This window comes from Protopterus annectens, chromosome 3.part1 (genome assembly GCF_019279795.1).
Source record: "Protopterus annectens isolate FY-2018-M chromosome 3.part1, PAN1.0, whole genome shotgun sequence".
Classification (NCBI taxonomy): Eukaryota; Metazoa; Chordata; order Ceratodontiformes; family Protopteridae; genus Protopterus; species Protopterus annectens.
The window spans coordinates 803,553,899-803,625,987 of NC_056732.1; positions in this window are offsets into that span (position 1 = coordinate 803,553,899).

A 72,089-nucleotide genomic window follows, 5' to 3' on the forward strand; every position below is an offset into this window, starting at 1 on the left:
GAACAGGAAAGGGCCTAGCAGACAGCCCTGATGTAGGCCTGATCACTGGACGTGAGATATAGGTCACTTCACACATGTCAACATATTTAGATACCATATATACGATACACTGGTCTACCCACTTGGTGATATAGGTGTATATGGCCACATCCAGCTGTATTGAGTGAATACCTCAGTGTGGATTTGTGTCAAATGCCTTGGGCTTGTCGAGCTCAAATGGATGATAGTGTTCGCATAATGAATGCCCTCAATGATCTCTTTGAGGACATCTGACAGATGTAACAGACATGATGTAGCATTAACAACTCACACAGGTCTGTTGCATACAAACAGGATATCACTAATGCCCAGTTAGAAAAGGTCCATGATGACATATTGGTCTACCTCACAGATAAGGTGAGTCAGAACATGTCTATATATACATGCATTTGGTGCTGTCTCACCCTTAACTCACACTTATGCATGTTGAAAACATCCTTCTACAGCAATATAAGTCTCTTAGCTGGGGATTAAACCTCATGTCACTAGATAGGAAATCAACTGGCTCACTGACAGAACACATGCTTTGAAAGTTGGTGAATCAACCTGTACCAGTACAGCTGTCAACATTGGTGTACTGCAGGGATCTGTGCTTAGCCGTCTACTGTTTGAAATGTATTTCTTGACAGTGCAGGCAAAAGTACATGGCCTTTGGCTTACTACGATTGTTGATTCTTGCATACTGCGTGCAATCATTGAGTTCAACTATGATGATGATGTGTTACAGGAGGGGCTAACACAGACAAATGATTGGTGACAAAGCCACTTGTTCTACAAGTAAATGCAGAAATGTGTCTTTATTTTGTCCTTCTGAAAAGAGGTATTCCATTCTAATTACAGCATTGACAACAGACCTGCTATGCTGAAACCCACTGATACAAGCATTGGGAACACATGTAGATAGCAATCTAAACTTCGACCACCAAGTGCCCACAATGGTATTGAATGCCTATGTTATGCACATCATGAGTCACACAATCATATATAGATCTTAGCACTGTATGACAGCACTATAATCAAACCTCATCATAACACTGATAGAGTATATTGCTCTCTTTTGCATGTACCTCACCAGACACATGCAGCAGCTGAGGAGACAACAGGAGTTTTTCACCGAAAAAAACACAGGGCCTACAAACCATGCCATGATGTATGTGGCTAGACTGTAAGCCATGTCACTGTAATCAGTATTGTATAGGATGAGGTGACTTCTGCCTGGCCTCCAGGATAGTTTCTGGTCCTGCCATTGTGAGAATAGTTGCTATCCACAAATCTGGATGAAGCTGATGACATCAGCAGTGTCTGTTGAGGAGAAAATGTTAATAACAGTGTACCACGAACTGGTGTAAAAGGCTCTCTATAATGTCATGCAAGAGCGCAAACACGCACACACACGCACACACACACACACACACACACACACACACACACACACACACACAATTGACTGCATTGAGAATAGAACCACTGCCTAAGTACACAGACTACACACCTCTGTACCTTTGTATTTGAGGAAAGCATCACAGCTCAAACCTGACTTACAATGTCTCAGACAGCATTTTATAGCTGATGACATCAGCAGTGTCTGTTGAAGACAATATGGTAATAACATTGTCCCACATGCTGGTGTAAAGGCTCTGTCCGCAGTGTCAAGTGGGAGCACACACCCCCACACACACACAGTTGACTGCATTGAGAATAGAACCCCTACCTATCTAAATATATAGGCTACGGAATTCAGTACATTACACAAGCACCACAGCACAAGTCTGACTTTTACAAGACTGCAGGTCATCTTATAGTAGATGGCATCAGCAAGTCATGTTAAAGAGAAGAAGTTGGGAGACCTGCAGGAAATGGATGTGCAGACATGTGCAACTAGCAAGACACTGTCAATTCATTGGATTGAAGTTGTAACTATAGGATATACACTTCTGCTCTTCAGGCTAGACACACACACACACACACACACACACACACACACACACACACACACACACACACACACACACACAGCTGACTGCAGTGAGAACAGAACCCCTGCCTAAGTGCACAGACTACAAAACTCAGTACTTTACCCAAGTGCCACAACACAAGTCTAACTTTTAGAAGACTGCAGGTTAACTTATAGTGGAGGACATCAGCAGGGCATTTGGAGAGAAGATTTTGGGAGGCCTGCATGTAATGCATATGTAGGCATGTGCCGCTATCAAGATACTGTAAATCCATGGGATTGGCATGGTAACTGTAGGATACACACTTCTAATTTTTGGGCTAGACACACACACACACACACACACACACACACACACACACACACACACACACACACACACACACACACACACACACACACACACACCTGAATGCCTAAGAAAACACACTACAGAACATAATACTTTACACATGTGCCACAGCACAAGTTTGACTTTTAAAGGACTGCAGGTCACCTTATAGTGGATGACATCAGCAGGGCATGTTGGAGAAAAGATGTTGGGATGCCTGTATAAAATGGATGTGTAGGTATGTGCAACTATGAAAATATCGATCTATGGGACTGGAGCATTAACTGTAGGATGCACACTTCTGATCTTTGGGCTAGACACATGCACACACACATGCACACACACACACACACACACACACACACACACACACACACACACACACACACACACACACACACACGTACATGTATACATGCATGACCGTGTGCATGGGAACACACACACACACGCACACACGCACACACATAGACAGTTGACTGCAGTGACAACAAAATCCCTACCTAAGTACATAGAATACAGAACTAAGTACATTAAGCAAGCACCACAGCACAAGTCTGACTTTTTCAAGACTACAGATCACATTATAGTTGTTGACACCAACAGGCAATGTTGGAGAGAAGATGTTGGGAGGTCTGCATAAGTTCATAACTTCATAGGTTCATAGGTTACTAGCCAATGGCCCTAGGATGTGTACATGCTTATCCGTGTAAAAATATAAGTACCCTTATTGATCATCATTAGATGGCTGTTGTTGGCAGAGAGATCTTGTGGTCAGCTCTGACTAGCCCTGCCTATGAGGTACATGGGTCACCCACCCAGTTGTCAAGGTGGAGCTTGAATAGGGTCATTGAAGAGCATTGATTCATATGCAGTAGGAGCCTATTAAGGATGAGTGGCAAGCAATGGGAGATATATCTGTCTCCCAGCATTTTCTGTTTATAAAACATGCTAGGTTGAGATCCCCAAAGTAAGATATTCTTGTCCCATTTGATTTACAGATGTCCAGCATTAAGAGTAGGCAGGGTCAGTGACTGCTCTGTAGGTCAGGCATAGGTCACATCTTGGCAGTCTGCATGATACTGAGTACAGTGACATACCTTTCAGTCTTTCCATGTTTATCATGTTTTGGAGGATTCTCTCAGTGCCAAACCTCTGTGTTTTCTCCATTTGTTGCAGGTATTTGGTGAGGTGCAGACAGAAGGGAGCATTGAACTCAATTAGTGGTTTGATAAAGATGGAGTACAGGAGAACTATGATCTCCCTGGTCTTGTATGTGATGGCCTTATTTATGAGGTGCACAATGCAGAATGTTTGTCTCACCACTGTGAACACATAGTGATTGAAGTGTCGATTACTATCAACATGTGTTCCCAAGTCTCTCACCACTGTGTTTGAGAATAGATGGGTGCTAGGTATATCATAATTTGCAGGGATACTTCATTGTCAAAGGCAGCAATGAGGCATTTTTTGCTTTAAGGTTCATTCTGTTAGGTTGGCATCGGTCATTTGTCTGTGTCAGCCCCTTATGTAATATGTTAACATAGTTGGAAGATTCTATATGACTGCATCCTGTTGACAGTCATCTGTAAACTTAGTAAGCCACAGGCCACCTACCTTTGCCTGGACTTAAGAGTAATAGTTTCCAAACAGTTGAAGCCATAGAACAGATCCTTATGATATTCAACTGGTATGCGGTCTAGTGATGGAATTGCAGTCCCCAACTTTGACAGTGTACATTCTGTCAGTGTGCCAGTTGGCTATCCATCTAGTAATGTATGGGTTAATCCCCAGATGGGAACATTTCTCTATGATACCTAAAAGGGGAATAATTTCAAAAGCCTTGGACAAATCAGCATAGTGGTATGTCCTATTATACCTCAGTCAAGGTCTTTGGGGTCATTATCAAAAAAGTCCACAATGTTTAATAAGCAATATCTACACTTGACAAAACTAAAATGGGTTGGGTCAAGTGTGTTGAAGGTCACCTATGTCCCTGTGGATAATAGCCATGATGATCCCTTTCCTAGCCTTGCAGATAAGGCTTTTTAGGCTTATGGGTCAATAGTTCTAGTTCTGCATGTTACCAGATTGATGTGCATTACATATCACCCAGCATTTGATATTAATGTCTGTAGTATAGGTGATATATGTGAGGAAAAAGTACTGAAACACCAGGGTTGCAGTGCTTGGGGGAGGTAACACATGGCTGCATTGCAAATGTGTAAAATATTGTTAGATATGGCCTTCAGTTTGTTATATTTCCACATGTAATTTCATGACACAGACAGGAAATGGATGACAAACAGCAGTAATACATAATAATATTTACTTTTCCATAGTGAGGCGAGCAGTGGGTTTGCACGATGGTTAGCAAAGTGTTTGTGCATGCAAGATACACATTTTCAATACTTTCCATGTTTGCGCATAGTTAAGCAGTGTGCAAATGTGAGCCCCACTGTGAAAAGTTTGAGAGCTAGTACTGAGTCTATGAAACACTCTTGCTATTTACTTGCTATTTAACTGATCCTGTGGCAGCAGGTGTAAATGTATTGACACATTTCTTTTTGTATCAGACGATACTGTGTTCAAATCAAGGTGTATCTAATACTTTTAAAGACTTTTAAATAAACAGTGTTAAAGCAATGAAATGAATTCTTTATAGATAACTGCAACATTGTACTGACTCTCACCATCACTGTACATTGGTGCATGATGTGAAACACCATGCAAACATAGAGGCCAAACATTTTTTTCTACTGCTTAAGTGTGCTGTGTGTGATTCTAGTTTTTGACCAGATTACAGGTGTTAAAATGGGGAAGACAGGAAAGTGGTGAAATGGAGAAAAGCATGGGGAAGAACAAAAGGAAAGAAATACAGGAATGTAAAGGAGGAAAGTAGGAAAGAACCATAGCTATCCATTTCTTTAACAGTGTAAACTGAAAATATTTGCCGAATATTAACTGAATTTGGACTGTCACCTCCAGAAGGAAGGGTGACAACAAAGCAATCATGTTGTATAGCCAACTGGACCAAACCAAGTGTGTCAAGAAGACATGTGTGCAAAATGGAGAGCTATGTATGGGATGATTTTTTTTTTTTTTTTTTTTTGTGGGCCAGGTGCCCATGTTTTTCTTCTTTTAATTCAGTAAGAGAGGACTGCTGGATAAAGGATGTAGGTATGTCTGGGTCAGGTAAGTTGGGTAGATGAAGAATCAAATGCAAATAAAAAAGACAAACAAGCAAGACACAGTGAAGGTGATGTACACAAAAGGTTGGGGGACAACATGCTTTGGATGAGAGAGGGGATAATGTAGGCTCATGGACTTGGAGACAGTGAGAATAGAGTCCTCATCCACTGTACTGTCATCACAGTCTCCTTAAAACACTGGTAGCTGAAGTGCTTGACATCTCCTTCTCCTACAGACCATGAGGGAGAACAGCCTCTCCATCCAGTATAGGTGTACAGCAATGGTGTGATGCACAGCCGTATGCACCATCCCTGGGAACTCCCTGCAGGTGATGAAATCACCACCTCTGCCACTGTCCCTGGAGAGTACCACTGCACCAGCTTCCAGGGCAGTAATATCTGAGGGCACAGTTAGTGCAGTAGCAGCAGAGGTAGTGCTGCCAGGTTGGGTCACAAACATGCTGGACATCAGATTAAAAGATAGGATATGTAGTCACATCTCTGAAATAAGAAGGCAGAAGACAACTAATGCATTATACAGACATATTATCGATAAAGGTAAAAAACACTTTGCATGTAATTCCAACTTATATAAGAAGAGGGGATAGAAAGAATATGACTGAAAAGGAGGAAGCTAAGTGGAATCTCCACCAGGGTTAAATGACACTTCTAGTATTAAACCTAATTTAAAGGATTTACATAATAAAATCTATTAAATCAGTGAATGTATGTACAAATGTCTTTATAAATGTTTTTATGCATTTTTATTAGTAAATATAAGTTTTGAATATATGTTTTTATACATATAGATGTTTTAAATAATTATTTCATTGGCTGAATGCTTAATTGATTTGTTGCTTTTAAGTATTTAAATTGTTTTGTAGTATGTGTAACTTGATGCCTGATGAAGCAGTTCTTAGACTATAAAAGTTGTACATGAATGACTAAACATATACAGCTATTCATGGTTCCAGAACTATTACATTTATTAGCTCTTGGATTTATACCAAGATATTTTTGTTTTCCTCGAAAGAACAGAAAAGAACAGAAGAGCAGTATGCATACCAGTCTTGCCTATATGTAGCTTTCTAAGTGTTACAAATACTTTCTTATTGCCACACTAAGACAACTGTGGGATGTCTGCAGTCTCAAATTCCTACAATCAGCAGATCAGAGTATCCCTTTTTCTCATGCATAGGTCATGGAAATGATGCCTACATTGCTCTCTAGTGCATGGGATACCAATGGCACTGGATACAACCTGGGCCAAAATATTCCATGCCTCAAACTTGTAATGAGAGCCAAAATAGTTCCCTGCAGAAGCCTTTGGCTTTGGTGTTTTACCAGGAGTTCAGTAAATAACCTGGACTCTTGGACACCCCACCTTTGAGCCCTAATCTCAGTGCCTTCCTCTCCAGTGCCAACCATGTCTGCCAGCTAAACTAGAGCAATGGAAACTGACTTTTTCTCACCAATTCCAGTTATAACGTTCAGCATAGCATAGCAGTGCCAATTAGATAATACTTAAATAATTGACATTAGAAGGTTTATCTGACATTTGACCTTAGTTTGAGGGGTGTGCACTGATGTACCTTGGAAATATATATTGGAAAATGGAAAGTAACTGTTAGGTGAGTTAAGTTTGCAGACATGCACTGGGGGCATAAATGTAATGCTCTGACTTTTTTTTATCTTTATACACTGAGGAAAACTTACTTTTACAGTGTGGGATTCAAACCAAAGCATTAGGGACAAACCATTTTCTTCCACAGAGTAGATTTTCCATCTTTGCCACAGAAGAAGTGCTGCTCAAACATAGTCTGGAATCATACATAAATACAGGTGGCAGTTTGTGCTGTTACACATGTATGTGTGGGACCTGAGAAGGTTCTTGGATATAGATCCAGTTGTGTATGCATTTTAGTTAATTGTGAAGGATAGGCAAGTCCAGATAGCAGAATTATACTTATAGAAATATAGCAGACAATATACTCTCAGTCATACATCCGAAAACACAAAAATGGTGCCTCATCCCTCATACATATAATTCATATCAGCTCCAACTATCTAAAGTGTTAAAAGAGAAAGTGAATATAATGGGAAGTGGAACAACAGTAAACATGTCTGGAATATTCTGTTAAACCTAAAACCATTTGGGTGGCAGTTCTATACTTACACCTGTTGCTACAAGAATGTTGAAATAACACTTGTCTATTTTTCAGTTCATTGGTATAAACTACACTGTCACAGCAGTAAAAATTGTTTGCACACCCTGTACTAAAATCCAGGACTATCTGTATTCCAGTTCTACATTTACTCCTACTGCCACAGGACAAGTCACATGAAATTTCCTAATTTCCTAATCATTCTTAAGCTCTCTGTGTTAACCACCATACAATGCCACTTAGCGGGTTTGAACAGCAACCAACAGAACTAATAGAATGTTTCTGGTTTCAACTACTGGCTGTCTGAGTCCTTTCTGTTGGTATTCAATGGCTGCAGCTGCTGGGGAACATTGCTAACTGCCACGCAATGCCATTAAGCGCAGTTGCGAGATGAACTACAGAAATTGCAACAATGTGTTATTTTTGAACTTTGTCCTTTTACAGGCATCCTGTTTGCAGGTGTTCTGTAAATGTTCTGTCGGCTTCCTGGGTGGTCCACTAGTCCAATTTTCACACAGCCACACTTTGTGCAAATGAGATAAGCACACCCAAACCTGACATTCATTTTCTTCTTTTCCTGTGTTTGCAGTAAGCAGTGCATAGCACAAACATTGCCCCCTAAAAAAAAGGAAAAGTAGATGAAATGAGGAAAAGCAATTGATGACATACATACTAGAAAATATTAGTATATGTGAGATATTTCTACATAGGTCTGGATTTGAACTCTCACTCCAATGAACCTTTAGAACACAAAAAGAGTGCCTTATCCCTCTTTGCCACACAAACGGCTTTGCAACGGGGAGCTGAAACATAAATGCAAAGAAAAAGTAGTTTAAATGAAGCAAAGCAATCTATGAAATAAACACAACAAAATATTTGTTAGTACACATGAGATATTTCTGCATAGGTCTGGATTTGAACTCTCACTACAATAAAACTTCAGAACACAGGGAGGGTGCCTTATCCCTGTTTGCCACACAAGCAGTTTTGCAGCAAAGAAGTGAAATCATTCTGCATACAACAAACTGCAACACTATCTACAGTAATATGAAACAATACAACTGATATTTGTACATTTGTTATTTTTGGATGTAGTGCACTAAGTGATCATATAACCAGTTATGCAGATTGCTTGCAAATATACAGCTCCATCTTACCCCTCTGTGTTTGTTGGTCATTCTTCTCTTATCTCACCAGTAATCAGAGACATGCAGTCTGTAAATTATTCAATATCATTGTCATTGAAATGCGTGAGGATTCAAAATGACAATAATATCATATGCAGTTGTCAACAAGTGAAGGGGAGATTAGATGGTAATGAAAAGAACTTGTGAATTGTGTGCTATTTAGTTAAACTTCCAACCTTAACAAAATTACTTCTAACACTTTGTAAGTCTAATCTAACATACCCACTGAATGTAGGGCAGCCTGCAGTGCTGTTGTGTTTTCCTTCTCCCAACCAGTAATAATTCACAGTTACTGAGGGAGTGCCTGCACTATGTTTAGATCTGATAGATGGAGCCAAGTATTTGGGATTCAACAATTCCAATGAGTTCACACCTGATTTGCATATTCACTGTGCTGACAGCACTGAATCCACACCATAAAAAGGCAACCACGTAGCTAGGAAAACTGATGGTGAGGAGACTTGTTTATGTGGAGAACAAAGAAAACATGCTATTACTTTGGGATATATCTGCACAGAGGATTACTGAACTTGAGAAGGTATGCTTGCATTTTCTAAGCTGCATACTGCATATGCTGAATGTAATTAAGAAAAATCTGTGTAATAGTTTGCTATATATATATATATATATATATATATATATATATATATATATTAATACACATATTGATTAGCAAAGGTTGTTACACTTTTATTTGTATGCGTTAGTTAGAAGTGTAGTGATGGCATGGACTTGTTTGTCAGAGTATTTTACAGGTATACATGATTGGCAATACCTTAAAATGTAATGTTCTTTGTTAAATCTGTAGACATGTTTCAGGGACAGTTCATTTGATAGCACTTTTAGCATTTCAAATATGGTTTGTTAGAAAAATGTGTCATTTGCTTATTCTTCTTGGTGGGAGGTGGGGGGCAAAGCTGCATTTCTGTTATTACACAAACAGGGATCTGTTTATATTGTTACTCTCCTTTTTTTTGCATCCAGCTTGTGTTTGTATTTCAAATCTGTAGACAGTTTTATATTTCTTCAGTGGATAATACTGAAATGCTGCCTTTTCTGTTTTATCTGCGGACAGTTATTTTGTAGTTATGTGATATTGTGTGTTATCCTTCTGGTGTCTTTTATGGTAGCTAGGACTATGCCACCCAGGCATCTCAATCCTCCAAAAGCATTCTTCACTGACCCCAAAAATCAAGTCATCATTGATGCTTTTATGTAACATGATGCCTTCCTGCTTAGGAGTGGATGTTGAGATATGTCAGTCAGAATGCAGACTTGGCAGCAGATTGTCACAGATGTTAATGCAGTGGGTGCCACAGCAGGACATATGACCATGTGCGCCATAGGGCCACTGACATGATCTCATCTGCACGGAAGAGAGCAGCTGCAGTGGGCCATGATCTGATAGGTATCAGGGTTGTCTGCTACAGAGCCACCACTAATAGTAAATGAAGAGTTCCAGTCCACTGTCATGAATCCAGACAGCTCACAGGAAAGTGCAGAACAGTATGTCCTTTACATTGCTGCTACTATTTCATGGACAGCAAGCATGTCCCAGGAATAGCTTCCAGATAGGCTTTTGTATCTCAGTCGTTGAACACTGTTATGTAGTAAAACAATTTATATCAGTACATTACTTCTGCTTCACAAGACTTTTTTTTGGGGGGGGGTTAAATATTGCTACAGTTAACAACACATTCTGATTGATTAGCTTAGGTTGTTGGAGGTGTCATGAAAGTTCTTGTTGAAAGTATAGTTAATGGACATATAAATGGGAAAAGGTATTACCCCCTGTATTTCTGTTTATTGTGTTGATGGTGTCCATACCATTTGCTTAACTTCTTCCAGGACCATCTGGCATGGAGAGGATATCATCATCTGCACATGGTAAGCCAAACAGTTTTATATCAGTACTGATAAGCAATTCAAATAAATATTTTAGTGTGTGATGTTGATGTGAGGACTGTTGTGTGTATTGCTGTACTATATAATAGTGGCAGCACAGTTATTTTGTTAGCATATATTGGAGTATAGTAGTTTAGGTACTACTTTTTTCTGTGTTTGTAGCTTATTATCACAGGTGATCCTGACAGTGGAAGTATGAGACTTCTACCACCTGATGTCAGAGTATCAGCAGACTCTGATGATGATAGTGGCCAAACAAAGGCACATTTGTAGCATGCACAGGTTGAATCTGACACTGAAGTTGATATACAACCATCCCCTGAAATTCCATAGGACACAACCAGTAGGCCTATGCCTACCTATTCTAGTGATCCCACAGGTATTGGCCAGGTGGAGGGTGAGACAGTAGATCAGAGGAGTGTGGTTATGGCGGCTTCAGTCCTGTTGACTCTGGGCATAGCCAAAGTGTTAGTAAGGTGCCACACAGGAGAGTTATAGGGGGTGTTCAGAGGAGGCCTGCTGTGCATCCTCCATTTGATGCAGGTGTCTTTTCCCATGCCACTCAATGTATGTTTAGGGCCATCATGGAGGCACAGGCTTCTCCTATATATGCTCCTGAGAAATTCTTAGGGTTGTGGATGTGTCACAAGCTGACATGCTTGACTGCTTCCACCATGTTGCCGATTCAATGGATTGGATGAATGACATGTTGGAATGAGCAGTTACTGTGATGGAACATCTGTCATTAGCTTATGTGACCATGCCGGATCATACTTCCATAGTGGTAGTATTTACACTGCTCTCATAGTGGGTCCACACCTAGACATGGCAGGCCATGCAGTCATGGTCCTGGGCATCTTTGTGAGGGGAGCTCCTCCAGCAGACATCAGTCATATTCAGCTAGCAGCAGTGCATCCAAACATGGGTGTGGACATGCTAGTGCAACCCTTAACAGAGACAGTTCTCATGGTTGGGGACAACAACGATGACCTGCCACACCTACCATGCATGGCTCACAGTTGTCCAACATACCAAGATGTAGAGCTAGCACAGAGCTTGACTGTGTTCATGCAGACACACACATCAATTTCACCTGAAGGATCCCTAGAGACAAATACAAAACAGTTACATGGTTCAGCTGTGCAGCTTAAAACACATTTTGTCTCATTGGCCCCTTTGGTTTATCCAAATGTCTCCTGCTTCCCTTTTTAGCTCACACAAACTCAGCGACCTTTTGTGTCAGCCTAGGCTTCCTTCCCTCCCCAACACCCTTTGCAAGTGATAACATTGCCATATCACTGTTTAGTATATTTTGCAATTTGGGAATACATAAGCTTTGTGTCTGATGCTCAAGGTGCATAGCTGATTTAGTTCTTAGTACATCTGCATTGATGAGTTCAAACTGGTAATTGTACTTTTGACTTATATTTGCCCTTAGAAAGTTAGACAGTTGACTGCATTAAAATATTCTAATTTTATTGTAAATGATCTTGTGAGGGTTGTGATGTCTTAAGCTGCAATGTGTATCATTAAATTCAAACTACATTCTTTAATGATTTTCCAGTACAAAAGTATGGTGCTAAACTGAGGATATGCAGTGATCATCACAACTTTTGACAGGGATGACTGTGTGAATCTTTGATGCCTGAAGCCTACTACTTAATAATGGACACATATAAGTCAAATAAGTCTCTGCTGTCACATATTAAGGTCATTTCTGTACAAATATCCCACCTTTTACTTGTTTACACTACCAAGTAACAATATGCAAGGATATGCCAGTCATTCATACACTCCAGGTTCAACACTTACCTTATAAATACAGCAGTTGTAATAGGTTTAGTTCAGGGCTGACTCTGTCTGATGCAAGCAGTACACTACCAATACATGGGGATATAAAGATTGTGAGCATTGTCTGGTATTAATGTTGCTGTATGCATAGGAAGAAGGTTTTAGGCCCTTAGGTAGCAAGTGAGTGTGCTATGCGTTGTCTCTTAGACAATGCAAGGAAATATTGAGCATGCCTACATCTACCTACACCAAAAGCAGCTGTTGGTTCCCCTATAACTCCTCACCTGTGTGTGGCTGTGGTGGCTTTGTCATTGGTGGTGGGATGTGTGCTCCTTCTCTTTGTTGATCCTGCTGAAGCTGTTTTCTCAGGACAATTTTGTATAACATGGCACATACTGTGAATATTCCAGTGAATGTCCATGGATTGTACTGCAGGGCTCCCCTAGATGTATCTAGGCACCAGAACCACAACTTCAGCAGCCCAAACACATGTGCTATGATATTTCTGTTTAGAGTGCGTGCCTCATTATGGCATTCTTCAGCAGATGTGTGTGCATTTCCGATGGATGTCATCCCCACTTACCCTGTGGGTTATTCCCCCTAGTGAACATCTGATGCAGTTATGAGGTATGCCAGATATGTGAGTCATGGTAGCTGCCATTGTTGCCAGTTGACACATTCAAGATGATTCCCTTGGCATTACACACAACTTGGCAGTTAATAGAGTAAAAGCCATTTCTATTAATGTAGCACCTTCGCTGTTCCCAGGGTGGTGTCTTAATGTCTACACGTGTGCAATGCATAGCACCCAGTTCATCAGGGTAGTGTGCTACAAGGTAGAACTGCATATTTCTGACCTTATCCTCAGAAGTGCAACTGGTAGCACCCAGTACTTCAGGGTAGTATGATACAGGGTAGAACGTTTGGATATTTCTGGCTCTATCCTCAGGAGTACGGGGAAAATATATTTGGTCATTAGCATGTTGGAGCATATCATTTAAGAGTTAATGGAGGATCCTGGATGCTGATGGCTGTGATACCTCCAACATGTCCCATGTTGATCTCTGAAAGTACCTGCAGCTAAGATTCTAAGTGCTACACATACTTTTGTCTCCACTGGGATAGGTTCTGCTCTGTTCGCCCTGAATCTGAGTTGAGAACGGCAGAGGTTGCAGAGTTCTTGTAGTGTGTCTCTGCCCACCCTGTAGCGCTCTACAATTTCCACATCATATAAATTGTGATAACTTATCCAGAGTCTTAAATCTCTTCTCCTTCTTGGCCTTGGTCTATTAGCAGCAGCAGCAGAGTCATCAGCCTGTTGCACATGCAGATGAATTAAAGCAACAGCTTTAATTGCCAGTAGACACATTCAAGATGAATTAAAGCAAAAGCGACTCCCTTCACCCTTACACCGTACACATAATTATATTACTATTCACAGCCAAAAATATGTTAACCCAATTACCTTTTCTAACTCTCTAAAAGCAATAAATTGGAACATTCTAAAAACAGTACCTCTAGATAATGCTGTTGCCCATTTCAACTCAACCTTCTTAAACCTCCTAGACTACCATGATCCCTTAAGGACAAAAAGAATAAAAATCAAAACTGCCCCTTGGCTAACCAAAAACACACTAGCAACAACTATACGACACAGAGATAAAGTTTGGGCACATTATCAGAAAAATAGGACTCCTCCCATCCATAATGAATACAAAACACTTAGAAATAAAGTAAAACAGCTCATCATCACTGATCGACAAAATTACTTCTCCATACTCCAAAACAACAATAAAACAAACCCTCAGAAATTCTGGAAAGGAATCTCCACTCCCAGTAAAACAGACAACCCTAGCCCAGACCCCAATGCTCCTGACATAGATTTGGCTACACAATTTAAATCTTTTTTCATTGATTCTATTTCCAAACTAACCTCATCATTCTCTAACATCACCACACCCTCCACTTCACCCCCATCCTCCTCTACTAACACTCGACCCTCCACTTCTACTTCTACTCTCATTTCTTCTCCATCATCACCACCCCCAAATACCCCCTCTTCTCATTCCCCACCTTTCACATTAAAACCTATACCCACATCTACCATAAAAAAACTCCTTCAGAAATTGAAGCCATGCTCTAATGCTCCAGATAACATTCCTTCATACTTTCTTAGCACAGCTGCCGAAGCCATTGCCTACCCCATCAGCATTCTAATCAACTGCTCTATCCAAGAAAGCATAGTACCCCAAATATGGAAAAAGGCTTTTATCATACCTTTACATAAAGATGCCAATAATAACAATATTACTAATTTCCGTCCCATCACTATCCTGTCTCCCATCTCTAAACTCTTAGAAAAGTGTATCCATCTACAACTCCTACCACATCTCTTAGACAATCACCTACTAACTCCCACACAACATGGATTTAGACCTGGTCACAGCACTATGGCAGCCCTCCTCTCCTTCCTGGAAACTGTAAACAAAGCCCGGGACTCTGGTCATATTGTTTCTACCCTCCTACTTGACCTCTCTAAGGGCCTCTGACACTATCTATCACAACCTATGTCTAACTAAACTCTCTAAGCTTAACCTATCACCTTCCTCTCTGAACTGGTTCTCCAGCTACTTATCCAATAGATATCAAGCAGTAAAATGGAAAAAGGCCACCTCCTCATTCCTTAACACCCCAACTGAAGTTCCCCAAGGTTCCATACTGGGTCCCCTCCTCTTTAATATATTTATAAACGACTTCCGCAATTCTATCCCTTTCTCAAATATCATCCAATACGCAGATGATTCAACTATTATCTGTTCTGCCACATCCATCCCTACACTCCTAAAGCTTGCACAAGATGTATTCTCAACCACTGAACAATGGATGAAAAAAAATCACCTAGCACTTAATGCCTCTAAAACCAAATTAATGGCATTTACTCCCTCTAAATATACCTCTTTCAATACAAACACATTCTCTATCACTAGCCATAACAACACATCTCTGGAATTGGTGACAGAGGCCAAGTTACTAGGGGTCCAAATTGACAGTCAGCTTAAATTAAATTCCCACCTTCAACTAAATATCAAAAAACCCATCAAAAACTAGGCATGCTCTACCGACAAAATCGTTATCTCACACCCTCCACTAAAATCACTCTCTCTACCTCATTTCTTATCCCCTCCCTTCTCTATGGAGCCTCACTCCTAACTAACCTACAATCGTCCCTTAAAACACAACTTTCCTCTTGCTACTACAAAATCGCCAAGTTCATTACCAGCCATACGTCCTCTACCCACCACTGTTCTTCTCTCCACAAACTAAAATGGCTAGAACTATCCAATCATCTCACCTATACTCAACTTACTCTTGCACATAAGCTCATTTTCAACCCCTCCCTCTGTCCCACCCTTTCCTTTGCCTTTAAAATGCACCTACCTGACAGAGTATTAAGGTCTAACAACCAAAACCTAATAGAATTGTACAAACCAACTCATCCCCCAGGTAAAAATCTCCTATCCTATGGTCTAGCACGTCTCTGGAACTCTCTACCACCATCCATTCGTACCACCTCTAACCACTTTATATTAAAAAAATCTCTTCACTCACATCTAGTATCCCAGTGGGAATGCTCCTGCTCCCACCCCACATAATTTACACTGGCAATTTCCATTTTCTTTTCTCTCCCCCTCTTTATACTGGCAATTTCCTTTTTTTCTTTCTCTAAGCTATTTACAAAGAGTGTATTAGAATGTACCTCTTAAGTGCAAGCTTCCTAAGATGTAATGGCTTCTCAGTATTTATACTGTAATGTTCTTTTTTTACTAGTCTGTATCATCTGTAATGTTCTTCACTAGTCAGTACTAATTGTAATGTTTTGCTCTAGTCTGTAACATTTGGAAAAATTGTAATCTAAAACCTATTGTAACCTTGCTTGTTTTTGGAGCTTTTCTCCCCGGGACTCCATTGAAAACGGGTTCATCTTGGCCCAATGGACTATCCTGGTAAACCAACTGCAAATAAATAAAAAATAAATAAAAACAGCAGCTCCAAACATTGTTTCTGTGTAAACTCCTTTCCAGGCTTATATTCCAATAGGTTTTAGAATTCACAGTGAAAACTAACACTGAGTCTACAGGGTTGTTTTATAGCTTGTTGAATAGCTCCTTCATCTTGGATTGGTTGATTAGCATGCAGTTCAGTTGCTTATGCTATAATTTGCATGTCACTGTGTTTACCTTGTTTGCACAGCTCTACACATCATGTAGAGCTGTTACTGAATCTAAAACAGTGCATTACCATGTGCATGCTGTATCATACACATGGTGTAAACAGACCATGTAAGCTTTATTGAATCTGGCTGCATGACTTTTTTGATCCGTCTTAAGTCTGATAAATAAAAGTGTAAAATAAATTAACTGACTGCTTTATAAAAAAGTTCAAAGCAGGTTCTACATGTACATTGCAACTCAAGTGATATAACAAATTAAAATAAAAACTCATGAACAAAGTAGAAGAAATGAACACCTCAGATTTAACACTTTCTCAAGTGAAATACTAGATTTCTTCAGAATAAAAATGTTTCAAATGACTTTAATAAAATGAAAAGTTGCTGGCCACCTGCTTCAATTTGTTAATTAAATCAATTAAATCCTATGTAAAAAGTCAATATATCTGTTTTAAAAGTTTCTCAAAATTATCATTTTTCAAAAGAAACTTTGTAAAAAAAATAATACATACCCATACGAAATCTAATGTAAGTATAACAATGTGGGCCAGATTCAGGAAGCCTCCGTGTAAGAGTTATAACTCTTACACGGAGGCTGCAGTTAAACTGTGTGATGTCAGCATGTCATGCATATGCATGAGGTGCATGAGGCATGCTGAATCACACCAGTAACTCTTACACGGTCCGTAAGAGAGTAGGGGCGGTCTGTAGGCTAAGCTCTGCAAGTGGACACGCCCCCGGAAAACTATAATGGCTGAAAGTAAACAGCCACGAGAAAGGCCATGAAAATGTGAATAAACACACTATACAACACATGCCCGACTGGCCATCAGTGTATAAAGTGAAGAGATGTCATAAAAGTAAATGAAAACCTTTTTTTTTTTTTGTTAAACCCGTAAATGTTTGCTACTTGCGCGGGTGTGCTACTAAGCGCAATCACAGTTAGCAGTCAGGGAAAAGGATATAAGAACTAAATATGCAAAGTAAGCCAAGAAATAATAGCTTAGTGGTAGAGTACCCGCCCTATGTGTAGGCAAGCAGGGTTCGAGCCCCTACAACAACCTTTTTTTATTTTTGTAAATAAGCACTAAAAAGCTCCCAGACAGTATTGTACAAATGTAAATGTATTCCCTTTTGTAAAATGGAATGAAACAGAGCATATATTTTGAAGTAACATAAGAATAAAAATAGTCAGAAATGTACTGATAGCTAAGCTGCCGTGAGGCAGAGTGCCCGTAGTCGAGTAGTGTTTAAAAGCTGCAAACTGCGTGCCGTTGCCAAGCAGCGGATAAACAGGCTGAAACTGTGTGCAATTAGCTGAACATGTGTGTCACTAGCCAATTCAGATTTATCCCAGCGCACACCGTTTGCGCGCCTCCCACAAGCTAACTGCCAGTGCGCATGTTACCTCCGCGCAAAACGGCGCAGACCAGGTTTAAAGTGCTTAAAAGTGCTTTTGGCATGTTTGATTGACAGGTCTTCAACTCATTTCTGTCAGGAAAAGCAAAAAGCAGTTGCCAGATTCGAACACAGGATACCATGCACTAGAGTCAAGGAACTAAACCACCAAGCCATGACAGCAATACCTAGAAAAGCAGAAATAGCATATATATGGGATAAAACCCAGAATGGAGCATGAGAAAGCATTTTCAGTGAAGTAGATACAATTCCAAAACGGCCAATCAGAGAAATGCGTGGGAAAAGTGGCATATCTAAGCCCCATAGGCGGGAATACACAGCATAACTGATTGTAGAACAGACTTGCAGTCAGCATGAGTGGAGTAGGTGAGGGACGTTGCTTTCGAGCACGGCGTTGAGGAGTCCAGATACATGGTCTGGCTCCTTGTCCATAATCACGAGGCCCAACTCATGCAGGGCCAGGTCTCATGGGGAGTATATAGGGCTGAGGCGTGGGACCAGTTGGCTCGTGAGCTGACCAGTGCGACTGGCATTCCACGCACTGGTGAGCAGGTCCGTCACCACCATGCGGACCTGAAGAGACGCAAGCAGGACCAATTGAACCGTTGGATCCAGGAGGCCCGGCAAATGCCCAACGCCCTACGACTGAGTAAGTCACATTTTACACATGTATGTAAGGATTTCAACCAGCTGATACCATGGAGATGTGTAGTCCAATATTATTCCCTTTGTATTACAGCTGCAGGTGTCCGCTCTGCGAATGTCGAGATGCACGCCAGAAGGCTGGTGCGGCTGCGCCACCATGCAGGTTAGTAACCCCACCCAGTACTTGTAAATAAATATTATTATGTACCATGTATCAGAACAGTGCAGTGTATTGATTAAAAGTAATATAATGTGCAATCAGGAATTGAACGTCTGCAGGTATGGCTGCAACAAGTTCATCAGTATGCAAGTCTCTCAGAGGTGGAAGGTTTCAAATGTCTCACCAAAATACATAGAAATATACAGCTGTTGCTGCAAAAGACATGGGCATCTATGGGCCTTACCTACACCCTTCCTGCAAATCCCACGCTTCTTTCCCTACTGTCTTACCCTCTTTGTGACCCCTTTTTCACCACTTTCCTGTCACCCCTTTTTCTTTTCTTTCAAAGAAAATAGCTGGTGTGCTTGTGTTAGCGGAGCTCACCGCCAGTGCGCATGAGTGAGCTCCGCGCAAACGAGCGCAGACCTGGTTTAAAGTGCTTAAAAGTGCCTTTATGGCACTTTGATTGACAGGTCCTGTACTCAGTTCCAAAGTTTGCTAAGAAAAATAAATTCCCACTGTCAGTCTCGAACCCAGGACCTTGGTAACATTAGTCCGTATGACCTACCACTAAGCCATGCCTGCTTTACAAGAACACACTGCTAAAATAAATATAACATGTAATAGTAGGAATCAGTATAAAGGTAATATAGGAGATGTACTATCCAAAGCATGTTTGGTAGAGTTTTAATGGCCAAATTACTGGATTCCCATACTAGTTCAGTGTGAGCAGAAACAGCACTGCTACCTGTTAGCTTGTACATAATAATGTAAGGTAATGTACATATGTGAAGGTATGTATATCTACACATACATATATATAAATATATATTAATACATATGAAATATAATCGAGGTCTCAGTAGCCATACACACTCACTACAGGAAAAAGTTAACATAATTGCTGCAACCTGAATCTGCAACACAGCCTGACCCCTGTGTGACCTACTTACCCTTCTAACTGCTTACAGGTGGCCTCAACACTTTGATTGACAGGTCCTGTACTCAGTTTGAAAGTTTGCAAAGTAAAAATTCCCACTGTCAGTCTTGAAACCAGGACCTAGGTAACATTAGTCTGTTTGACCTACCACTAAGCCATGCCTGCTTTGGAAGAGCACACTGCTAAAATAAATATAACATGTAATAGTAGGAATCAGTATAAAGGCAATATAGGAGATGTACTATCCAAAGCATGTTTGGTAGAGTTTTAATGGCCAAATTACTGGATTCCCATACTAGTTCAGTGTGAGCAGAAACAGCCCTGCTACCTGTTAGCTTGTACATAATAATGTATAAATACATATATATAAATATATATTAATACATATGAAATATAATCGTAGGTCTCAGTAGCCATACACACTCACTACAGGAAACAGTGAAGATATATGCAGCAACCAGAATCTGCAACACAGCCTGGCTCCTGTGAGACCTACTAAGCCCTTTAACTGCTTAAAGGTGCCTCTAGCACTGTGATTGATAGGCCCTATACTCAACCCAAAAGCAGAATATGAGCATACTAGTAGGCCCTACCACAAGACCATTGTAACACTAGTCTGTATGACCTACCACTAAGCCATGACTCTCATACAGGAATATAGTGCTAAATAAGTGGAACATGTAATAGTAGGAATGAAGATAAAGGCAATATAGTATGTCTACTACCCAAAGCATGTCAGGCAGACTTTTATAGTCCCAATTACTGGATTCCCATACTAGAGTAGTGTTAATGGAAACAGCCCTGCTAATTGTTAGCTTGTACCCAATAATGTCAGCTAATGTACATATATGAAAGTATGTATATGTACACAGATATATATATATATATATGCATATAGCAATACATATGACATATAGTTGTAGGTGTCAGTATGCATACACACTCACTACAGGGAACAGGCAAGATAAATGCAGCAACCTGAATCTACAACACAGCATGAAGCATGGGAGATGTACTAACCTTCACACTCACAGAACACTGTCAACAGCATACCAGCATGGTCCACGCCCTACAATCTGAAAGGGCAACGCCTATCTCACATACCCTTTTATAGCAGTGTCCTAAAATCACAGTGAGACATGCAATTAGTACGCACCCAGCTGCTTGCAATTAGCAAATGCTGCCTTACAATTGGTGCAGAGGCCATCACATGGATCCATGCAGATACCTACAAAAGTATTCAGTACCCACACTCCACTCATGCAATACAGTCATTGCACTAACCGAATGAGAAAGAGAGAGAGACAGACAGACAGAGAGAGAAAAAAATATATATACTGACAGCAAGCAGCAAAACAGCAGCAGCAGCAGCAGCAACAGCAGCAAAATACAAGCAGCACGACTGACTCACCAAAAGCTGCCACAAACACAGGTAATGCAAAGTAGCAGGTTAATCCTGTGTATACTGTGACACCTCCAAATGTATCATAGTTCACTATCAATAGGTATGTCCATGAGATAGGTTGTGTGTAGATAGTCATGAAATATAAACATATGTAAAATTGTTGTACATGTGGGCCATAACTAACACTTCCATAGCTTAGAACACAAGGCCAGTTGTGCATATGATGCAGTAGTTCCCAGGGTCAGTAGAGGTTCCTCCTCATTGGTGTGGGACCACTGTGTATGTATGGCACTGTTCAGGTACATATCCTGTAGTATGGCCATGGATTAATATCAGTCTGTCATGTGGTGCTATGTCCTCCAGGGGTGAATGTAGCACACATCCAGGGATACCATTCCGTAACAGTGATGATATGTGTTCTGCAATGATGAGGGTGGCTCTCACCTGGACATGTGAGAGGATAGGGAGGTTACAGTCATCTGGGATAAGTAATAACACGTGTGTAGGACAATGGGGGGGGGGGGTACCTGCACCTAAACTGTCTGCAAAATTGTTGGCAATATCTGTGCATTTGGTGAATGTGAAGCATCTTAACACTGCAGACAACAGATGCCTTCCGTCATGTGAATCTGCCCTGTGCTGCAGTAGCCTCCTACTATTGTTATACAATATGCCTGTATCTGTAGTCCACTGGACAGGATTAATAAGTGGTGTGCAGTTGTTCTGGGTTAGATAACTGTGTGCACAGTACATGCAGTATGTGGGATGTCTGTGGTAAGCATATGCAAATGTGCTGGCGGTGTGTGTTGTGGCTTCCACTGGCCCAGTGGGCTGCATGGATAGCATCACTGTCATAACTACTGAATAACTGTGTAATCACATGCATACATAGCAAGGTAGTGTATTGTGCTTGTGGTGTTGTTCAGATATGTATATCCAGGCTGAGTAATTTGTGTCCACATCACAGTGTTGGATGGCAGCACACATCCAGTATGTATGGATGAACACCCAGAATGTGTCACACGTGTCACCTGTGCAGACGTATCTGGCCATTACCTGTGCATCCCCCACAACACACACACATGCAACATATGGCAGAAGTACTATAGCAGTACACACATGTTCATAGGTTCATACTAGGCTATCTGCCCGAGGGCATTTACAAGACTAGCCCATAGTTTTGTGGCTTACGCCACCCCTTTAGTATGGGGAACCATACCCATTATTTTGCTGTGCCTCTGTCGAGCAGTGACACTGAGGTAATCCCTGGGGTATATCTGCGATCTCCCATCCATTGGTCAAGATTTCTCTAGAACAAGGCCATCGAGGTGCTCTGCCTCACATATACCGTGATTTTGTTCCACAGCATAGGGAGTCTTTGGTTGATGAATCTATCCCTCCAGCATGTCCTATTAATAGCCGTGTGGAGGTTTAAGTCTCCTGGCCTTGTGGCTCTGATGGATCTAGATTTTTAGGTGAAGCATATTCATCAAATCTGGGTCTGACATGGCCTTGTATGTTGGGCAAAGGTCACCTCTGAGCAAGCGGTAAGCGACTGACTACAACATACATGGACATGCTGGAGGGCCAATTCTAACTGAGAGGCTCCCTTTACTCTGTAATGAGCTCGAACAGTTGAGAATGAACAGTTCATAGGTTCATACTAGGCTATTTGCCCTAGGGCATTGGTAAGCCTAGTAGAATGTGTTTGTCTTTGCCACCCAATCAGAAGTTATGCTGCTATGCCCTTGTCCGACTTTAGTATACTACGCCTCTGTCTAACAGTGACATAGAAGTGATACCTGGGGTACAACTATGATCTCCATCCACTCATCCAGATTCCTATGGAAGAGAGTCAATGAGGGACTCTGCCTAACCAGTAGTGTGAGCTCATTACAGAGTGAAGGGAGCCTCTCGGTTAGGAATATGCCCCTCCAGCATGTCCATGTATGTCAGTGCTGAGGTCCAGCTCTCCTGAGCATGTGGCTGTATGGGACTCTGATTGCCTGAGGTACATCACGTTCATTACTGCTAGGTAGGACATGGCTGTATATGGCATGCACAGATTGCCCCTGAACAGGCAGTATGCCACTGAGTCCAGCTGGATTCACTTTACCTGGGCAGCATATGACATCTGTGTGAGCCATTGCATCCCCTTGATGATGTACTGTTGTCCTGTACCAGTTGCTGTAGGTGTCTGGTTAGGTACATCCCAAAAGGTGCATTGTATGCAATTATAGGCCTGATGATGGATGAGTACAGAGGCACAATGACCTCCCTGCCATACATGTGAATAAGTGATGATTAGCTGGCCTATATAAGATGTCTGTCAAGCCACGGTGCCCATGTGGTAGACAAATGACAGACTGCTACCATGTTTCTTCCCCAGGTCCCCAACTACGCCTACTGTACTCAATGGCCTAACACCTATGTTGTACTGTGCCACCAATGTGGAGGCGTGGAATCTGCATTGAATACTGATACTCCCCCTCCCCTGTTCAAGTGTTGTGGCCGACAAGAATGGTAACAGCTATAACGTGGTAGTACTGGTGTGCTCCTGTGAAACCTGAAACAGGTTCATGTTACTGCACAGATATCGATGTCCATAATGCTAGGTAGGGTTTTGGGTGCGTGCATCCTTGGGTCTAGACGTCCAGTGTTGAGTAGCATCACTCTTACTTCCTCATCCTTTGTGATACAAATGGATGTGGGTTTGCCTTATGAGCCTTGCCTAATACAGGCACAATGGGTGTAGCAGGAGGCTCCGCCAAATGTCAATAGGACTGTGGTGACAGGTGCAAGCTGTCCCTAGCAAAGCATACCACCCCAAGATGGCAGGGATTGGCACACCTGTGAATGACACCAGTATGTCAGTCAATTGTTGGAAGGGATAATTGTGCCTTGATATTGTGGCATTGTTCTAGGTGAGGGTAGGATGCTACTCAAGGTCAGGGTCAAACTGTCCTGGGCTACGTGCTCAGAGAGCTCTGTAATGTCTCATGTCATGTAGTCCAGGGAGGAATGTGTCAGGCCATTCACAGCAGCATGGACATTGACTGAGTCATACCTGTACCTGCCTTGGGGTTACCTGACTGTTTGTGTTATGTGGCAGGTCATACTGCCTGACAGGCTGCACACCGTGACCCTCACCTCGTTAAGCCTGGTGAACGTGATGTGAGTGTGCCTGATCATAGAGGCACCTAGTACAGGTGTATGAGGTGTGTTGTTAACTGTTAATGGCTGTGAGTGTTCAGCACATTGGCTTTGTGTGATATGTGTTGCACATGTTAGTTCATGTGGTAGTGGTTGCCTGGATGTCTGCATAGGAGGTCTCTGCTGCATAGGCAGAGCTGTGGTCTGAGCCTACAAGTATGATCATGTGTGATCATGTGTTAGGTCCACTGTTGTGTTAGGTCTACGTGAGACTGGAAGTGTAGTGAGTGATCCCCTTTGCCACGTGACTGGTTATGGCGGTATTGAGTAGACAGAGCCTAGCCTCCAGTCTGGTATATGGTTGCATCACTCACATGAGTTTGAATTTGTCGTTAGGAGGAGGGGGTTGTCTGTGTACATGCATCTGTTCTAACATTGTCTCTGGAGTACCACACTCACCAGCTGGACTGAGGAGGGAACTGACAACTGACCTCTGGACATGCTAGAATACTATTGTGAACTCTGTAATCACTAATGATTGAAAACAAGGTGCAGTGGGGAGTGAGGGTGTACTGACATTACCTACAACTGCTGACTGACATAAAAGCGCCAGTGAGCAAAATGCCAGGTAACCTAAGTGCAATGTGTCACAATGAAGTAAATGCAACAATGACAAGCAGTCACTTGCTGTCATGTGTAACATGGAAGAACGTACAGTAAGCAATGCAGATAACAGTAGTGAGTCACAGATGTGTTTTAAAGATGTGTACTATGTGGAAGTAGCATACCAGTGAAATAACAAGCTAACAGATAACAAGCATATAAACAAAGGTAGATGCAGGAGGCCTGATGTAGTGTTTGCTACAACAAACAAGGTGTAGCAATGTCAGTAAGATACAGCTCAGATATGCATGCACTATAAACCTGATACCAGATGTCCCCAGCTATGAATGGCAGAGTACAGCCTATTGTCACACATGACTGCAGACCACAAACCTCGTTAATGTTAAATAACTGGCCTAAAGGACAACTGCCCATACCAGAAGTAATACACTTGTACACTGGGCCCACAATCAGCAGTTCCCAACTTCAATGGATGAAAGATATGTGTCCTGCCACCACAGTGCTTGCCACCAACCTCCCTAATGTAAAACAACTGGTCTGAAGGCCAAGTACTTAGTACAAATGACATAGAATGATAGCTACACTGTAATCAGGTTTTAACCAATCAGTAATAAGTAGAAGTTAACACTACCTGTATAGAATGTGTACCATGTATTGTTGAGATACTATGCTGATAACCTGTTTGTGTACCTTTCCAGATAGACATGGCACGAAGGAATCCCGCCTACTCTGCTGCAGAGGATGACGTGATCCACCAGAGCCTGGTGCGTGAGTATGCCATCCTGTTTTCACGCACCACCCAGAACCAGCAGGAGAGGTCTGCACTGTGGCAAAGCCTTGTTAGCAGGATAAATGATGTTGGCATGCATGATAGGACATATGAGCAGGTGAGACATCACTGCAGTGATTTGATTAGAAATGTCCGCCAGCGTGCTGCAGATATCCGCAGGCAACAGGCTGCCACAGGTGGGGGGGTGGCCACACATCCCCCTCTCACCAGACAGGAGGGGCTACTGCTAAGTGTTGTGGATCCAGCCCCAGAACAACATCTGCCATCATGCATCATGATGGAGGTTGGATCCACACATCAGCAAGACAGTGAGCGTGCAGGTAAGATGCCATATTCATTTATTGTTATTACTTTTACATTTGTTGACCCATATAGTCTAGCTGGATATGAGTTCATTTTCAGTAGAGGCATGTGGAGAAAAGCTCCACACATAACGTAATAAAGGCAGACAGACAAGTTGTCAATACAGACAGCCAACATAATAGAATTGTACAGCAGCCTGTTAATTAAATAAACATACATGTAAGGAAGTCAAACAGTTTATAGTCATACACAATGTACCGTTGGTTTCAAAGCAATCCTACCTAAAGCATAATGGTTATGCAATAAGGCAAAAGCCATATACAAAATAGTTAGGGCTCAGAAGGGTAGAGAAGTAGGAGTATGACAGATACAATGATATGGAAGAGGCAGGAGTCAAGAAGGGAAGTGAGGAAAAGAAGGAAGACAGTCAAGAGGAGGTGGGAGGGATGGGAGAAGTAGGTCAGAGCATAGAAGGACATCAAGGTGAAAGAAACAGGGTAGAAGCCAGTTTCTATGCACAATGAGGGGTTAAAGGTGAATAGAGCATAGGGAGAGGGACATTAGCCTGCACTCCAAGAAGAACAAAGCCAGTGGTTTTGGAAGTACAATTTGAGTTGACGTTTGAAGACAGGTACGGGTGAGATTAGAGTTAACTCCTGGTATGTACATATGACTGTTCTGTACGCTGTTACTTCATGCACGCATAAGGTGTGCATGTGGTATGTATGTGTCATCATGATATATATACAGACATGATGTGCAGCTGATGTGTATAAGGGAACTAGTGTACTACTGTACTGTATCATGTGCAAAACAAATGGCACACATGTGCCCACTGACATTACTCTCTTCACACTTCCAGGTCCCTCCCATGTATCACCGAGGCAGGCCATACATGCTGGTGAGTCTTTTAACAGTATCTGTAAAACAATTTATAAAACTAGGAAGAGTAGTGTAACTCTGTAGTAGACATGCTGGTGACTGTGTCCACAAAAACTGTAATTGACAGGTAGTAAATTGAGTAGTGTAACACGGTATTGATGTGTGTGTTTACTGTGCGGTGTGCATGTGTGCAAGTGTGCCTGTGCCCAAGTGTGCATGTGTGTTAGTGTCCATGAGTGCATGTGTCCATTTCTGAATGTGTGCATTAGTATTGAAGTTCATCTCTTTCAAATATGTATTGAGACTGTAATCTGTGTTCCATGTTTTCCTCCGTAGGTTCTGGTGCTGCTCTGGTGACCTGCAGCAGGGAACCTGAATCTTGTGCCCCAGGTACTGATGATGATGAAATGTCTGTAATGGTGCAGGAAGGTGTGTCTGGGTCCGCCATTGGTCAGCCAATTGACAGTACACAGCTTTCAACCCCGTCAATGCGGACAGTCATCCTGCCGTTACATCCTTTATCACCATTGTCCCTAGGTGATGGACAGTCAGCAGTGGGCATAGATCAGGGTAATGTGGTACCTGTGGCACATGCATCCTCACACGGCAGCCATGTGCAGAGTCCTCAAATGGTACCACGCAGACAGTCGCCCATGGGTTCTCGGGGGGGCATCCGTGGCCGTATTGCCTCTGGCCGACGTGCCCAGGGAGGTATGTCAACCTCCACTATGTTTAGAACTGTCATGCAGGCACAGGCACGTATTGAAAGGTACACCAGACAGGGTCTGAGGGAGATGAGAGCATGTCGCATAGCCATGACAGACAGCATCCGTGATGTTGCGAATGCTATCCGTAACTTCACAGATGTTGTTGACAGACGTTGTGGGGGCATACAACAGCTGCTCCACAACCAGATGTCCATGGGCCAGGGCGATGGTGTGCGTTTGCGGCGTCGACGTGGCCGTATGCCAGCAAGAGCACCAGCTGGCAGTGGCCGCGGACGACAACGGGCCCACTCGCGCGCCTCAAGTGCCAGCACCAGCCCCAGCAATGCTGGGTCTGTGCTGTCATCCAGACGCCCCAGGAGACCACGTGCACGTGGCTCTGGACAGTCCCAACAGGGAACTGTGTCCAGTCAACACACCCCTGCTTCCGATGACAGTACCCAGTCTGGGTTAGTACCGGATACGCCCGTAGCACCCCTGCCAGGCACAGGTACCGTGTCCGTGCCCACAGACACTGATTTGGATGACCTGACAGGTGCAGTCTGTGGCTGTCCACAAAACCCTGTACATGGCAGCCATTATGTGGGACTGTGTGCGTGCTTACACACATGCAGAAACCTAACACCTAGGGCAAACACATACACACACACACTGCACCAACAACGGTCCACCCTGTACTGCTGCCCCTCACAAACACACATACACACACATGTCAATTGGTGTTACCAGTGGCCGGCTTGGGCATATCTAACCCACACCCTGTGCATATGATGACACTGTGCCACCTCCTGCATACTACAACATCGGTGCAGGTAAAGGTAAACACGTTGTTGATGCACAGGGTGACTACATAGATGTGTATAAGTAGTAACATGTTGGTAACTGTTGTGTGTTGCAGTATAAATGTGTGTATATCCCATCAGTCCTGCTGCAGTAACTGTATGAATGTCCTCAGTTGTTATCTGCACCCATACTACTTAACAAAGTGTACCTGCTGCACACCATCACATGCTAACATTGACTATGGCAATGTGCATCTTGTGCTGTTATGTAGATTCAGCTACATGTATCTGTTCTGTCACACATGCATTTATACACACCCTGCTACCCACACACATGCACACGCCACCTGCCATTCACATTATTTATCACCCTACATGAGTAGCTGTTGATACATGACAGGTACACATTTCAGAAGTGCACTATGTTGTTTACTACTGGCATCCCCTTCTCTACCTGTACTCACAGGGTGCAGGCAACCTCATCAGGTGGAAGATGTAATGTGCATCAGGTACTGTAGTACCCTGATTGCCACAGCAAACATGCTTCCCATATGGAAATGCACACACAGACACATCCCACATCCACACACTTGCCACATTCAGGCTTCAGAACACTATCTAGGTATATTCGGGTACATGTGCATGTTCAAGTAGCATGTAACACTATACTGAGTACTGGCACTTAGTTGTCTGTAGTCATGTTGTCTGTATAGAATAAAAGAAATGTTTTATTATCCTACTCCGTTTTGTGGACATTACTTGAACAAGTGTTACCTTACATGTGTTATCAGTACCAACACTTTCTGTTTTGTTTGTATAGGGTGCTATCAACATCACTGCTTGTTAAGGGTAATGACCACCCTGCAGTGTATTGCCCCATGTGGCAAAAAGCCACATCCCACCCCATCATTGTGCACACACACTAACCCCACCAACAGTAAAACACATACTTTCCATTTGCAAGGTTCAAACCCACACCTAACTGTGCAATGACAGTAGAAACAGACACATTAGCAGAGTGTGCTATTTGCAGTAGTTGGAGAAACGTTTACTAATGCTGTACTTAGAGGGTGCTGACATCATCTGTGTGTAGGAGGAGGGATGTGCACCCTGTAGTGTGTTCTCCCAGTTGGCAAAAGGCAGTTAACCCTCCCAGCATAGTGCACACACATAAACCACACTCATACATTCCCTTTGCAGGATTCAAACCCCCACCTAACTACGTTATGACACTGAAGAAAGACACATTAGCAGAGCATGCTATGCAAATTACTGGAGGACTTTACTACAGGTGATATAGTTATACAGTCCTGACATCATCACTATTTCAAAAGGGGGATCTGCATCCTGTACGATACTGTCACGGTTGCTAATAGGGACATTTCCCACACACACACATCGATGTGTTGGAGGTTTGCATATGTGGGGGATCCAGAACACCAGTGTGATTAGTATATGGTTTGATTGCAACAATGAGGGATATACTCCCAGTGGTGATTAGTTTTTACTCATGTTTGTAAAGATCAGCTCTAGTATATCTGCCCGCCTTGTGGGAAGGTTGGTTACCTGTTCCATAGCCAAAGAATGTCTGATCAATGGGAATCTTAGAGCTTGGTATTGTGGCCTGTGTAATGTACACAGTCTATGTTTGGGTAGCTGGCATCACCCAGTATGATGGTGTTTGCAGAGTAATCTAAACTCTCCTGTGTCAGCATGAAGGCTGTGTGGGAGACCTGAGTTTGAGAGGGTGCTGCAACAGCTCCTCTGTGTCTCTTTCCATGTGGTCCAGGGAGGTATGTCCCAACAGGTAGCTGACTGTGACCCTCCCTTGCTCTGTCTGGAGTGCGCACGCCTGTCAACAGCTCATGTCAAGCAAGTGCACACCCCTCATAAATGATGTGGAAGCCTTCAAAGGCCCAAGGCCTGTTGAAAATATGGACCAGACTGCAGATACCTGTATAGAGGCATTCTGTGGACACATTCAGGAATGCATGGATCATGAAGCCACATATGAAAGCATGACCCAATTCTCCAAAGACAGATGTCCTGGGCACCGGACACCAGCCATAAACACACTATACAATAGAAGGATGGCGCCACTACATGATACAACAACCTCCCAAAATGTGAAGGCACCACTGATGAGTATTGGAAGACAACTACAGGCACCCATATGATTGTCTAAGGCCATCTTTGAGAGAGGATTCCACAAGCCACTGAGGATAATCACAAGGCTGCCTGTAGTTATGTTAGTAACCTGGGTGGTACTACCCAGATATGCTCAGAGGTAATACAATATGTCACACAAAATATAAAACACACAGACATTGCCATCATCCTAGTGGACAGGTTCAATGCTGCCTTCTCTCCCACCACACCAAAAGGGAACATATGTCTCGCATCACAGTGCTTCCTCCCCTGACATCACAGATGCTCAGGTAAGAGATGCCCTTCCCAAAGCAGTAAACACTGCATCAATGGGACCAGACAGTGTCCCAGGCTGTGTCCTACATGAACCACAAGAAGAGCTACACCCAGACATAACACCACTGTTCAATCCCAGCCTTAATACATGATATGTGACCAGAGAGTGGCATACAGCAACAGTGGTCCCTCAACATGCAGGTGGTGCCGCCACGGATCCTGGACACTACTCGCCCCATATGTCTGACTAGCTTTGTCTGCAAAGCTATGGCAAGAATCATCAAGAACCTCACATATCTAGATATTGTGGACCTACAGACATGTCACCATACACAGTTTGGCTTTGTCAATGGCAAATCCTGCCTATCAAACCTGTTTGCTTTGTTTGAAACAGTCACCAAGGCCACTGTCAAGGGGTAGGAGGTCCACACAGCCTACCTGGACCTTGCATAAGCCTTGGATACAATACCCCACTTGTGCATTCTAGGCAAGCTCACCAGTGTACATATTAACCCCTATGTCACTATGGGTATTGCACAGTGGCTCAAGGGCAGAACACACATGGTAGAATTGCTGGAGCCATGTCAGCCTCCAACCTGGTACAAGTGGTGTCCCACAAGGCAAAGCCCTAGGGGCTGTCATGTTCATTATATATTTGTCATAGGTACAGGCCAACATGGAAGTACTGTGGCTCAGCACGCCACAGGTGACTGCAGACGTAACACCATAATCAACTCAACAGCTAACACACGCATCCTCCAAAAGGGAGTCTTGCAAACACACGACTTGTGCCACAGCCATGGCCTCAACATGAATGACAGAAAGAGTATAGTCATCCCCTTTGTCAAACAGTAAATGACCACAATGTACCACATATGTGTTAATCCAGTAAGTGCAGACCTAGGAATTATGGACCTTGGGGTACGAGGTTGATAGCATCCTACCATTTGACAACAACATGGACAAAGTGGTTAGGTAAGCATGTGATATGGGCCACATCATCATGGGATCCACATGTAGGCCAGGGAGGACATTGTGCCCCTTTACTCATCCCTCATCATGCCCATAATTGACTATGATGAACCTGTCGGCATGCACCTTACCAGACACCTGCAGCAACTGGGGCTACTACATATGTACCTCGACAAGGTGATCAAAGTGCTCAAACAGATGCCACATACTGACTGGTTAAAGTAGCAGCAGCTCTACTCAGTGACATACTGCCTCTTCATAGGCAATCTGTGCCTTACATAGAAGGCCAGGTCATACCCTCACGTAATGGCCATGCTGCATCTCAGAATATCCAGATCCCACCAGGATACACGCTGGAAATACATGAACTTCAGGAGTGATATACATAGGACATGGTGGAGGGGCACATTCACAACTCAGAGGCACCCTTCATTCCTGATTATTATCCCAATAGAGGTTAGGCGGACTGACTCAGTGACTATCCTCAAGAGCGATATTAATGACTGGATGTGACATTGTAGGGTTACCCTGGGTATCACTTATGTGTCACTGTGAGAAAGAGGCACAGTATACTAACCTTGGAAAAGGGCATAGCAAGACAGATTCACAATGCATGTTGAAAGGCACGCACATTCTGGCTAGGTGGATACATGCCCTGGGCAGATATCCCTGTACGAACCTATGGACCTATGTCTCTTTTCACCATTGGCCCATGTGCTGTCAATCACCAATGTAATCTCAATACTCTGGTAGCATGTGCAAAGGTCAGTTGTCAGTCACCTCTATGGTACAGTTGTGGAATATGTGTGTCATGTAGTAATGTCACAGCTGCACATGTACACAGTCAACCCTATCCCCTACCCATTGATGTACATCACATGTATGAGATGGAAACACATGGCCAAACTGTAACAACAACATACAAGTCAGTCAGATGCATGGACACATATGACTCAGTCATCGTCCATGCCACCACAGCTGATGTGGGATGTCGCACACTGGGATACGTGATAGGGAACATGGAAGGGATCACTGAGCAAGTGACACAGGCTGGTAGACACCTGACCTTGGTTAGCATCAGACCCTCACCAGGGATTCCGACAAATTACTGAATGCTAATGAATAAGTGTATCTACAACACCCTAGCTGAATGGTTCTTAGCATGCAGTCACTGCATTGCTATGGAATACTGTCTTACCACTACCACAACAGGTGAAAACATGCAGCTCCTGTACATTAACAACATGTAGACCTTATGCCCCAGACCAGGTGTGCATCCTCACTACTAGGCTGATAGCATCTACATCTCACACTGTATATACACATCCCACATGCAGCATCTGCACAGAAGACCACGGTCATAATGTTACCCTGTGCAAATACCATGTATTCACATGTGGCAGGCATCACACATGGTAACTATTGAAAGTCACAGGTACATATGTGTATTTGGCACACACATACATCATGTGTTCATTGCCATAACCAGTGTAATCAATGTCATGCATTATTGTGAGGGACAACCCACATACATGGGCATTCTGTGTGTGCACAACACACATGGCATGTCTGTAATCAAAAGCCATACATAATTGTGATATCATTTAGAAATGGGTATGTGCATCCTGTAGTGTGTTTTCCCAGTTGCCAAAAGGGATATATCAATCATACACACTTACCCCCTACACACACACTTGTCATGTGCCGGATTCAAACCCCTACCTAACTATGTTAAGACACTAGAGACGGACGCATTAGCACAGCGCGCTATTTGCATTACTGGGGAAAGTCCTTTCCCCTGATATACTTATAGGGTGCTGACATCATCAGAGTTTAGAAAGTGGAATGATCATCCTGTGGTGTGTTTTCCCAGTTGCCAAAAGGGATGTTTCTTTCATACCCACACACTTACCCCCTTCACACACACTTGTCATCTGCCGGATTCAAACCCCTACCTAACTATGTTAAGACACTAGAGACGGACGCATTAGCACAGCACGCTATTCGCATTACTGGGGAAAGTCCTTTCCCCTGATATACTTATAGGGTGCTGACATCATCAGAGTTTAGAAAGTGGAATGATCATCCTGTGGTGTGTTTTCCCAGTTGCCAAAAGGGATGTTTCTTTCATACCCACACACTTACCCCTTCACACACACTTGTCATCTGCCGGATTCAAACCCCTACCTAACTATGTTAAGACACCAGAGACGGACGCATTAGCACAGCGCGCTATTCGCATTACTGGGGAAAGTCCTTTCCCCTGATATACTTATAGGGTGCTGACATCATCAGAGTTTAGAAAGTGGAATGATCATCCTGTGGTGTGTTTTCCCAGTTGCCAAAAGGGATGTTTCTTTCATACCCACACACTTACCCCCTTCACACACACTTGTCATCTGCCGGATTCAAACCCCTACCTAACTATGTTAAGACACTAGAGACGGACGCATTAGCACAGCGCGCTATTCGCATTACTGGGGAAAGTCCTTTCCCCTGATATACTTATAGGGTGCTGACATCATCAGAGTTTAGAAAGTGGAATGATCATCCTGTGGTGTGTTTTCCCAGTTGCCAAAAGGGATGTTTCTTTCATACCCACACACTTACCCCCTTCACACACACTTGTCATCTGCCGGATTCAAACCCCTACCTAACTATGTTAAGACACCAGAGACGGACGCATTAGCACAGCGCGCTATTCGCATTACTGGGGAAAGTCCTTTCCCTGATATACTTATAGGGTGCTGACATCATCAGAGTTTAGAAAGTGGAATGATCATCCTGTGGTGTGTTTTCCCAGTTGCCAAAAGGGATGTTTCTTTCATACCCACACACTTACCCCCTTCACACACACTTGTCATCTGCCGGATTCAAACCCCTACCTAACTATGTTAAGACACTAGAGACGGACGATTAGCACAGCGCTATTCGCATTACTGGGGAAAGTCCTTTCCCCTGATATACTTATAGGGTGCTGACATCATCAGAGTTTAGAAAGTGGAATGATCATCCTGTGGTGTGTTTTCCCAGTTGCCAAAAGGGATGTTTCTTTCATACCCACACACTTACCCCTTCACACACACTTGTCATCTGCCGGATTCAAACCCCTACCTAACTATGTTAAGACACTAGAGACGGACGCATTAGCACAGCGCGCTATTCGCATTACTGGGGAAAGTCCTTTCCCCTGATATACTTATAGGGTGCTGACATCATCAGAGTTTAGAAAGTGGAATGATCATCCTGTGGTGTGTTTTCCCAGTTGCCAAAAGGGATGCTCCTTTCATACCCACTTACTCCCCTTCACACACACTTGCCACCTGCTGGATTCAAACCCCTACCTAACTATGTTATGACACTAGAGATGGACGCATTAGCACGGCGCGCTATTCGCATTACTGGGGAAAGTCCTTTCCCCTGATATACTTATAGGGTGCTGACATCATCAGAGTTTAGAAAGTGGAATGATCATCCTGTGGTGTGTTTTCCCAGTTGGCAAAAGGGATGTTTCTTTCATACACACTTACACACACACTTACCCCCCTTCACACACACTTGCCACCTGCTGGATTCAAACCCCTACCTAACTATGTTATGACACTAGAGACGGACGCAATAGCACGGCGCGCTATTCGGATTACTGAGAGAATCCTTTTCTCCAATATACTTATAGGGTGCTTACATGATCAGTGTCTAGACAGGGGGACGACCATCCTCTGGTGTGTTTTCACATTTGCTAGGGGTAACATTTGGACCAAGTGTGTGAGCATGCCCAGTTCAGCCTTCCTGTGGCATGTTGTGTGAAAGATGTCTCATTTATCTAAGTGTGTGAGCATGCCCAGTGTGGGCTTTACATATGTTGAACTCTGCAGCCCATCACATTTGTGGATGAGTGTGACCTTCAACAAATACCTCCATTTTATGGTTGTGTGTTCTGTGCCATGTTGTGTAGTTACTGTCCTAATGCTTTTGTGTGAACAAAACTGGGAGTATACTGTGCCTGCAGGTTTTGCATGGGATACTTTGCACACAATTGTCAACATCCGGTCATACTGACCTAACACTGTAGCACTGTCTAGTGTAGTGTTTCAGTACTTTCACTGTGGTGGTCAGTATCCTGGGCTTCAGTCCTATCACTGATTTACATTTCCATAGTGTGCACAACAGGCTGGTTAAGGTCCAGTTGTGCACATCTGCACAAAGGCAGTGCCTCTACAGACCCTGTTAATTGCTGCCCCATAAGCTTAACAAGTGTAGTCTGCAAATCTATGGAGAGGATCATAATTGAGCTCATAAACAAAGATATAGGGGACATGCAGACATTGTACCCATCCCATTTTGGCTTGGTCAGGGGCAGATCATGCCTTTTGTACTGGGTTGACATCTTCAAATTGGTCACTTAGGCCATTGTTGGGGAAAGGCAGTCCATACAACCTACCTTGGCCTTGCTAACACTTTCAACACAATACCCCACTCAGGTATTGTGGAAAGACCTCACAACTGAAATGTAAACCCATATGTCACAAGATGGGTTGCAAACTGGCTTAGGGACGGGACCCACAGGGTTAGAGTTGCTGGCACTATGTTAGACTCCAGGCTGGTCACAGGTGGTGTCACACAGGGCTCAGTCCTTGGCCACCATTGTTTGTCATGTACTTCCCATGAGAACAGGCCAACATGGGAGGACTTTGGATGACAATGTTAGCAGATGAGTGCACACTGGGCACCATAGTGGACAGTGCATCACACACAGATATCCTTCAGAAGGGACTCACAGTAACTGATAGCTGGTGCCAGGGCCATGGCCTGAAGTCAGAGTGCACAACATGTGTAGACATACCCTTCAGGAAAAGCAAGGTGACCCCAAGCTACCATATTGGTGGCAATCCTCTAAGCACAGAGGAGGTTATCACGGACCTGGGGACCCAGGTTGACAGTCGCCATTCTTCTGAGACTCACATTGCTAAAGTGGCTAGGAAGACCTTCTACATTGCCCACCTGATAAGGATGGGATTCACATCCAGATCTAGTGGGTCATTGTTCCCCTGTACTCTTCAGTTATCAGACCGGTGATCAAGTCAAATGCCCTATTCTGGCTGTATCTCACCCAACATCTGCAGCAATTGGAGACACCCTGACTGTCCCCCACCTAAAGGATCAAGGAACCACAACAGCTGTCATATGCTGCCAGATTGAAGACACTCACACTCTATTCACTCACATACCGCCTTCTTAGAGGTGACATGTGCCTGACATGCGAGGCCATGTCCAAACAGAGATTAATGGACATGCTCCACCTCAGACTCAGAAGATCCACCTGAACCACTAGTGCAGGTGACTGACACCTTAGCAGGGATGTATGTTGGACATGTTGTAGGGATGGAGTTATCACCGGAGACTCCTATGCTGTGGAATACAATCCTGGTCCATTTGAGGCAGAGCACCTTGCTGGCTGTGTTCAAGAGGTATCTTGACCTAATGCTAGTCGGAGAATGTGTTTGTCCATCAACACATTGTAAGTGTAGTTTGACATGTCATATGTCTTGTTTAGTATACTGTGCCTCTGTCTACCTGTGACATAACATTGATACCCAGGGTAAACCTCCCATCTCCCATCCACTCATTAGCATTCCTGTTGAGGGGACTCAACCAGTGTCTTTATGGACAACCTGTAGTGTTAGTTTACTCATGTGTGGGGGTGGCTTCTATGTTTTGGATAATGCAGTACAGCCTGTCCTATATATGTCAGTGCTGGGGTTCAGTTCCCTCATGTGCATAGCTACCTGCCATTCAGATTGTACAAGGTGCAGCATGTGCATTGATTCCAGCTTGGACATGGCTTTCTACGCCAGGCACAGCTTGCATCTGGGTGGACATCATGGCAGTGTGTGGAGCTGCACTCTGTTTAATCAGACTACACATTACATGTGTTCCAGCTCTGTCATACTCCTGGTGAGGTACTGTTGTGGACTTTACAGGTGCTGGATGTGTGTGCATGAGGTACACCCCACAGGGGCTGTTGTGGTAATTTCTACTGGTGATGAAAGATAACTGCAAAACCAGAATGACCTCCCCTTAGCTAGATGTCAGACAGCATGGACCATACAATCACAACTGGAAATAGGATTCTACACCTACCACCCTAGAACACAGTAAAGGAAAGACACTACGGCTGATGCTGCTCAATGCCCAAGGTCTCTACCTCAAGCTGCACACACTCTATGCCCTTCTCAGTATGTAGCACATTGATGTCTGTTGTGTGCCTGAAACCTGGTTCACAGTTTCTGACAGCACCCCAGCACTATCGGGTGTTACCTCATCTCATGCATTCCGCACCAGCATCCCGACAACAACAAGAAGGATGGTGGGTGTCCATATTCATCAAGGACACCCTCACCTCATGGTTGGTGGCAACACACTATGCATCGGAGACCATCCAGGTGCCAGTGACCGTAGGCAAGACTGCTCTGCAGTTTGTAGCATGTTACATGCCACCCGCTCAAACTCAGGTACCTCACACAGCTATCCTGCAAACACTGAAGGGGATAAATGTATCTCCAAACACCATCCTACTGGGTGATTCCAACTATCCACATATAGACTGGGATCACTGATCATGCCACAACACTCTAACACAAAGGTTCCAAGAGTTCATACACTGAAATGCCATGGAACAACTGGTCCCAATCCCTCAAGTGGAGGCAACATACTAGAACACATCATCACAAACATGGGGTCACACTGTTCAACACCAGATGTATACCCATCATTGGTGAGATCAGATCATGGACTACTCTCAGTGGGAGTCCACATCCCACCCACACCCCAGATGGGAAAGGAAACGGTGAAGACCTTGTCAAATGCCGACTTCACATTTCTGAGCACTGGTGTGGTCTCTTTCAAGGCCCCCAGGCCAGCGGACACCATTACCCAAGCCACTGTATCACTTAGAAATGCCTTCTACCAGCACCTCCAGGACTGCATGGTTCAGGCAATCCAAAATAATGATGACTCTTTGTACCACAGGCAAGCATCCAGTCTGGTGGACCCTAGCCATAAACAAGCTGTACAACACAAGGAAGGAGCTACTACACGATAGAGTGTAATCCGTATGGGGAAGACACCCTGCTCATTGTGAGTAAAACGCTGGGTTCCCCATACAATCATCCGAGGCATGTTTAGAGAGTAAACCCACTCAGGACTCCAGGGACAATCATGAGGCCTTTTACCTATGTTTGAAACCTGGGAGGAAACTCCCAGATATGCTCAGACTTAGTTCAGAATGATGTTGATATCACTGCACCTACAGACATTGGCAACATACTGGCTGACAGGTTCAGTGCAGATTTCTCCCCTCCCCAACTGGGGGGGTATGCACACCAGAGGATTTTAGCCGCCCAAACATCTCCACTGCTGGGGTGGGAACTGCTCAATCCAAGGCAGAAAACACTTTATCCATGGGACCTGATGGTGTCCCCGGTTGTGTGCTCCATGAACTCAATGAGTAATTACACCCGCAGTTAGGGCTGTTATATAATGTTAGCCTCACCTCAGGATATGTTCCCAAGGAGTGGCATACATCAATGGTGGACCCACCTCACAAAGGTGGTGCCTCCACCAACCCCAGAAACTACCATCCCATCCCCTTGACAAGCCTGTTCTGCTAGGCTATGGAGAGGATCATAATGGGAATTCTAAATGAAGACATAGGGGACTTGCAGACATTGGGTCCAATCCAGTTTGGCTTTGTCAAGGGCAGATCATGCCTTTTAAACTTGGTTGTCTTTCTCAAAACACTCACCCAGGCCATTGACGTGGGCAAGGCAGTCCACACAGCCTACCTTGACCTGGCAAAGGCTTTCAACCAATACCCCACTCAGGTATCATTGAAAACATCACCCGCTTAATTGTGAACCCATACATCACAGCATGGGTTGCAAACTGGCTAAGTGACGGAACACACAGGGTCAAAGTTGCTGGTGCCAGTTCACACTCCAGAGCTGTGACAAGTGGTGTCCCACAGGGCTCAGTCCTGGGACCACATTTGTTCAGTATCTACTTTTCAGAAGTACGAGCAAGCACAGGAGGATTATGGCTGACAAAGTTTGAAGATGACTGCAAACTGGGAAGCATAGTTGGAAACCCATCTGACACAGACATCCTTCAGAAGGGTTTCATAGAGACGGCTAACTGGTGCCACAGCCATGGCCTTGCATTACACACTAAACAATGCATAGCCATACCCTTCAGGAAGAACAAGGTTACCACTACTTCCCATCTAGGTGGCAATCCTGTAAGCACAATGTACATTATCAGGGACCTGGGCACCCAGATTGACAGTGACATTTTGTTTGACACTCACATTGCCAGGGTAGTTTGGAAGGCCTTCTACATTGGCCACCTCATCATGCAGTGATTCACATCTAGATCAAGGGAGGTCACTGTTCCCTGTACTCATCACTCATCAGACCAATGATTGCATACAATGCCCCATTCAGATTGGATGGGCCCACATATTCCTCGACAGGAGGTGAAAGGGTCTCAAACATATTTCTTATGCTGCCCGACTGAAGGAATTCCAGCTGTATTCAGTCGCCACTGTCTGCTCAGAGGTGACCTGTGCCTGACATACAAGACTATGTCCAACCCAGGATTAATGAACATGCTTCACCTCAAGACCTCTACATCCATCAGAACTACAAGGGCAGGAGACCTAAACCTCAACACAGATATTAATAGGATGTGCTGAAGGGACAGATTCCTCACCCAGAGAGTCCATATGCTGTGGAACAACATCCTGGTACATGTGAGGCTGAGCACCTCACTGGCTTTGTTCAAGTGAGATTGTGACCAATGGATGGGAGATTGCAGGTATACCCCAGGGATAACCTCAGTATCACTGCTTGACAGAGGCACAGCAAAATAATGGGCATATTATCCATCAACTTGCACGGGTGGCAGAAGCCACAAAACTCTGGGCTAGGCTTATAAATGCCCTAGGGCAGATAGTCTAGTATGAACCTGTGAACATAGGCCTTGGGCAGTTCCTGCTATTAGGACAGTGGTCTGCAGCAAGCTATATAGTAGTAGTCAGTTTTAGCCATTGGTTTTGACCATGGCTATTCCATGTTGCTTCTTGTTGTGGTACAAACATGGGTGCGTGGTTATCCATGCTATGTAGTGCTAGTCACCCTCATTTTGTATCTTGTTCCATGTGTTTGCACATGTACATCACTGTATGATGTGCAGCTGTATCCACAGGGTCATATGAGTGGATATGGATGTTAGTTGGGGTCCTCAGGTGTGCATATTGTACATGATATTACATTACTTAACACATGGCATTCATGCCTCAGGTGGTGCTGCAGGGCCACCTCTGTCGGATACACATACTACACTCCCTGTACGCTTGGAAGCAGGTTGTGTCATGTTAAGCATCCCTGTTACTGTATGAGTGAGTCAGAGCGGTATCAGTCCCAGTGTTCCTACTGACCAAGCATATGTGCTATGCGTTGCCTCTTTGCCAAGGCCAAGCCATACTGGGCACGCATCCTTCTTCATTCATGCTAATGAGTGCAGACCTGGTTTAGTGCTTAAAAGTGCCTTTATGGCACTTTGATTGACATGTCTTGTACTCATTTTGAAAGTCTGGAGACAAAAATATATTCCCACTGCCAGTCTCGAACCCAGGACCTTGGTAACATTCGTCTGTATGACCTACCACTAAGCCATGACAGCCATACAAAAGCACTCTGCTAAAATAAATATAACAGTCAATAGTAGGAATTAGTATAAAGGCAATATAGGAGATGTACCATCCAAAGCATGTGAGGCAAAGTTTTAATGGCCAAATCACTGGATTCCCATACTAACCTTCACACTCACAGAACACTGTCAACAGCATACCAGCATCGCCCACGCCTTACAATCTGAAAGGGCTACGCCTATCTGAAATACCTTTTTATAGCAGTGTCCTGAAATCACAGTGAGACATGCAATCAACACACACCTGGCTGCATGCAATTAGCAAATGCTGCCTTACAATTGGTGCAAGGGCCATCACATGGACCTATGCAGATACCTACAAAAGCATTCAGTACCCACACTCCACTCATGCAATACAGTCATTGCACAGACCTAATGAGAAAGAGAGAGAGAGAGAGAGAAAGAGAGAGAGAAAAGAGAAAATATACAGACAGCCAGCAGCAAAACCATGAGTAGCAAACAGCAAGCAGCAAGCAAGCACCACTGACACAGCAACAGCTGCCACAAACACAGGTAATGCAAAGTAGCAGGTTAATACTGTGTTTACTGTGACACCTCCAAATGTATCATAGTTCACTATCTATAGCTCTGTCCATGAGATAGGTTTTGTGTGCATAGTCCTGAAATATACACATATGTAATATTGCTGTACATGTTGCCCATACGTGACACTTCCGTAGCTTAGAACAGAAGGCCAGTTGTGCATATGATGCAGTACATACCAGGGTCAGTAGAGGTTACTCCTCATTGGTGTGGGACCACTGTGTATGTATGGCACTCTTCAGGTACACATCCTGTAGTATGGCCAAGTAATATCAGTCTGTAATGTGGTGCCATGTCCTCCTGGGGTGAATGTAGCACACATCCAGGGATACCATTCTGTAACAGTGATGCTATGTGTCCTGCAATGTTGAGGGTGGCCCTCACCTGGACATGTGAGAGGATAGGGAGGTTACAGTCATCTGTGATAACTAATTCCACTTGTGTAGGAGAATCGGGGGCCGATATCTGCACCTAAACTGTCTGCAACAATATTGCCAATATCTCAAACATGTTTTCCATACGGAAATGCACACACAGTAACATAACACATCCACACACTTGCCACATTCAGGCTTCAAAACACTATCTAGGTATATTCTGGTACATCTGCATGTTACAGTAGCATGTAGCACTATACTGAGTAGTGTCAGTTGTCTGTTGCCATGTTGTTTGGATAGAGTAAAAGGAGCATTTGTTTATCCTACTTTGTTTTGTGGACATTACTTGAAGTGTAACCTTACATGCATCATTGGTAACAACACCTTCTGTGTTGTTGTTCTGTTTGTACAGGGTGCTGTCAACATCACTGTTTGTTAAGGGAAATGTGCACCCTGCAGTGCATAGCCCCATTTGGCAAAAGAGACATCCCACCCCCGCCATTGTGCACACACACCAACCCCACCCACAGTAAAACGCATACATTCCATTTGCAAGGTCCAAACCCCTACCTAGATGTGTTATGACTCTAAAGGCAGACACATTAGCAGAGTGTGCTATTTGCATTAGTAGGAGCAATCATTTCCAATGCTGTACTTAGAGGGTGCTGACATCATCTGTGTTTACTTAAGAGGGATGTGCACCCTGTAGTGTGTTCTCCCAGTTGGCAAAAGGCACCTTCCCTCCACAGCATTATGCACACACACAAACCCCACTCATACTAACACACATACATTCCCGTAGCAGGATTCAAACCCCTACCTAATTACGTTATGATACTAGAGACGGACGCATTAGCGGAGCCGCTATTCACATTTCTAGGAGATTTCATTTCAGTTGATCTACTTATAGGGTGCTGACATCATCAGTGTTTAGAAAGTGGAATGAGCTCCGTGTGGTGTGTTTCCACAGTTGCCAAAAGGGATGTGCTTCTCATACACACTTATACAGACACTTACCCCCATTCACACACACACATGCCACTTGCTGGATTCAAACCCCTACCTAACTATGTTATGACACTAGAGACAGACGATTAGCAGAGCGCTTATTCGGATTACTGGGAGGTAGCATTTCTAATGATCTACTTATAGGGTGCTGACATCTTCATTGTTTGGAATGGGGAATGTGCATCCTGTGGTGTGTTTTCACAGTTGTTAAGAGGAACATTTGAACTAAGTGTGTGAGCATGCCCACTTCAGCCTTCCCATGGCATGTTGTGTGAATGATGTCTCATTTATCAAAGTGTGTGAGCATGCCCAGTGTGAGCTTTCCATATGTTGAACTATGCAGCCCATCACAGTTGTGGATGAGTGTGAACTCCAACAAATAACTCCTGTTTAAGGTTGTGTGTTCTGTGACATGTTGTGTAGTTACTGTCCAGATGCTTCCTGTGAACACAACAGGGATTATACTGTGCCTGCAGCTTTTGCATGGGATACTTTGCATACAATTGTTAACATCCATTCATACTGACCTAGCACTGTTGTACTGTATAGTGTAGTGGTTCAGTACTTTCACTGTGGTGGACATTATCCTGGGCTTTAGTCCTATCACTGATTTACATTTCCATACTGTGCACAACAGCCTCTTTAGGGTCCAGTTGTGCATGTCTGCACAAAGGCAGTGCCTCTATGGACTCTGGTAATTACTGCCCCATAAGCTTAACAAGTGTAGTCTGCAAAGCTATGGAGAGGATCATAATGGAGCTCATGAAGAAAGATATGGAGGACATGCAGACATTGTACCTGTCCCAGTTTGTGTTGATCAAGGGCAAGTCATGCCTTTTGTACTTGGTTGACATTATCAAAACAGTAACTAAGGCTATTGATGAGGGAAAGGCAGTCCATAGAGCCTACCTTGCCCTTGAAAACCCTTTCAACACAATACCCCACTCAGGTATTGTAGGAAACCCTACCAACAGAAATGTACACCCATATGTCACAAGATCAGGTTTCAAACTGTCTTACAGACAGGACCCACAGGGTTAGAGTTGCTGGCACTATGTCAGACACCATGCCAGTCACATGTGGTCTCACACAGGGCTCAGTCCTTGGCCCCTATTGTTTGTTATCTACTTCTCAGAAGTACAGTCCAACATGGGAGGACTTTGGCTGACAAAGTTTGCAGATGACTGCACACTGGGTGCCATAGTGGACAGTGCATCAGACACGGATATCCTTCAGAAGGGGCTCACGGACACTGATAGCTGGTGCCAGAGCCATGGCCTGAAGTCAACTTGCAAAACATGTGTAGTCATACCCTTCAGGGAAAGCAAGGTAACCCCAAGCTACCATATAGGTGGCAATCCTCTAAGCACAGGGAAGGTTATCATGGACCTGGGGACCCAGGTTGACAGTCACTGTTCTGATGACACTCACATTGCTAAAGTGGCTAGTAGGACCTTCTACATTGTCCACATGATCAGGAAGGGATCCACATCCAGATCTAGTGGGTCATTGTTCCCCTGTACTCTTCACTTATCGGACCGGTGATCTGGTACACTGCCTTATCTGGATGTATCTCACCTGACATCTGCAGCAAGTGGGGAGACCCTGAATGTCCCCCAACAAAGGATAAAGGGTCTCCAACATCTGTCATATGCTGCCAGATTGGAAACACTACAGCTCTATTCAGTCACATACTGTCTGCTTAGAGGTGACATGTGCATGACATGCAAGCATGTCCAACCAGGGATTAATGGACATGCTCCACCTCAAAATCTTCAGATCCACCTGAACCAATAGTGCAAGTGACTTACACCGTAGCAGGGATGTACATTGGACATGTTGGAGGGTGGATTTATCACCGGAGACTCCTATGCTGTGGAATACAATCACGGTCCATGTGAGTCACAGCACCTTGCTGGCTCTGTTCAAGAGGTATCCTGACCTGTGGATGGGAAATCATAGGTTTACCCCGGGATCGCCACTGTGTCACTGCTGGAGACAGGCACGCCAAACTAATGGGCACAGTACTGTTTCCATATAAGGGGTGGCGACGCAACCAGACTCTGGACTAGGCTTAGAACTGCCTTGGGGCAGATAGCCTAGTATGAACCTATGAACCTATCTGACCATGTTGCATTATGTTCAGATGTGAACTACTTACAACGGCCTCAACCAACTGCAGTAGTGTATTCCACAACATGGGTGTACATTGGCAAACACTACCGATGTGCCCAAGGCCATTTCTAATGGTTATTGGATAGTGTGTTTGTCCATCAACACATCATAAGTGCAGTTTGGCATGACATATGTCTTGTTTTGTATACTGTGCCTCTGTCTACCTGTGACACAACATTGATACCCAGGGTATACCTACCATCTCCCATCCACTCGTTAGGATCCCTGTTGAGTAGAATAAATGAGTGACTCTATGGATAACCTGTACTGGTAGTTTACTCATGCGTGGTGGTGGCTTCTGTGTTATGGATAATGCAGTACAGCTTGTCCTATGTATGTCAGTGCTGGGGTTCAGGTCCCTCATGTGCATATCTCCTGCCATTCACATTGTACAAGGTACGGCATGTGCATTGCTGACAGCTTGGACATGGCTTTCTACATCAGGCACAGCTTGTGTCTGGGTGGCCAGCATGGCAGTGTGTGTAACTGCATTCTGTTTAATCAGGCGACACATTACATGTGTTCCAGCTCTTTGATACTCCTGGTGAGGTACTGTTGTGGACTTTACAGTTGCTGAATCTATCTGTTGAGGTACACCACACAGGCGCTGTTGTGGTCATTTGTAATGCTGCTGAAAGATAACTGCAAAACCACAATGACCTCCCCTTAGCTAGATGTCATAACCCTCATGATTAGGTTGGTATATGGATTGTTGCTGTTAACCCTACAGCCACATTTTTGTCCAATGCAGGATATCTATCACCTTGTGTCCCCCATTCTGGCATTACATGTTAGGAATGTCATGGGTCGACACCTATGTGGGAATTGGTGGTCACTTACTGGATTATCCACAGAGGCTGACTATACTGTTTTCACCATTTAACATGCTGACATGGCTATGGCACCAGCTGTCTGTTTCTATGTGGCCCTTTTATGGGATGCTTGTGTCAGCTGGTGTATCAGATATGTCAGGCGGCTTGTTGTCCTCTACAAACATGTTCCAGCACAGTCCTTACTTGTTGGCCTGTACCTATGGGGCATATATACCAGATGGTGAAGGTCCCAGGACCAAGCTTTGTGGGATGCCTGTTATATGTGGTTTGTAGTCTGACATGGCTGCTGCATGTCTGACCATGTCAGTTCTGTCGTTGGTCTGGTTTGCAACCCCTCCCATGACATTGGGGTGTATATATCAGCTGGTGAGCAAATCTATACGGAACACATAGGGTATTGTACAGAAGGCTTTGCAAGGTCCGCAACACTGTGTGGACCACATTGCCCTCATCACTGACTTCAAGTACTGTTTCAACTGAGTCACACATGTTTAGGGGTGGGGTCTGCACTTTGTAAACCCACACTGGGTAGGGTCGGGTGTCAATAGATCCACAATATCATTATGTCTGTGGTACATGCTGGTCCTTTCCATAGCTGTGCAGACCAAACCTCTCATGATTCTGTGGTGGTTGTTTTTCCTATCCATTCAGGAGACACCTTTGTTGAGAACACCCACTGTTGTTGTACACTGCTCTTTGGGTACGCACCCTGTGGTAAGGGTGACATAATGTCAGGGAGGCGGCAGTCTGCTGGGGAAGGTATTTGGCATTATGGGGGGGGGTTTGCACTGCACATGTCAGGATGTCTGTTGGCCATACCTGTGTGTGTCTGGTATGTTGTTTGTAATATCGGTGTGATCCGGAGCATATCCAGGAATCAACAACATGCTTACTACCATCATTTGCAACAGCCTTGGGGTTATCTGTAGTGTCCTGTACAATCTGTATCATAATGGGTTCATACTAGGCTACCCCCCTAGGGCATCTGTAAGCCTGCATGTCCATTTTGTTTGATGGATTCTGGGGAATTGTTTACACCTGTGTCAGTGCTAGTATGATACCAGGGGTATAGTGACAAACAGCTCAGAAGCTGACTTCACACTTCTTCGGACTGAGATGGTATCCATTAAGCCCACTGGGCCAGTGGAAACCACAACACACAATGGTGACTCCTGCACAGACACTTTATGCGGACATCTCCGAGTAAGCATGGACCATGCAATCACAAATGAGAATGACACCTTCACCACCAAGGGAAAGTGGCCTGTCTGGTGGACCCCAGCCATAAACAACCTGTATAACAGATGAAGGATACTAATGCAAGACAGAGCTACATCTCCAGAATGTAAGGCAGCTGTGATCAGCAGTAGTAGAAAGCTACATTCTCACATAAAGACACCCAAGTTCAACTTGGGGACATAAATCACCACAGACGATGAAGGTAACCACACTGCTTTCTTCAGTTATGTCTGACGCCTGGGTGGGAACCCTCATATATGCTCAGATTTGGTACACAACAACTTATATCCCAGGGACCTGACAGATATTACTGACACCCTGGCAGACCAGTTCAGTGCAATGTACCCTCCCTCACCCCCAAGACATGATAGTTATCACAGCTGTATGTAACCTCACTGTCATCCTGGATGTCCATGTGAGAGCCGCAGTCAGCAGAGACGAGTACACAGCATCAATGGGACCTGATGGTATCCCCAGTTGCATGCTATGTGAACTACAGATGGAGATAAACCTGTATATGCAGATCCTATTTAACCTTAGCCTTGCTACAGGATCTGTACCTGAACACTGGCGCAGGGCAACAGTGGTCCCACTCCACAAAGGAGATGCCTCCACAGACCCTGGCAGCTACCACCACACAAGCTTAAACAGCCTTGTCTGCAAAGCTTTGTGAAGGGTCATTATGGAGCTTCCACACAGAGACATTGGTGTCCTACAGACCCTTGATCACACCCAATTCAGCTTTGTACAGTGCAGATCCTGCGTTTTGCACCAAGTTGACTACTTTGAAACTGTCAGTAGAGCCGCTGATGAGGGCTACACAGTCCACACAACCTACCTGCGCTTGGCTAAGGCCTTTGACACAATACCCCACTCAGGCATCATAGACAAGCTCAACAGCTGAAATATAACACCATATGTCACAGCATAGGTTGCAAAATGGCTCAGAAACAGAACCCATAATGTCAACATTGCAGGTGCCTTGTCAGGTTCAAAGCCAGTCACAAGTGGTGTCCCACAAGGTTGTGTCCTGGGACCTCTCTTATTTGGTATTTACTTTTCAGATGTGAAAGCAAACATAGGAGGGTTGTGGCCGACAAAGTTTACAGATGACTGCAACCTGGGCACCATAGTGAATACATCAGCCAGCACACACATCCTACAGACTGCCGTCACACTGACAGATAGCTGGTGCTGGACTCATGGCCTAAAACTGACTGCGACTGATGTGTAGCCATCCCTTTGGGAGGAACACAGTACCCACAGATCTGTACATAGACAGCAACCCAATGAGTACAGGAAACAAATCAGACAGCTGGGGACACATGTAGATAGTGACATCTCATTTGACACCCATGTTGCCAAAGTTGTTTGACATACTTTCTATCTTGGCCACCTTATCATGGAGGGTATTCCATCCAGACCATAGGAGGTCATTGTACCACTATACTTCTCCCTTATCAGGCCAATGCTTGAATACAACGCCCCATTTGGTATGTACCTCAACCAGCACTTGCAGCAGCTGGAGAGACCCCACAAGTACCTTACCATGACGATCAGGGATCTACAACACATGTCATATACTTCCAGAATAACTAAAAACAAGCTTTTTTCAGTGTCATACCACATACGTACAGGTGACCTATGCCTGACATACAAGACCATGTCCGATCAGGATTTGGTAGACATGCTCCACTGCAAGCAATCCACATCCACCAGAAACATGGGAGCTAAAGATTTGAACCTCAGCACATACATGTATAGGACATGCTGAAGGGACAGAGTCATAACTCAGAGGCATCTCAAACTCTAGCAGAGTATCCCAGTTCATGTTAGACAGAGTACCTCACTGACTCTCTTCAAGAGACATCTGGACAGCTGCATGTGGACAGGGGCACAGACTGGACAGAGGCATAGTCACATTATTCAATTATGTAAGGTGGTCATAATGTGTCACTACTAAGTCAGAGGCACAATATTTCGTATCTATGCAGTACACATATTACCACTATGAGGGGTGGCAATAGCAATATTCATCAAGGACACCTCACCTCATGGTTGGTGGCAACACACGATGCATTGTACACCATCCGGGTGCAATTAACCATAGGCAAGACTGCTCTGAAGTTTGTAGCATGTTACAGGCCATCCTCTGAAACTCAGGTACCTCACAGAGCTTTCATGAAAACAGTGGCGGGATACATGTACCTGCAAACACCATCACACTGGGTGATCCCAACTATCCAAATATAGACTGGGATCAGTACTACAGCCACAACACTCTAGCCACAGGTTCCTACAGTTCATACACTCACATGCCATGGAAGAACTAGTCACCATCCCCACAAGAGGAGACAACATAGTAGATCTCATCATCACAAACATGGGCTCACAATGTTCAACACCAGAGGTATACCCATCATTGGTGAGATCAGATCATGACCTACTCTCAGTGGAAGTCCACATCCCACCTCCACCCCAGATAGAAAAGACCACAGTGCAGAACCTCTCAGAAGCCGACTACACACTTCTAATGACTGTTGTGGTCTCTTTCAAAGCCCCCAAGCCAGCAGACACCATTACCCAAGCCACTGTATCAGTTACAACTGCCTTCTACCAGCACCTTCAAGACTGCATGGATGAGGCAATCCCAAACAAAACACAGACTCGTTGTACCAGAGGCAAGCGCCCAGTGTGGTGGACCTCAGCCATAAACAAGCACTACAACACAAGGAAGGAGGTACTACAAGATAGAGCGATATCCGTGGAAGGGTAGACACCCCTGCTCAATATAGGTGAAACACTGAGTTCCCCATGAAATCATCCAAGGCGAATATTGGGAGTAAACCCACTAAGGGCTCACGGGACAACAATGAGGCCTTTTATAGATACGTTACACACCTGGGAGGAAACTCCCAGATATGCTCAGAATAGGCTCAGAATGTTGTAAATATCACTGAACCTAAAGACATTGCCAACATTCTGGCTGACTGGTTCAGTGCAGATTGCTCCACCCACCCTCCACCACAACTGGAGAGATATGTATGAAAGAGGATTGTAGCCCCCCAAACATCTCAAATGCTCAGGTGGGAACTGCTCTATCCAAGGGAAAGGACGCAGCATCCATGGGACCAGATGGTGTCCCTGGTTTTGTGCTCCATGAACTCACTCAAGAATTCAACCCGCAGTCAGGGCAGCTGTATGATCTTAGCCTCAAGTCAGGATATGTTCCCAAGGAGTGGCATATGTCAATGGTGGACCCACTTCACATGCGGCTGCCTCCACCGACCACGGAAACTACCATCCCATCAGCTTGACAAGCAGGGTCTGCTAAGCTATGGAGAAGATCATAATGGAAGTCATAGATGAGGACATAGGGGACTTGCAGACATTAGATCCAACCCAGTTAGGCTTTGTTGAGGGCAGATCATGCCTTTTAAACTTGGTTGACTGTTTCATAACAGACACCAAGGCCATTGACAAGGGCAAGGCACTCCACACAGCCTACCTTGACCTGGCAAAGGCTTTCAACACAATACCCCACTTGGGTATCATTGAAAACATCACCAGCTAAAATGTGAACCCATACATCACAGGATGGGTTGCAAACCGCTACGTGACAGAACAGACAGGTTCAGACTTGCTGGTGCCATGTCACACTCCACAACTGTCACAAGTGGTGTCCCACAGGGCTCAGTCCTGGGCCCACTATTGCTCAGCATCTACTTTTCAGAAGTACAAGCAAACACAGCAGGATTATGGCTGACAAAGTTTGAAGATGACTGCAGACTGGGAACCATAGTTGGACACCCATCTGACACAGACATCCTTCAGAAGGGTGTCATAGTCACGGATAACTGGTGCCAGAGCCATGGCCTTACATTACACACTAAACAATGCATAGCCGCACTTTGGGAAGAACAAGGTTACCACTAGTTCCCATGTAGGTGGCAATCCTCTAAGCACACAGGAGGTTATCAGGGACCTGGGCACCCAGGTTGAGAGTAACCTTTGTTTGACACTCACGCTGCCAGGGTAGTTAGGTAGAACTTCTACATTGCCCACCTCATCATGCAGGGATTCACATCTAGATCCAGGGAGGTCATTGTTCCCCTGTACTCTTCACTCATTGGACCATTGATTGAGTGCAATGCCCCATTCAGCATGTATATGACCCGACACCTATGGCAATTGGATGGGCCCACAGATTCCTCGACAGGAGGAGAAAGGGTCTCAAACATATTTCTTATGCTGCCCGACTGGAGGAATTCCAGCTTGATTCCGTGACTTACCGCCTGCTCAGAGGTGACCTGTGCCTGACATCCAAGGCCATGTCCAAACCTGAGTTAATGTACACGCTTCACCTCAAGACCTCTACATCCATCAGAACTACAGTGGCAGGAGATTTAAACCTCAACACAGATATTAATAGGATGTGCTGGAGGGACAGATTCTTCAACCAGAGAGTCCCTATGCTGTGGAACAACATCCTGGTACATGTGAGGCTGAGTACCTCACTGGCTTTGTTCAAGTGAGATCTTAATCAATGGATGGGAGATTGCAGGTATGCCCCAGGGATAACCTCAGTATCACTGCTTGTCAGAGGCACAGCAATATAATGGGCAAATTATCCGTCAGAGTGAAGGTGCGGCAGACTCCACGGAACTCTGGTCTAGGCTTATAAATGCCCTAGGGCAGATAGCCTAGTATGAACCTGTGAACCTGTGAACATAGGCCTGGGGCAGTTGCTGCTATTAGGACAGTGGTCTGCAGCAAGCTATATAGTAGTAGTCAGTTTTAGCCATTGGTGTTTGACCATGGCTAATGCATGTTGCTTCTTGTTGTGGTAACAACAGGGTGTGTGGTTATCCATGCCATTTATTGGTAGTCACCCTCATTTTGTATCTTGTTCCATGTTTTTGCACATGTACATCACTGTATGAGGTGTGACCCTGGTAGTGTCAGGGTGCTGATGTGCGCTTTGACCCTGTTTTCTATTACAGCACTGATATGTGCATTCCTATACTGTGTGCATTTACACTGCACACATCTTGCTGTTTATACCTTTGGCATTGGGTAGCATTACATCTAGGTTCCTATCCCTTGTGATAGCTATGAGGTGGGTTTGTGTTTTTGTGGTTTATGATTGGTGAGGGTGGATGTTAGTCATGGTCCTCAGGTGTGCATATGATACATGGTATTACATTACTTAACACATGGCATTCATACTCGGATGGTGCTGCAGGGCTGCCTCTGTCGGATGCACATACTACACTCCCTGTACATTTGGAAGCAGGTTGTGTCATGTTAGGCATCCCTGTTACTGTATGAGTGAGTCAGAGTGGGTATCAGTCCCAGTGTTCCTACTGACCAAGCATATGTGCTATGCGTTGCCTCTTTGCCAAGGCCAGGGCATACTGGGCACGCCTCCTTCTGCCTACTGGGACAAGGTCAGGTTGTTCCTCCTCCAAGTCACCCCTGCCTGTGGTGGCCTTGGCAATGGTGGGGGGATGTTTGGCCCAGCCCTGTGCTGGTCCTGCTGCAGTTGTTTCCGCAGGATCATATTATGTAGCATAGCACATATCATGATCATTTGGGTACATGTAGTTGGTGTGTACTGCAAAGCTCCACCAGACGTGTCCAGACACCGGAACCGTGACTTGAGCAGCCCAAACACACGCCTATGATATTGCGTGTTTGTGCGTGTGCCTCATTATGGCTGCTCCTGTTCGGGTGTGTGTGCATTTCTGATGGGTGTCATCAGCCACGGCTCAAGTGCATAACCAGCATCCCCACTAGGTGTCCGTGTGGAATGCCCCCATTGGCAAATGATTGGTACAGCTGCGCCAGATGCCAGATGTGGGAATCGTGGTAGCTACCAGGGCAGCCAGCACACACATTCATTATTATGCCCTGGGCATCACACACGACCTGGCAGTTGATGGAGGGGTATCCCTTGCGGTTAATGTAGACTCTACCCCGCTCACCAGCTGGTGCCTTGATGCGTATGTGCAGCAGTCTATTGCACCCAGCACCTCAGGGTATCCCGCTATTTGCTGGAAGAGACGATATTGCTGGCCACAACCTCACGGTCACTAGGGACATATATATGATCACTGACATGTGGTGACATGGCATCCAGGAACTGGTGCAGTACCCTGGAGGCTGATGCCTGTGATATCCCCATCATATCGCCAGTTGGTCTCTGAAAGGTACCTGTTGCTAGTATTCTTAGGCCAGCACATACCTTGGTTTCCACTGGGATGGGTTCCGCTCTGTTGGTTCTGTGTGTGAGGCGTGGCCTGCACAGCTCAACAATCTGCTGCAGGAGCTCTCTGTCCACTCTATAGCGCTCTACTATCTCCAGCTCATGTAACCCATGGTAGGTGACCCTAGGCCTGTATACTCTTCTCCTTCTCCTCACTCTGGGTTGTCTGTCAGCATCTGCATTATCACCAACCTCGCACCGCCTATGTCTGATTATAACAGCTATGGCAGCCCCTAGCATTTCTGCTCTGAGTTCAGCTTTTTCAGGTTTCAACTCTGATAGCTTAGTTTCTGGCAGTATCTCTTGTGAGAAACAGCCTGCACTGCTCTTTGTTGTGTTTTAAGTGCTGGGTTGGGCTTCTAGTCTGCCTGTGTAATTGCCTGCTTCTAATTGTTTCCACCAATTAACTTTAGTAGTATCTTCTGGCAGTTGGGCTGTATTTTGGTTGTTTCCTATTTGCTCTGTGTTTGCTGAGGGGAAGCAATGTGCACACCGCTTACACGCCACAGTAACTTAAACGCTGTACACATCCCTACACGGTGTTACACGCCAAGACACATCCTTACACGGTGTTAGCTAGGCTGATTCATGCTAAAACGCTACAAGACACTGCCTTACACACGCAGACGCCCGCAAACCGTTGTAAACAGTTTGCAACACGCCCCACAAGTAGAACCTGCCTTACACGCTGCGCACAAGATGCACGTATTTCAAGAAACTTAGAGTGTAGGGATAGCGATGCCCTCAATTTCTTGACATTCCCAGTGTTCTGTTGGGACACACCTCCCTCCCTGATGTCTGTCTGTCATCTCTTACCTTACATTGCCCTCCAATCTGGTACATTTCTTTCTATCCTTCCCCCATGATGTCACCTACCTCTTACTCTGTTCCTCCCCTTCTCTAACTCTTACACGACTCAGAAAGTGCTCATTACTTATGTGGCAGTGTGATTCAGTATTGTAAGCCTCATTTACATAGGATTGCCTAGTAATGCTTAGTTACATATCTTACACGGAGCTTCCTCCTTGACAACCACTAAACGGAGGCCATATTGTTTTTGCTCTGCAAGTCCCTCCATTGACATTTCATGTAATACATAAATCCCACAATTGTGGGCTTATAAGCTTCGGTTTTCAGTTTTAGGTAGCGCAGCCCGCTTATGCTGGTGTGCGCTACAGTTAAACACATAAATCTCGTGAAAAAAAAAGTTATATAACTTTTTTTCAACATTTTTCATGCCAATGGCCACATATTTGGCCATTGGCATGCTTAATGTAACAAATGCACTTTATTTGGAGCTGACATAGTCTGCTTTTAATTTTGCAGAAATGTACCAGTTGTCAGCTGAGTACATTTCAGTAGTTAACACGTCCGCTACACGGACTGGTTTGGGCCAGGATCGCTCACATACCTCATTTGCATATCTTGGAGCTGCAAATGAGGTATTGAGCATTTCCACGCCCAATCCGTGTAAGAGACGTGTTAGCTGTCTCTTACACGGAGATTTGGGCTGTTGCTGAATCAGGAGGCTTACACGGAGGCTTACACTACTCTTGAACTCCGTGTAAGCCTTCCTGAATCTGGCCCTATGTCTTTCCAGTTTAAGAGGTCTTATGTTGATCTGTATGTTTAGCCCAGGGGGATGACAAGCTCCTAAGCCTTTGTAATGATGTCTCAGTCGCCACCCTGGCATCCTAGAGTGACATAGTCAGTCACTCAAAAAACTAAATTTCTGATACCTTGACAGCTATCTCTATGGTTTTATCAAGTCTTGTCACTGTTGTTGGTTGTAATTGCATATATATGTTTATAAATACACTGACATTTTTGTAGTTTTTTCACATATAAGTTGTTACAATGAATGCATCTTTTAATTTGCACAGCATTCTTACTGTTACACAAAAATTACATATTGACTCCAAGGGATCTATAAATATGTTGTAAAACCAAGCAAGAATCCTCTTCCACAAGTCTATATTGAATAAACAATTGAAAAGGAAAATGTGCTGTTCTTATCAGCACAAAACTGAACAAGTCCTTTTACAAGAACTTTGGCATATGACCATTTTTTTTAATAAAAAAAATATAATTGTCACATAAAATATTGTGCAGCCTTAGTTACCCATAACAATTCTCCAGTTGTTCTAGGTAATCCATGAGATTCAGGACATGCCTGCTGCAAATCTACAAAGATTACCACAGAAACGGTGAAAAGTGTGCCATGGCTCAAGGGTAATTATCAATTAACATGTAAGAACTCTGAGGTGCAGGCATCAACTAAATAAGACATCCACTCACAAAAATGCCAGTGCTGTATAGAGTGAGTTGTTATCATGCTTGCAACAAGAGTTTTCACAAACACTAGTAGAGAACACATAGCATGCATGCAAGCATGCTTGTCCACAAGTGTAATGTAGTAATGTGACAAGAATGGCAGGGAGCCACAATGTTTGTATACACTTTTAGTCATTTAAATTGGAAGAAAATGAGAGTACAGGAAGGTTAGAAAATGGGAAAAGAAAGATGATGATATGCATGAACACAGGTAACTTAAGAGTGGGAGTGAACAGAGGGAAGGAGACAGGGACAGTAAACAAGAGAGGGAGGTGACACACAAGAAAGGTGACAACCAGAATGGGGGATTGGGTGGGATCCCTGATTCTGACTCTGTTGCCTGGGCTACACCCAGGACGAAGTCAGTCTAATCCGTGACTGCCCCCATAGCCCTGACTTAGATATTGGAGAATGCAGTGGCAGGCAGTGATGCAAATCTCTTAGCCACACAAGAACCTTCACCAGAGGAGCAATATGGGCTTCAGGCTGACAGTCCACAAACACCCCCATAACCTCTTTCAACTCCAGAGAGCTGATGGTGGTGGTTAAGACCCCCCAGGATAGTTTCCTTACTGACCTCAGCTATATCAGTGCTAGTTCAGGGGCAAAGAGAAGCTAACATTCCTGGCACAGACATAGGGCACTATATAGAAGGTTACACTATGGTGAACAAAGTCAAAAATTTGTTAAAAAATAAGTAAACTATCCAGGCTATGTAACTGTGGTAATTCCAATGCTACTCTGGTATAGCTAACTAATTAATAACTTTCATCTCTGCATCTGGAGAGATGCTCCATTCTCATCCATTAGAGAAGTTTATTCCCCACCATCTGCTCCTGCATTGTAAAACAAGAAAGACAAGAAAAAAAATACAAAGCACACCAATTAAATATCCTGCAGGGACACATTTTATTATATATGGGAAATACAAATACAGTGACCAGCCATGCATACCTACCTAACATTTTCAGCCTACTCTCTTCTCACATATCCTGGCTAAGAAAGTCAGCATGGCACCTCCTCAGATAGTGTTAGGAGCTGTGACCACTAATGTGGACAATGCCAGTAGTAGCAGTAGCCATCTTTGAATGACTGGGGACCCTCATATTCATGAGCCCCCAAACCAATGATCCAGTGAACTCTGAACATAAAATAGAAAAGATTTTGATTTTTTTGTTCCACAGTCTGGGAGACTTTTCACACTCAATTCCCTCAGGATCCATTATTGAGGATTTTTGAAAGTTGACAGCATTAGTAGTAAGCAAATTCCATATGAAACTGAAGTCACCATGTAAAGATTTTGTAAGTGTTTGTACCAATTAGTTAGACCCACCTATAACAATGTCATCAGTGTGTAAGATCCAGCAGTTGATTTGTGGGAGATGTTAGGGAGATCATTTATAAATTATGAGACAAGAAGGGAGCTATGAAAAGATCCTTGTGGTACTATTTTAGTTGTATTGACTGGTTCCGTGACCCTACACGTTCTTTTGAAATGATAGCTAATTAACCACAATAAAATGTCACATGCAAATGTTTCTTTGTAAGCAGTTCCTGTTTGTCTAAGTTCCATTAACAGTGATATCAGCATGATATTCTGGAGGTTTTGCATTTGAGAACAAATGAGAGCTAACATTATCATTTCACTCCTGTGATTTTAACTGCCAAAGCAGAGGCTCTCTCTGTACTTGTGTGTATGGCTGTAATTTGACTTTGTTCACAATCTGACTATTTCCTAGTTGAAAGGTTAAGGATTTGTATCTGAACAGCTGTTTGTCCAAATCTTCTCTAACTCTTACACGACTCAGAAAGTGCTCATTACTTATGTGGCAGTGTGATTCAGTATTGTAAGCCTCATTTACATAGGATTGCCTAGTAATGCTTAGTTACATATCTTACACGGAGCTTCCCCTCCTTGACAACCACTAAACGGAGGCCATATTGTTTTTGCTCTGCAAGTCCCTCCATTGACATTTCATGTAATACATAAATCCCACAATTGTGGGCTTATAAGCTTCGGTTTTCAGTTTTAGGTAGCGCACCTCGATTGCGGGTGTGCGCTACAGTTAAACACATAAATCCCGTGAAAAAAAAAAAAGTTATATAACTTTTTTTTTCAACACTTTTTCATGCCAATGGCCACATATTTGGCCATTGGCATGCTTAATGTAACAAATGCACCTTTTATTTGGAGCTGACATAGCTCCGTTTTTAATTTTGCAGAAATGTACTCAGTTGTCAGCTGAGTACATTTCTGCAGCTAACACGTCCGTTACACGGACTGGTTTAGAGTGCGTGGATCGCTCACATACCTCATTTGCATATCTTGGAGCTGCAAATGAGGTATTGAGCATTTCCACGCCCACTCCGTGTAAGAGACGTGTTAGCTGTCTCTTACACGGAGATTTGGGCTGTTGCTGAATCAGGAGGCTTACACGGAGGCTTACACTACTCTTGAACTCCGTGTAAGCCTTCCTGAATCTGGCCCTATGTCTTTCCAGTTTAAGAGGTCTTATGTTGATCTGTATGTTTAGCCCAGGGGGATGACAAGCTCCTAAGCCTTTGTAATGATGTCTCAGTCGCCACCCTGGCATCCTAGAGTGACATAGTCAGTCACTCAAAAAACTAAATTTCTGATACCTTGACAGCTATCTCTATGGTTTTATCAAGTCTTGTCACTGTTGTTGGTTGTAATTGCATATATATGTTTATAAATACACTGACATTTTTTGTAGTTTTTTTTTCACATATAAGTTGTTACAATGAATGCATCTTTTAATTTGCACAGCATTCTTACTGTTACACAAAAATTACATATTGACTCCAAGGGATCTATAAATATGTTGTAAAACCAAGCAAGAATCCTCTTCCACAAGTCTATATTGAATAAACAATTGAAAAGGAAAATGTGCTGTTCTTATCAGCACAAAACTGAACAAGTCCTTTTACAAGAACTTTGGCATATGACCATTTTTTTTAATAAAAAAAATATAATTGTCACATAAAATATTGTGCAGCCTTAGTTACCCATAACAATTCTCCAGTTGTTCTAGGTAATCCATGAGATTCAGGACATGCCTGCTGCAAATCTACAAAGATTACCACAGAAACGGTGAAAAGTGTGCCATGGCTCAAGGGTAATTATCAATTAACATGTAAGAACTCTGAGGTGCAGGCATCAACTAAATAAGACATCCACTCACAAAATGCCAGTGCTGTATAGAGTGAGTTGTTATCATGCTTGCAACAAGAGTTTTCACAAACACTAGTAGAGAACACATAGCATGCATGCAAGCATGCTTGTCCACAAGTGTAATGTAGTAATGTGACAAGAATGGCAGGGAGCCACAATGTTTGTATACACTTTTAGTCATTTAAATTGGAAGAAAATGAGAGTACAGGAAGGTTAGAAAATGGGAAAAGAAAGATGATGATATGCATGAACACAGGTAACTTAAGAGTGGGAGTGAACAGAGGGAAGGAGACAGGGACAGTAAACAAGAGAGGGAGGTGACACACAAGAAAGGTGACAACCAGAATGGGGGATTGGGTGGGATCCCTGATTCTGACTCTGTTGCCTGGGCTACACCCAGGACGAAGTCAGTCTAATCCGTGACTGCCCCCATAGCCCTGACTTAGATATTGGAGAATGCAGTGGCAGGCAGTGATGCAAATCTCTTAGCCACACAAGAACCTTCACCAGAGGAGCAATATGGGCTTCAGGCTGACAGTCCACAAACACCCCCATAACCTCTTTCAACTCCAGAGAGCTGATGGTGGTGGTTAAGACCCCCCAGGATAGTTTCCTTACTGACCTCAGCTATATCAGTGCTAGTTCAGGGGCAAAGAGAAGCTAACATTCCTGGCACAGACATAGGGCACTATATAGAAGGTTACACTATGGTGAACAAAGTCAAAAATTTGTTAAAAAATAAGTAAACTATCCAGGCTATGTAACTGTGGTAATTCCAATGCTACTCTGGTATAGCTAACTAATTAATAACTTTCATCTCTGCATCTGGAGAGATGCTCCATTCTCATCCATTAGAGAAGTTTATTCCCCACCATCTGCTCCTGCATTGTAAAACAAGAAAGACAAGAAAAAAAATACAAAGCACACCAATTAAATATCCTGCAGGGACACATTTTATTATATATGGGAAATACAAATACAGTGACCAGCCATGCATACCTACCGAACATTTTCAGCCTACTCTCTTCTCACATATCCTGGCTAAGAAAGTCAGCATGGCACCTCCTCAGATAGTGTTAGGAGCTGTGACCACTAATGTGGACAATGCCAGTAGTAGCAGTAGCCATCTTTGAATGACTGGGGACCCTCATATTCATGAGCCCCCAAACCAATGATCCAGTGAACTCTGAACATAAAATAGAAAAGATTTTGATTTTTTTGTTCCACAGTCTGGGAGACTTTTCACACTCAATTCCCTCAGGATCCATTATTGAGGATTTTTGAAAGTTGACAGCATTAGTAGTAAGCAAATTCCATATGAAACTGAAGTCACCATGTAAAGATTTTGTAAGTGTTTGTACCAATTAGTTAGACCCACCTATAACAATGTCATCAGTGTGTAAGATCCAGCAGTTGATTTGTGGGAGATGTTAGGGAGATCATTTATAAATTATGAGACAAGAAGGGAGCTATGAAAAGATCCTTGTGGTACTATTTTAGTTGTATTGACTGGTTCCGTGACCCTACACGTTCTTTTGAAATGATAGCTAATTAACCACAATAAAATGTCACATGCAAATGTTTCTTTGTAAGCAGTTCCTGTTTGTCTAAGTTCCATTAACAGTGATATCAGCATGATATTCTGGAGGTTTTGCATTTGAGAACAAATGAGAGCTAACATTATCATTTCACTCCTGTGATTTTAACTGCCAAAGCAGAGGCTCTCTCTGTACTTGTGTGTATGGCTGTAATTTGACTTTGTTCACAATCTGACTATTTCCTAGTTGAAAGGTTAAGGATTTGTATCTGAACAGCTGTTTGTCCAAATCTTCCTGTTTGCCCAGTGGCAGTGACACCAGAATGTTATGCTGGAGATGTTGGATTTAAGTCACAAATGAGAGCCAATATTATCCTTTCATTTTTGTGATTGTACAAGTAGTTGTTGAGCAAAATTATAAAGGTCTTTCAGAAGTCCAGAAAATAGCTGTGGTGACAGTACCCCTATCCATGTTGCAGTAAAGCTAATCTGTTACTGAAAGTAGAGCAGTCATAATACTTCAACCAGACCTGAATCAATCAGTATAGCATAATTGTTAATGCAGTCAACAAGCATTGTTATACACAAGCTTTTCAAAAAAAATTTGCTAGAGGACAGATTATCAGGGATAGGTCAATATTCATCAGCACAGGATGGTGAAGGAACCAAAGCTAATTGTAAAATTATTCCAAGTTGGAAGATGGTGAGAAAATTGTTAGTTATAATTGTGATGTTGTAGATGTCAGTGAATAATTTTCAGAGCATGTCACTGGCAAATGGATGTGTTTTGTGTGAATAATATGAATTATGTAGCATTTCTGTTTGCTGCAGCATTTTCCTTTACACTGGACAAATTTATTTATTATTTATTTATTTACATTTGTTGACTAGGAATGTCCGACTGGACGCAGGTCCATTTTCAGCGGAGGCCCGGGGAGAAAAGCTCCACAAATTAAAATATTACAGACATAGTTACAGATGAAGAACATAGTACATTCAGTAGATAACTAGCATCTGTTCTATCCATGAAGTCATAGCAGATATTAACAATTGTTACAATAAGAAGTTACTACCATATAATAAGTAGATAGGCATGGAAGTATCAGAGCTTGCTGTAATCAAAGGTAGTTTGTGGGGTGGAAGAGAGGTAGAGGGTAGATGGAGTGGGAGAAGTTAGAGGGGAGAGTTACAATGGCATAGCCAGCATGTTTTTAGGTGCGCTTTAAGTAAAGCTTTGAAGTGGGTGCATGATGGTAGAGAGGTCATTGTGGGGGGGGGGGTGTTCCACAATTTGGCTATAGTGCTGGAGATTAGTGCTTCTCCAGCAGTGTTATTGGCTCTAGTAACCTGTAATTGATTTTTGTTGCTGGATCGTAGGGGTCTGGTGGTGAGATAGGGTTGGAGTAGATACTGGAGGGATGGGACCTTTAGAGGATGGTTAACCAGTTCATGGGCGAGTGTGAGTTGATACCATTGAAGGAGGTGAGGGAGTTCTAGCCAGCCTAGTTCAGTAAGTGAGAGACAGTGGTGAATGTGGTAGGATGCCCCGGTGGCAAATTTGGCAATTTTGTTGTAGCAGGTCTCGAGTTTATTTAGATTACATTGCCTTAGGTTGGTATATATTGGAGAGGCATAAAGTAGGGTGGATATAAGGTGTAAATTTGCAACTCTAATCCTAGCTGCTTTGGTGAGGAGTTGCGTATTTCTGTATACGGCTCCTAGTTTTTGGTGGACTTTGTTTATGGTCATGGATATGTGAATGTCAAATTTGAGATTGTTGTCTATTTCAACTTCTAGCAATTTGGTGTGATCTGTTGGGTGGATAGTGGTGTTGTCTTTTGCTGTTTTGTTAAAGTGAGAGTTGTTTTGAGTATGTTTTGTGGGTTTGAAGATGAGGAGTTTAGTTTTGTTTGGGTTGAGTATTAACTGGGCATCGGATAGCCAAGTTTCAACAGAGGAAAAGGCATCCTGTGTGACCTTTTGCAGTTCGGGTAGGGACTGGGCTAAGCAGATGATGGTTGAGTCATCTGCATATTGTATGAGTGTGCAATGTTTGGTGGCAGAGGCTAGATTAGAAGAGTAGGGGTCCAAGGATGGATCCTTGAGGAACACCAATAGAGACAGGTAGTTGGGGAGATATGTCATTTTGCCATACAACAGATTGCTGGCGGTCAGACAGGTAACTTTGAAACCAGTTGGTGACTGACTGAGAAAAGGATAGGTTATTGAGTACAGAGAGGAGTTATTTGTGTGGGACCATGTCAAATGCTTTAGATAGGTCTAGGAAAGTAGCAGAGGAGAGATGTCCATTGTTTTTATGGTGAAGGATAGTGTTATTAAAAGAGAGTAAGGCAGTGGTGGTGCTATGGTTTGTTCAGAAACTATGTTGAGTATTAGAAAGGAGGTTGTTAGTAAGGAGGTAGTCTGAGATTTGACAGTGAATGCACCTCTCTAGTATTTTGGAGAGTGGAGATAGAATCGCTATGGGGCGGTAGTTAGTTAGTTCTGTGGAGGGGCCGCCTTTGTGAAGGGGAATGATGTGTGATATTTTCCATAGTGTAGGGACGTAGCATTATGACAGAGATCGGTTAATCAAGATGGATACTGGGTAGGCTAGGGCATCAGCTGCAATTTGTAGGAATTCACTTGGGAAGTTGTCTACTGCTAATTTTGTGGGTTTAAGTTTAGTTAAGAGTGTTCTTATGTTGGAGGTAGGAATGGGAGAAAATGAGAAGAGTCTGGGGAGATTACTGGGTGAAGGTGTGGGGTGTAGGGGAGGGGGGTTGTGTTGTCTAGCTAGTGATAGTATGGTTTGTGTGAAGTGTGTGTTGAGTGAGGTAGCAATATTTTCTGAGGAGTCAGGAATGTTAGGTGTAGGGGTATTGATTTTACCTGGGTCGAGGATGGAGTTTATGGAGGTCCAGAATTGTTTGGGGTTGTGTTGGGAGGAGTTGAGGGCAGACTGGTAGCATTGGATTTTGTCCTCCTTTATTAGATTTTTGACTCTGTTGCGTAGTTCTAGGAATATCTGTCTAGCTGAGCGGGGTTTGGTTTTGCTCCAGTATTCCCAGGCTTTATCTCAGTTTTTCATTTCTGACCTAGTGGTTTTATGTAGCCATGGGGAGGGTTGGGCTTTGGTTCTGGTAAGTCTTATGGGGCATGGTTATTTAGGATGCTTAGGAAGGTAGTATTGAAAAAGTGGACTGCGTCATCTAGGCTGGAGTAATTTAGAGGGTGCCAGTTACATTCTTTGAGGGATGAGATGAATGTGATTGGGTTAAAGTGTAGTTTTTTACGTATTTGATGGTAGATGACAAGTTTAACTTGGTATAGGTGTTTTTTGAGTAGGAATGTTGGGGAATGATCACTGAGGCTATCTGATAGGCAGCCTGCTATATGGACTGGGCAATCTTGCTGACTAGTATCCAATCCAGGGTAGTGTGCTTGTTGGAGTTTTTATTTATTCTGGTTGGTGACTGGACTAGTTGGGTGAAGCCATGAAGGTTTAGATGCTGGGTTGGATGGTTGCCGCAACAGGATTGCCAATCAATATTGAAATCACCTGAAATTATAGTCTCTTGAGGGAGATGGTGGGTAGTCCAGCTGAGGAAGTGTTCTAGTGGAGGGCTATTTTGGCCAGGTAGGAAGTAGCATCCTATTATGTTGATGGTTTTATTTTGGATTATTTTCAGGTTGGTATGTATTATTTCTTCATTGGCAATTTGGGGAGCTGATGAGTTTAGAATCTGGATGTTTAGATGCTGTTTAAATATTATAGCTATACCACATCCTTTCTTGTTTAGTCAGTCTAGTCTTAGTATGTTGTAACCATTAGGGAGGATTTGCTCACTGGTAATGAGAGGTTTTAGCCAGGTTTCTGTCAGGATGATTATATCTGGGGAGTATAAGCCTATGGTGGCATGGAGTTCATGGACTTTGTTGTCTATACTTCTGATATTTAGGCTTAGCAGAAGGAGGTCATTTGGTTTTCTACTGGCTGGGATTTGGGAGATGTGGTTGTTAGTCTGATTATTAAAAGTGGGGTTGGAGATGGAGGGGCCAGGGTTGGGGTGGATGTCTCCACTGAGGGCAAGTTTTGATATGCATGAGGTTATTAGTTTTATCAGTTTGTGAAAGAGTTTGCATTTTAGGGAAACTTTTTGATTGGGTGCAGTTGGTAACAGATGTGGTGGGAGGGTTATTTTGTTAACTTGTAGGGATGCATTTAGTTTTAGTATTTTAGTTGATAGAATATGGGGGGATGCATAGGGATGGTTCTTGAGTTGGTCGGAGAGGAGCAGAGTGAGGGTGAGTCATGAGTGATGGAGTGGATAGTTGTACAGTGGAAGTGGTTGAGTGGGGGTATAATGGAGTTTTGGTAAGATGTAAGATATGCAAGGAGAGGCTATGCAAAGAGTATAAGTATGATATGCTTATTCAGGTTAGCAGAAGAGGAGGGGTAGTAGTGGGAAGATGGTGGATTTAGAGTTGGGAGTTGTGTTGTGGTTGGTAGTAAAAATGATGGGAGGTTTTGTTCTAATAAAGGTACGACCACCGGGTGTGGGTGGGAATTGGGAGCAGGGTGGGGAGCGAAGTGGGCAGAGACCAGTTAGCTGCTCTTAGGAGGAGTTGTGGGCTGGAAAACTATCAGATAACAGAGAACATACGCCTTTATATAACTTTTGTCCTATGCATTCCTAGTGGGGGAGGAGGGTAGGGACTAATTGCAAGAGGAGTCCTGTGGAAGTGATTGACAGGTCTCTCAACCAGATTCTGGAAGATGGGCAATTCAAACAAAAACAAACAATCAATTGACTCAAACTCTGATTTCTTTTCTCCTCTATCCAGCAATCTCCTTCTTTTGAACTCTCCGTGACCTTCTCTCACACCCCCTTAAGAATTTCTCCTTTTTTCTTTTTCTTACCTAAGACACTTCTTACACCTTTGAAAAGAGGACTACCTAGTATAAGTAAAACTACGCTGTTGTCCGTGTCTCATATTTTCTCAAGGATGTCTTGTCTATGACTGCTATTCATGAGATAAATTTTTTTTATTAATTCCATATATGATATGCCCTTTTTTCTCCAACTATGTTTGTTAATTACAATATGTATTAATATGTATCTATGTAACTTGTATGTAACTTACTGTCAATGTGGAGCTTTTCTCCCCGGGCCTCCGCTGAAAATGGACATATATCCAGTCGGATCTTCCCGGTCAACAAATGTAAAATAAAATAAATAAAATAAAATAAACTCTAGGTAAGTGATATGAAGAGAGTACCAAGAGAATAGATGAACTGCAGTTAAGTAAATGGCAGTACAGTTCAAGGGGGGAACTAAACTAGCAAAAGTTAATTATTTCTGGTATTATTAATTCTGGGGTAGTGCAGTTTAGTTTGGAAGTGGATAGCTATTGCCATACAAAAATAGTCTAATATTGACTGGTCACAGATGAAACTAGGAAAAAAAACACAGTTGGATGTAAAAGCCATAGATCAAAATTTTAAATTTTGCCCTGCTACTCAGAGGGAGGTACAGAACCCAGCAGTGTTTCATCAACTAGAGTCTGAAATGGGGTATTACAGGATTGGAGTTAGGAAAACTGGGCTAGCTAGACAGGCCTCTGCAAGTGTGCATGCTTTAAACAAAAAAAAACCTCGGTATATAAAGGCATTAACATTAAGTCTTTATGTTGAAAGTTAAGACATAGATTGCATTTAATTTGAAAGAAAGCCATGCTTGCAGAGAAGCCTTTGTAATATTTTCACTGGAATTGCACTTCAGCAATAGTACTTATTCAAGTTTGGAGGGTTGCGGGGGGGGTGCACCTGCAGCCCAAGACGTTTAAACAGATTGCATTTAATTTGAAGAAAAGCCGCGCTTGCAGAGAATCTGTTGTAATATTTTCACTGGAATTGCACTTCAGCAATAGTACTTATTCAAGTTTGGAGGGTGGAGGGGTGTACCTGCACCCCAAGACGTTTAAACAGATTGCGTTTAATTTGAAGAAAAGCCGTGCTTGCAGAGAAGCCTTTGTAATATTTTCACTGGAATTGCACTTCAGCAATAGTACTTATTCAAGTTTGGAGAGTGGGGGGGGGGTGCACCTGCAGCTCAAAACATTTAAACAGAACAAGCTCACTTCACAGAGAGGAGATGACTGCAGAAGAGAAGTATTAGTGTGTTTTTTCTTGTTTGTAGATTTGAATTTTATTCATATGTTGCTTGGATAGATTTCTCCATTTATGTTAATTCAAGTTGTCTTAACTTGCTTTAACAGTTCTTGTTACTTATCTGTTTTTCTGTATGAATTACATTATTATTATTATTATTATTATTATTATTATTATTATTATTATTATCATTATTATCATCATAAGTCATTTCATGGTAATTTATTACTTTATCCCAAGTATTTGTCAACATTGGTTTCAAGACCACTCTACTTCCATTTTTATCAAACAAAGCCCATGAATGGATACTGTCAATGACTGCAATGACCATAAAACGATTCTTGCAAAAAAGAGGCAGTATTTAAAGCATAAAACAACTTTATTGTATTTATTGCTTACTTGGCCATTCACTCATTCAATGATTCATTGATTTGTATTTCACAGTGCTGCATTAATCACTGACTGTCAAGCTCCATTCAGTAGCCATATGTTAAATATTACTGCATTGTGACCCAACATTATGTCTCATAGGACATATCTTCCCTAAGAGGTATTAACATTTAGGTCTGTTTATGTGGTTTTGGGAGAGAGAAAGATATATGCTGGTGCCAGTCATTATTCTATTGTCATAGTTTGGTCTGGCTCAAATATCCCATCTGAGATCATTCTGGTGTGTGGGCACACCAGTAATACGTGGACATATGATGACCAAACAACACTGTCCTGTTGTTACTCCTCCTCAGCACACTGAGTATGCTGGAAAAGGACCTGCCTCCAGTGAGTGCTGGCTCCAATCATGTTTTCCTTTTCCTGGATTCCACTATGTGGACATTTACCTCCTACTGCTCAGTCCGCAAGATAACTGCTCAAACATTGACCTCATCAGAGCACTTTACTGAGTATCTTTACAAGAACCACAATGAGCAAGTCACTGACCAATCTTTCAAAAATGGTAGATGATGTTTTAGGAAGACAAACACTTCAATCAAACCAGGAAAAGAGAAGTTCAGGAAATTTTGGAATTAAATTAAATTGCTAAATTATTTTGTTAGCTAGAATGGCATCACAGAAAGGCCAGTTTTATTGGTATTCAGAGCTGTCCTTATCTTATTTCAAGATTGTACATTTGTGTTTCTGCTTGCTATGCTTGCATATCTTAATATGTTCCTGGACTTCACTGAAGCAGTGAAGTCATCCTTTTTATGTTTTTTTTCATTGTATAAAGATCTAATTTCTTCATATTATACCATCTGAGGGTAATATTCCAGTTGTAATGTATGACCTTCTGACTCCCAATAAGGCTGGTAATTTACAGTCTGACAAACTTATTTAATGTAGAGAAATCGGATATGATATTTCTGTGGTGCATGGCTACATCTAGACACCTCCAGGTTTACACAATCTTTTTTGATTTGGTACATGCTACAAGAAAGTATTACATTATATGAAAATCGCATCTGTATTCCATGGCCAAATGGAAATGCAGCTCCTGCATACAAACGCACACGCACAACAGATTATTCTCATTCTGATCTAAATCTCACCAAATCAGCATTTCTATTGCTTACGTTCTTTAGCAATAAAAGAGTCTTAAGCTGACATAATGGGTGGCATGTTATAGAATATTCAAACATGGATTATTTTGTTTTGATTACTGTCTGCAGCTGTGCCTCTGCTATCTCTTACACTGTAACTTTATGCAACCAAAAAACTAGATTGCCTTGGAAAAAAGTAATCATGTTCTTAAAAGCAGCTGTACCTGTGTCTTAGCAAACAGAAAACTTCAGCTTTACTCTGTTGCATATCGCCTACTCCAAGGAAATCCCAGCCTAACATGTAAAGCTATGTTAAACCCTGAGCTGTTGGGCAAGCTACACCTAAAGAAATCCCAATCTCTCTGAGTTACACAATCTAGGGACCTAAACCTTGTCACCACAATAAACAGGACATGCTGGAGGGATAGATTCCTGTCCCAGAGACTTCCTATACTCTGGAACAAGCTACCCATCTATGGAAGCAAAGTTCCTCATTAGCACTCTTCATGAAAAAATCTTGATGAGTGGATGGGAAATAGGAAATACACCTCAGGGATCACTTCCATGGCTCTGCTCGACAGGGGCACAGGAAATTAATTTTCTTGGGTGGTGTAAGCCAGGGAACCTTGTTGACTAGGCTTACGTAGGCCCTTAGGCCAATAGCCTAGAACCTAACTATGAACCTATGAACCTATACACACACACACACACACACACACACACATATATATATATATATATATATATATATATATATATATATATTTTTTTTTTTTTCTTTTTTTTATTATGATGTGTTTCCGCTTTGCAAGGAATGTTCTATATTAGTATATACACATTTAATTTTAAATACATTACTCTCTCAGCTTTTATTCCACAACTTTTACATTAAAATGTTTTTATGAATATTTTAGATATATGTTACTGTATATAATTTGGATTCATAGATTTTTTTTCCAAAGGTAATAACCTTGCCCCCTTACAAAAATTTTAAAAGATCTTTTCTTTGACTTGCCACTAAAAAGTAGCTTCTTAGAACTTCAGACTTGCACAACACAAAGGACCACACACACACACACACACACACACACACACACACACACACACACACACACACGCACTTGTTTACATATAGACACACATGTTTACACATGCACACAAATGCATATGCATAACATTCACACACACATGTGCACATGCACACACATGGATATTGATACACAGATAAATCTTTATTAATGCCAAGCAGCACTACGGCTCTGTAGTTTCTGTTAGCTAGTTTCTAACATATATTGAGAGCATTTTCTTATGTATAAAATTAGTGGGCATGTAATCATGTTTTGTACTGCATATTTCTGTATTTACATGCATTTGTAGTTTAAACTTTTCACACCAACATATAATACACAGACATTGCACAAAGTATTTGCAAATTCGGCATTAAAAGTAACATACAGTATAGTAGGCTAAAATACAACTTTATGTCACAAGAGACATATGCATATATAAAGATATCCCTAGTGCTACACATCACTGCCTTTCAGCAGAGTCACAGTCTAGTAGAAGATTAATATTTCAGAACTTGTCATGGGCAGTTTCACTTGACTCTGTCAATGCGTATGTCTGACAAGCTATTTATCATGCTGCTAAGTGTCAGCATTAAATTATCCCTGCTGTTATGACAGCAACATTATTCATCAGGATTACAGCCTCAGTACAAGGCTGCTTACAGCTGTTACCCTCTACTTCTGGGCTTTATCGATCTCTGTTCATTCTATTACAAAATTGGGCTATCAACATGAAAATTCACATCTTGCATGTCAATGTCTTTGCACTCCTTCATACACAGACTTTGAATGTTTTTGATGGCAAGTTCTAGAGGATGTAAAACAAAGAAACATCAGTGGCAAGTCAGGCATGACTCATAGATCCAAGACTATTACAGTCATCACTTTTCATGACTAAAAATGTGCATGAAACAATATGTAGCTTGCATGAATAACTGGTTTGTGTTAATAACAGGCATGCATGCATGCATTTTAAGCAGGGGAGGATTCAAGCTCCTCTGGATTTTCAAAATGCAGTTCTGATAGCCTTGCTTTGTAATTACTTTTATTGTTGGAATGCTTTCAAATTTTATACAAAATGGATAACATATAGTTATTGGGGCATATAATCAGAGTGAACATGGTCAACAAGGGTGTTATACACAAGTGTAACAGTAACAGCAGTTGTATCACTTCACAATAATCAAACATCATGTATTCATATACACACAAAACAATACTATTAAATTATAATAACTTCAGTAATAATTATTTGGTAAATACATTGTGGTCTTTAATGTGTATTTGTATACTCTATGCTCTCTTGTCATAAAGTCATGCTGCAACTTTTTTGCATCATTCTTTGCTCATTGCAATGGCTAGTAGGCAGTTCTGTCTGAGGTTCTATGAAGTCAGCTGCAGAAATGCATGGTCTGCTTAAAGTGAATAGTTAAAAAGCCACCACTTCACATATGAACACTGGATTTTGATCAAGGCTATACCTTACTACAATGCCGCTAAAAGCTGCTACCTTCATTGCTTCTGATGTCTATATTCTGTACTTGGTACAGAAATAGTGCCATCAAGAAGGACATGAAAAGAAGGCAGCATTCAGAAGGCATTTGACATCATTGCCTAATACATATAATCTATATTATCAGGAAGTGTTTGATACAGTATGATAGATGTACAGATAAATGACACACTATATTCTGGATCCCAGCCAGCAGATGGAGAAGAGCTGACTGAATGTGTAACTCAGTAACCTGCACTCTAAAAGAATCATGCTACTGAGCTGCAAACACCTGCAAGTGAAAGCAGGCAAGAGGGGAAAAACAATCGGGCATCTACAACTTTAAGAAAAAAAGAAAAAAAGGTCAGTGAGTTGATACAGCTGGGGCAGACTTTTGAGCAAACAGTGGATGTGCAAATCAGTGAAAACTAGCAAAAGCCTTTATTAATACAGAAAGGCAATTGCAAAGCTGCTGTAAAACAAATAAGTGAGAAAGTAAGTAAAGAAGTAAATAGCTCCTCAGCATTAAC